The sequence below is a fragment of the Bos javanicus genome, chromosome 3 (genome assembly GCF_032452875.1).
Source record: "Bos javanicus breed banteng chromosome 3, ARS-OSU_banteng_1.0, whole genome shotgun sequence".
Lineage (NCBI taxonomy): Eukaryota > Metazoa > Chordata > Mammalia > Artiodactyla > Bovidae > Bos > Bos javanicus.
This window is the reverse complement of record NC_083870.1, coordinates 13,670,260-13,742,348: the sequence shown is the minus strand read 5'-3', so window position 1 is coordinate 13,742,348 and position 72,089 is coordinate 13,670,260. Positions and strand designations below refer to the sequence as shown.

The 72,089-nt window shown below is 40.3% G+C and overlaps 1 protein-coding gene across 5 annotated transcripts; it reads right to left on the bottom strand.

The window, feature by feature from the left end:
- Nucleotides 1–41,472: 41,472 nt before the first annotated feature.
- Nucleotides 41,473–69,280, bottom strand: LOC133239162 (SLAM family member 5-like). 5 transcript variants are annotated; one of them, XM_061402814.1, is made up of 6 exons: nucleotides 69,089–69,280; nucleotides 66,961–67,063; nucleotides 63,489–63,884; nucleotides 46,395–46,691; nucleotides 44,377–44,787; nucleotides 41,473–44,103 (listed from the first exon to the last, which is right to left on the bottom strand). In XM_061402814.1, the coding sequence occupies exons 2-5, from the start codon at nucleotides 66,989–66,991 to the stop codon at nucleotides 44,522–44,524; spliced, it is 990 nt and encodes a 329-aa protein (XP_061258798.1). In that variant the 5' UTR covers nucleotides 66,992–67,063; nucleotides 69,089–69,280; the 3' UTR covers nucleotides 41,473–44,103; nucleotides 44,377–44,521. The 5 variants fall into 5 exon arrangements, with proteins under 5 accessions (XP_061258798.1, XP_061258778.1, XP_061258760.1 ...); XM_061402794.1 differs by having other exon boundaries at nucleotides 66,961–67,040; XM_061402776.1 differs by lacking the exon at nucleotides 66,961–67,063.
- Between the last annotated feature and the right edge of the window lie 2,809 nt (nucleotides 69,281–72,089).

Below are 72,089 nucleotides of genomic sequence, written 5' to 3'. Positions count from 1 at the left end.
GAGACCCCATGGACTGCAGCCTACCAGGCTCCTCCATCCATGGGGTTTTCCAGGCAAGAGTACTGGAGTGGGGTGCCATTGCCTTCTCAAAGGGCAAGTCTGGAATGCATCAAAAAATGGGCATCTATCAGCCTAAACATGTGATTAAGTCCCACCCATCCAGGGTGAGGGCCAGAGTCTGGAGGGCACGAGCTTTCCAGGACCGGGGTCAGGGTACCCTGAGTTTCTTAGTCCTTACTCCTCAGATCCTTCTCCTCTCTTGCTTGGATCTGATGTCTAATTCAGCTTACTAGGGTCAATGACGTTGGGAAATGGGTGTCTGCCTGCCAGTCCTACATTGATACCCTGGGTGATGCATTAGCCTCCAATTTCTGGACTTGCAGGTTTGAAGGCTATAATCTATAATGAAGCTGTGTACATTCACTGAGGTGGGGACCTTTTGATTACATCACATAAACTATTTAAAAATATTTCTCAGTTTCCCTATTTTCCCTGAGATTTCCCAGCCTTGCCCTCCCCTAGTCTCTGCTGGCTCATTTTCATCACCTTTCTAGCAGATCACACTCACACCTCTGTGGACAGATGTCCTCCAAGTATAAAGTTGCTTTCTTCTCATCTGCAAGGTTATACTGTCCACACAGGTGAGGTGGCTGTTCCTCAGGCTTAGATTCTTGGAGCTGGGGGCTGGCTCCAGTGTTCTTCTCTGCTCCAGCTCCCTGGGGAGACCCTGGCTCAGCCAGATCACTGTCAGGTTTCTTGTGTTTCCTGGAGTCTCACATTCTAGACTGATATTGCACCAGCCTACTGTGTTAGTAGATGAATGAATCTGGATCTGGAGATGGGCTCTTGGGTGAGGGGGGACAAAAGAGAAACTGAGTTTCAGGGTTGGAGGCACATCCAAGTATTAGGCTATATACTGCCACTTTCATCATGTGATGGAGCTATGGGAGGCTTCTAACTACAGATCTGGGGAAGAAATCTACTCCTCCTGGCCTAATGGGTTCTAACCCCCAGCCTTGGGGTAAATGGTTGACTTCTTTCTGTGCTTAGTTAAGCCTAGATAAATAAACAATCGTGATTTATATAAAAATTTTATAATTTCACATATACATGAAAATGATATATGACAATTACCTAATGTATATGATATGATGTATATAATAACCATGACATGGGATGGGTTGAGAATATAGTGGAAAAATATGTTTAAGTCCTTGTTTTGTACAAAGGGAAAGCCTAATACTGATTATCTTTAAATGCTGAAGTAAAAATTGAAGTTTAGTAACCAGTAGGATAAAAATACAAGGTGGTATAATTTATAAACTACTAAAGAAGTCTGTGTCAAAGATAGAATCAAGGCAATCCTTATCAAGCTACCAATGGTATGTTTCACAGAAATAGCACAAATAATTTCACAGTTTGTGTGGAAACACATAAAACCTCAAATAGATAGCCAAAGCAACCTTGAGAAAGAAGAATGGAACTGGAGGAATCAACCTGCCTGACTTCAGTCTCTACGACAAAGCTACAGTCATCAAGACAGTATGGTACTGGCACAAGGACAGAAATGTAGATCAATGGAACAAAATAGAAAGCCCAGAGATAAATCCACGCACCTATGGACACCTTATCTTTGACAAAGGTGACAGAAATATACAGTGGAGAAAAGACAATCTTTTTAACAAGTAGTGCTGGGAAAATGGTTCAACCACATGTAAAAGAATGAAAGTACAACACTTTCTAACACCATACACAAAGTAAACTCAAATGGATTAAAGATGTAAATGTAAGACCAGAAACTATAAAACTCTTAGAGAAAAACATAGGCAGAACACTAGCTGACATAAGTCACAGCAAGATCCTCTATGACCCACCTCCCAGAGTAATGAAAATAAAAACAAAAATAAACAAATGGGACCTAATTAAACTTAACATCTTTTGCACAAAGAAGGAAACTATAAGTAAGGTGAAGAGGCAGCCTTCAGAATGGGAGAAAATAAGAGCAAATGAAACAACTGACAAGGAATTAATCTCCAAAATATATAAGCAGCTCATGCAGCTCAATACCAGAAAAATGAACAATCCAGTAAAAAACTGGGCCAAAGAACTAAACAGACATTTCTCCAAAGAGGACATACAGATGGCTAATAAACAAATGAAAAGATGCTCAGTCACTCATAATTAGAGAAATGCAAATCAAAACCACAATGAGGTATCATGCTGGTCAGAATCAGTTCAGTTCTGTTAACTCACTCAGTCTTTTGTCTGACTCTTTGTGACCCCATGAACCACAGTACACCAGGCTTCCCTGTCCTTCAATATCTCCTAAGTTTGCCCAAATTCATGTACATTGAGTTGGTGATGCTATCCAACCATCTCATTCTCTGCCACCCCCTTCTCCTTTTGCCTTCAATCTTTCCCAGCATCGGGGTCTTTTCCAACAAGTCAGCTCCTTGCAGCAGGTGGCCTTGGAGCTTCAGATTCAGCATCACTCCTTCCATTGAATATTCAGGGTTGATTTCTTTTAGGATTGACTGGTTTGATCTCCTTGCAGCCCAAGGGGCTCTCAAGAGTCTTCTCCAGCACCACAATTTGGAAGCACCAATTCTTCATCACTCAGCCTTCTTTATGGTTCAAGTCACATCTCTATCTGACTCCTGGAAAAATCATAGCTTTGATTCTATGGACTATTGTTGGCAAAGTGATGTCTCTCCTTTTTAATATGTTGTCTAGGTTTATCATAGCTTTCCCTCCAAGGAGCAGTATCTTTTAATGTCATGGCTGCAGTCACCATCCACTGTGATTTTGGAGCCCAAGAAAATAATTTGTCACTCTTTCTACTTTTTCTCCTTCTGTTTGCCATGAAGTGATAGAACTGGATGCCATGATGTTAGTTCTTGAATGTTGAATTTCAATCCAGTTTTTCATTTCCTCTTTAACTCTCATCAATAGACTCTTTAGTTCCTTTTCACTTTCTGTCACTAGAGAGGTACAATCTGTATATCTGAGGTTGTTGATATTTCTCCCAGCAATCTTAATTTCAGCTTGTGATTCATCTAGTAGGTTCTTACATGTAAAAAAAGGAATACATTTGAATGGATTGTATCTCCTTATTAAAGGGCTAAGATTCTAGATTAGGTAAAGTCAGCTGTATGCTATTTACATGATCTAATGACACAGAAAGATTAAAAGAAAGAGAAGGGGAAAAGATAGACTGGAAAATTATCTGTTATAGCCCTTATCCTTGATTTGGATACCCATCTCAGAAAAATAAATTTCTCCTAGTTAGCTTCTTTTTCTCCTTTACCTTTAGCTCCTCCTCTTTTCTCAGATATTTGTGAGGCCTCCTCAGACAACCATTTTGCTGTTTTGCATTTCTTTTTCTTGGGGATGATCTAGATCAGTGCCTTCTGTACAATGTCACAAACCTCCGTCCATAGTTCATCAGGTACTCTGTCTATCAGATCTAATCCCTTATATCTATTTGCCACTTCCACTGTATAATCACAAGGGATTTGATTTAGGTCATACCTGAATGGCCTAGTGGCTTCCCCTACTTTCTTCAATTGAAGTCTGAATTTGGCAATAAGGAGTTCATGATCTGAGCCACAGTCAGCTCCCAGTCTTGTTTTTGTTGACTGTGTAGAGCTTTTCCATCTTTGGCTGCAAAGAATATAATCAATCTGGTTTTGGTGTTGACCATCTGGTGATATCCATGTGTAGAGTCTTCTCTTGTGTTGTTGGAAGAGGGTGTTTGCTCTGACCAGTGAGTTCTCTTGGCAAAACTCTGTTAGTCTTTGGCCAGCTTCATTTTGTACTCCAAGGTCAAATTTGCCTTACTTCAGGTGTTACTCCAGGTGTTTCTTGACTTCTTACTTTTGCATTCCAGTCCCCTATAATGCAAAGGACATCTTTTTTGGGTGTTAATTCTAGAAGGTCTTGTAGGTCTTCATAGAACCATTCAACTTCAGCTTCTTCAGCATTACTGGAAGGGGCATAGACTCAGATTACTGTGATATTGAATGGCTTGCCTTGGAAACGAACAGAGATCATTCTGTTGTTTTTGAGATTGCATTGAAGTACTGCATTTCGGACTTTTGTTGACTGTGATGGCTATCCATTTCTTCTAAGGGATTCTTGCCCACAGTAGTAGATATAATGATCATCTGAGTTAAATTCAACCATTCCAGTCCATTTTAGTTCGCTGATTCCTAAAATGTTGATGTTCACTCTTGCTATCTCCTGTTTGACCACTTCCATTTTGCCTTGATTCATAGACCTAACATTTCAGGTTCCTATACAATATTGTTATTTACAGCATCAGACTTTATCACCAGTCACATCCACAACTGGGTGTTGTTTTTGCTTTGGCTTTGTCTCTTCATTTATTCTGGAGTTATTTCTCCACTGATCTCCCATAGCATATTGGAAAAGATATACCCATTTGAATGCACAGGTCTGAAGAATAGCAATGAGAGACAAGAAAGCCTTCCTCAGAGGAAAATAATATAATGGAAAAGATTAGAGATCTCTTTAAGAAAATTAGAGATACCATCTTTCATGCAAAGGTGGGCACAATAAAGGACAGAACTGGTATAGACCTAGCAGAAGCAGAAGATATTAAGAAGAGGTTGCAAGAATACACAGAAAAACTATACAAAAAAGATCTTCATGACCCAGATAACCATGATGGTGTGATCACTCATCTAGAACCAGACATCCTGGAATGTGAAGTCAAGTGGGCCTTAGGAAGCATCGCTACAAAGCTAGTGGAGGTGATGGAATTCCAGTTGAGCTATTTCAAATCCTAAAAGATGATCCTGTGAACGTGCTGCACTCAAATGCCAGCAAATTTGGAAAACTCGGCAGTGGCCACAGGACTGGAAAAGGTCAGTTTTCACTCCAATCCCAAAGAAAAGCAATGCCAAAGAATGTTCAAACTACCGCACACTTGCACTCATCTCACATGCTAGCAAATAATGCTCAAAATCCTCCAATCCAAGCTTCAACAGTAAGTGAACCGTGAACTTCCAGATGTTCAAGCTTGTTTTAGAAAAGGCAGAGGAACCAGAGATCAAATTGCCAACATCCGTTGGATCATCAAAAAAGCAAGAGAGTTCCAGAAAATCACCTATTTCTGCTTTATTGACTAGACCACAGCCTTTGACTGTGTGGACCATAGTCACAAACTGTGGAAAATTCTTCAAGAGATGGGCATAGCAGACCACCTGACCTGCCTTCTGAGAAATCTGTATGCAGATCAAGAAGCAACAGTTAGAACTGAACAAGGAACAACAGACTATTCCAAATCAGGAAAGGAGTACATCAAGGCTGTGAATTGTCACCCTGCTTATTTAAGTTATATGCAGAGTACATCATGTGTGATGCTGAGCTGGAATCAAGCTGGACTCAAGACTGCTGGGAGAAATATTAATAACCTCAGATATGCAGATGACACCACTCTTATGGCAGAAAGCAAAGAAGAACTAAAGAGCCCCTTGATGAACATGAGAGAGGAGAGTGAAAAAGTTGGCTTAAAACTCAACATTCAGAAAACTAAGATCATGGCATCTGGTCCCATCACTTCATGGCATGTAGATGGGGAAACAATGGAAAGAGTGATTTGGGGGGCTCCAAAATCACTGCAGATGGTGACTGCAGCCATGAAATTAGAAGATGCTTGCTCCTTGGAAGAAAAGCTATGACCAACCTAGAGAGCATATGAAAAAGCAGAGACATTACTTTGCCAGCAAAGGTCCATCTAGTCAAAGCTATGGTTTTTCCAGTAGTCATGTATGGATGTGAGAGTTGGACTATAAAAAAAGCTGAGCACTGAAGAATTGGTGCTTTTGAACTGTGGTGCTGGAGAAGACTCTTGAGAGTCCCTTGGACTGCAAGGAGATCCAAGCAGTCAATCCTAAAGCAAATCAGTCCTAAATATTCTTTGGAAGGATTGATGCTGAAAGCTGAAGCTCCAATACCTGTGGCCACCTGATACAAAGAAGTGACTCACTGGAAAAGACCCTGATTCTGGGAAAGATTGAAAGCAGGAGGAGAAGGGGATGACAGAGGATGAGATGGTGGGATGGCATCACCGACTTGATGGACATGAGTTTGAATAAGCTCTGGGAGTTGGTGATGGACAGGGAAGACTGGCGTGCTGCAGTCCATGGAGTCTCAAAAAGCTGGACACGACTGAATGACTGAACTGAACTGAAGTTAGCCTCTTAGCGATTGGCAAAATTAAAATTTGGATGAACAGCTAAACCTTTTCTGCCTCTGGAGGGTTCTAAGGTAATTTCTCTACACACAGGTTCATGTGACAGAAAGAAGCAATGTAACACTTATTTTACTAATTCATATTGGGGAGGGGTTAGGGTTAGGGTTAGGGCCTTGAGGTGTATTTCGAATTGTTTTTTGAGAGAGGCTTTTGCACCTTGAGTTCTCACCTGAAGGGTGAGCTTTAATTAAAAGCCTCAGTCACTTGTAACAAAGACTCTGCACAAGTCATTTGCAACAGTACTGAAAGCAGAGTTTCTGCTAAATTTTTGAAATGAACATAAACCCCTTGAAGCTAAAGCTATTGGATAAATATAAAAATCAACAGTCAATAGATCTTAATGAGTGCAGTGAATGAACCTGGTCTCACATGACATTTTGTTTATAAAGGAGAAAGTGTAGAAATGATACATGGTGTCTAAAATAATTAAATCACCTTCACAGTATAATACATTTCACCATATCAGAAGTAAAGTACATTTTCCCCATTTACTATCTTGATATAAAACTCTCAATGGTGGGCTCATAAAAATCATAGGTTTAAATTTTGTTTTAGAGGTAATGTTCCACTCTCTCTTCAGATACAACTTTCAGGTTTATAGAACAATTGAATTTATCCAGTAGTTTGGAGCATCTCTCTGTAATAGAAAGATAACACTATTTTTGCTTGAGCCTAGCATCTGTATTTGCATCAAGAAGTGTTGATGATTTAGCTTAAAAAAAAATATATATACTATAAAAATGTCAGCAAAATGATTGCAGTGGTGGCAATAGTGACTACAGGCCAATAAAATGTAGGAATCTTGTACCTCTGTGTTATTTGTTTTCTAAGTCTTATATCTCCCCCCCCCCCCCCCAGTTAGTTCCTTCAGTATGTTTCTTTCATGTTTGGCTAATTTTTGTCTAGTGTACCATTTTGATTTCATTTAACTGCCTTTTCTGTATAGTTTCAATTATTCTCCAAATGTCTGCTACCATGAAAAAGTAAACATTTTAAATATTAACACCCTTAATTTATAAAAATATAGTTTGCTAGATTGATACCATTTTAGCTTCAATAGCCTGCTTTAATTCTGCTCCTGTCCAGTTCCATCAGCTACTTTATTTTGTTACTGTCATGAATTACAGCTTTATACACTGTGTGCTCATTAACATAGGTATAATTATTGTTTAAGCATTTTTCCTTTATATTGCATAGGAAGCAAAAAGAGGAGCTACATATCAAAAATACAATAACTCTATCTTCTATATTTAACAATGTGGTTACTTTTACTGGTGATCTTTATTTCCTTCTATGGCTTCTAGCTGAGTGCTGAAGAATTGATGATTTTGAACTGTGATGTTGGCGAAGACTCTTGAGAGTCCCTTGGACTGCAAGGAGATCCAACCAGTCCATCCTAAAGGAGATCAGTCCTGGGTGTTCATTGGAAGGACTGATGTTGAAGCTGAAACTCCAATACTTTGGCCACCTGATGGGAAGAGTTGACTCATTGGAAAAGACCCTGATGCTGGGAGGGATTGGGGGCAGGAGGAGAAGGTGATGACAGAGGATGAGATGGCTGGATGGCATCACTGACTCAATGGACATGAGTTTGAGTGAACTCCGGGAGTTGGTGATGGACAGGGAGGCCTGGTGTGCTGCGATTCATGGGGTCGCAAAGAGTCGGACACGACTGAGCGACTGAACTGAACTGAACTGATGGCTTCTAGTGTCCTTTTGTTTCAGCCTGATTCTAGTGCCCTTTTATTTGAGCCTGAAGGCCTATCTGAAGGCAGATATATTAGCATTGAATTCTCTTAGTGTTTGTTTTTCTGGGAATTTCTTAATTTCTCCTTCATTTTTGGATAGTTTTGTAAATAACAGAATTCTTATTTGACTATTTTTTTTTACTTTCAGAACTTTAATTATATGATCCCACTATCTTTTGGCCTACATGGTTTCTTATGACAAATACGCTGTTCATCTTATTGAGCAGCCTCGTATATGTATGTGACAAGTCAGTTCTTGCTGCTTTCAAGATTTCAGTTATTTTATAACATCACATAAAGAACTGCCTTAATATTTTGTATGGTTACTATATATCAATAACATATTAATCCTCCTTTGTCTCCAAATAATGAACATTTAAGTACATTTCATATATATTTTTTTGTATTTTTATATGAGTTTCATTATCTGTCCTAATTTCTGATTTTCTAGTTTTACCATGAAAGAAATTTTTTTTTTTATGTTTTTAACTATATCAACCTTTTCTGGTTTCAGAGATTTTTGATTATTTGTGTGTTTGTCATACTTAAGTTTTTACTGCTCTTGGATATTAAAAAAAATCATTCCAATATTTTTTCATTTTTTTACATTAGATTTTTTGTATTTTGGTGTGGTGTATTTCTTATTGTGGAAAAATAAATGTAACATAAAATTTATCATCTTAATCAATTTAGGTGTACAGTTCAGTGTCATTAAGTATACTCATAATGTGCAGTCATTGGCACTATCCATTTCCAGACACATTCAAGTCTTTGTGAAATTTATTTTTGTATGAATCATGTTGTGTGACTTCATTATTTTTTCCTGATGGTTAGCCAATTGTCTCAAAACATTTTTGTGTCTTATTCTAAATTTTTTATGCCTATTTAGGTGCTGATACATGCTGCTTTAATAATGGTAGTTCCATGGTATGTTTTAATTTCTTTGGAGTAATCTCTTTTTTGTGTTTATTTTTTAGGATGTCTTTGAATGTTCTTGCTTCTTGTATTTTCATATAAAAAACCCTGCTTGTCTGGATTTAAACAAAAATCCTGTTGGTGTTTTTATATTAAGATCATATTAAATTTGTAGATTAATTCAAGAGAACTGGTTATTTATATTTTAATTTTCCTGTTGAAGAACATGCTTTGTTTTTCCTTTGTTCAGGAATTATTTTGAAATCTTCATTGGACCATAAAGAAGGCTGAGCGCCAAAAAACTGATGCTTTTGAATTGTGGAGAAGACTCTTGAGAGTCCTTTGGACTGCAAGGAGATCAAGCCAATCAATCCAAAAGGAAATCAACCTTGAATTTTCATTGGAGGGACTGATACTGAAGCTGATATTGATAATGATACTTTGGCCACCTAATGTGAAGAGCTGACTCAGTGGAAAAGACTTTGATGCTGGGAAAGACTGAAGGCAAAAGGAGAAAGGAGAGGCAGGGGATGAGATGGTTAGATAGTATCACAGACTCAATGGACATGAATGTGAGCAAACTCTGGGAGTTTCCCTGAAGGACAGGGAAGCCTGGCATGCTGCAGTCCATGGGGTTGCAAAGTCAGCCAATACTGAGTGACTGAACAACAACATCATTTGAATTTTATATTTTTTGTCATAAATATTTCCCATATTTTCTGTTATATTTTTACACAGGCATTTTATTTATGTGGTGCCCAAACATCTCGTTCTTTTTATTAGTATCATGGATGAGGGCAGTGGAGGATGAGATGGTTAGATAGCATCACTGACTCAATGGACATGAATTTGAATGAACTCTGGGAGACAGTGAAGGACAGGGAAGTTTGGTATGTTGCAGTCCATGGGGTCTCAAAGAATTGAACATGATCTAGCAACTGAACAGTAACAACATTAATAACAAGTCTATTTATTTTGCTATATTAATTTTGCACCCGACTCTTTCCCTGAGTTATTCATATCACATGCAATAATTTTCATATGGGTTCTTTTGGAGTTTTCAAGTAAAAAAGTTAAGAGTCTATAAATAATATAAACTCCGTCTTTAAAAATTTTATATTTCATTTCTTTCCCTGGCCTAAGTGTGTTAACTGTGTTAACTAGTATGTCTAACACTGTAAAATTATAGTGATAGAATGGTAGAATTATCTGTTCTCTAAACTTTGGTTATAATTAACCTATGAAATTGCCTAGGTCAGCTTCTTTCTTAGGAGTACTATTTGATGGTAAAAATTTTAAAAATAAGGTAATTTATCTGTCTATCAGTTCAGTTCAGTTCAGTCACTCAGTTGTGTCCGACTCTTTGCGACCCCATGAATTGCAGCACACCAGGCCTCCCTGTCCATTACCAACTCCTGGAGTTCACTCAAACTCATGTCCATCGAGTCGGTGATGCCATCCAGCCGTCTCATCCTCTGTCATCCCCTTCTCCTCCTGCTCCCAATCCCTCCCAGCATCAGAGTCTTTTCCAATGAGTCAACTCTTCGCATGAGGTGGCCAAAGTACTGGCGTTTCAGCTTTAGCATCAGTCCTTCTGAAGAACACTCAGAACTGATCTCCTTTAGAATGGACTGGTTGGATCTCCTTGCAGTCCAAGGGACTCTCAAGAGTCTTCTCCAACACCACAGTTCAAAAGCATCAATTCTTCGGCACTCAGCCTTCTTCATAGTCCAACTCTCACATCCATACATGAATACTGGAAAAACCATAGCCTCAAGTAGATGGACCTTTGTTGGCAAAGTAACGTCTCTGCTTTTGAATATGCTATCTAGGTTGGTCATAACTTTCCTTCCAAGGAGTAAGTGTCTTTTAATTTCATGGCTGCAGGCACCATCTGCAGTGATTTTGGAGCCCCCCAAAATAAAGTCTGACACTGTTTCCACTGTTTCCCCATCTCTTTCCCATGAAGTGATGGGACCAGATGCCATGATCTTCATTTTCTGAATGTTGAGCTTTAAGCCAACTTTTTCACTCTCCTCTTTCACTTTCATCAAGAGGCTTTTTAGTTTCTCTTCCCTTTGTGCCATAAGGGTGGTGTCATCTGCATATATGAAGTTATTGATATTTCTCCCAGAAATCTTGATTCCAGCTTGTGCTTCTTCCAGCATTTTCTTTCTATTTTGGAGTTTGTTGTTGTTGTTTAGTCATTAAGTTGTGTCCAACTCTTTGCAACCCAATGGACTGTGGCCCACTTGGCTTGTCTGCCCAAGGGATTTCCCAGGCAAGAATACTGGATTGGGTTGCTATTTCCTTCTCCAAGGGATCTTCCTAATGCAGGGGTCTAACCTGCATCTCGTGCATTGGCAGCTGGGTCTTTACTGATGAGAATCAGGGAAGCCCTCTTGTGGAGTTACTATTGGAAAATTATTTCTCCCCAGAAAATTATTCTTTTTATTTAGATTTTCAATATATTTGTTTGATATTGGGCAAAGTATTTTGTTTAACTTCCTTTGTATGTGGTTATTTTCTGATTTTTAATTTCTTTCTTTGGTTATTCAGGCATTAAAATGAAAGTTTTTGAAAGATTGGAGACATTAAATCATACTTGTCAGTGGTAATGATTCAGGGGCTTGATCTCTTTCAGATAGGATATTTCAGAGAAGACCTTTTATTTACCCCAAATCAATGTTTGTTTGTTTGTTTTTTAACAGAGAACCTACATCTGTATGTCTGTGTGGTCTGTGAGCTTCTTGAAGTCTACTCTTCCTCTCTCTCTCTCTCATATAAAGAAACTTATTAAACTATTTCTCATAAGCTACAGAAACAATTCTTTACCATGACAGGGAGATGGAGTTCTAATTTACAGCCAAAATGAGAAAACATTTGATGCTGCAATCTGTATAAGATCCAAGTTGTTTCCAATTTTTTTTTTCTCACTGCACTTATGGAACCCACAAAAGATACAGGAAGAGGACCGAATCTGAGAATGACTGAAAGTCTGGGTAATAGGTAAGGTCATTTCCATCTCTCATGTATACCAGCACATCCTGTGTACCTGCCTTGAGGACACATGCAAATATGTGTCCATAAGATTTTTTCCTTGTAAACTTTTAAGGAACTAAGAGTAAATATAATGATTTAATGCAGTATACTTTAAAGTTTTAAAACTTGTTCTTTTATAAAAGACAGTTGTATCTCCTTCTCTGAAGGACTTCTGGCCATCACTGGTTGTTGGGTAACCAATAGCACACAGAGAGCTGCTGAAATCAGAGGTGGTTTCCTGGGCACCCTTTGCCCTGCCACCTACACAGCTCTCAGAGAATGATGACAAATGATATAATAGTGGTACTGTGGAAGTGCTCTGGTAGCACAGAGGAGAGCCAGCCTAAATGTAAACAGCAACTCAACGGAAAAAAAAAAAAAAAAAGAAAACCCATTCAGGTTTCCTGGAACTACTCACCGATCCTTTAAACTCCATGACACTGGCCAGAAAATGATAGCATTTGTTGAGCAGAAAAAGGAACAGGAATACAGATAGGAAAAAGACTCAGGGGGCGGCTGTTTCCCTACTGAGATAATTTTCATAGAAACTGGGATGGAAAGGGAAGGCCAGAAGTTGTGAGAGGAACTAATTAAAATAATGCACATTCTGACTTGTCTGATATAGGGACACAAATTACTTATGTATGTATTATACTTTTCTGTTTTGATAAAAAACTTGCAAGTAAAAGATGAAAAATGGGGTTTTCTTGTTTCATAACTGATACTTTTTTCATGATTCACAGTTTAAAAACAGAAAAAGCTTTCTTCTGGGAATAGAATGGATATCAGTAACACACAGATTACACACTTTCCTATGTTCTCTAGCCCCTTCCACCTCCTCTATAATAGTGAACATTGTGGAAACTTCTAGAAAAGTCAGTTCTCCCTCACAAATCAGTAATGTTTATCAGGAGAGGAATCTGAAGCTCAGAGGGGTAAAGCCGCTTGTTTTATGGTATATACGAGTTGCCCAAGACTTTCTAGCCAATAATGGGAGAACCATAAATTGAGACCCACTGTCTGACTGCAGAGTTCAGTCCTTCTTTCCAACATAAGGAAATTCTGGGGACAAGGACGGGGCAGGGTCACCATGTTGAAGCCTGTTTCACATGAGGCAGCATCTGGAGTATACCTGCCTCCCTCCATAGAGAGTGTGTAAACAGCTTGAAATTACAGAGGTCACCAGCCACAGGCTGCAGGGATCCCAGTGCGCCTTCTCTCCTGTGTCTGCAGGTGGCGCTATAGCTCAGCTGTCCCTGAATGATGGGACAATGGAGGGCTGTTCTGGCTTCATACTCACTCTGCATGTTCTTCTCAGCCTGGGAGTAGAAGAAGGAAGGAGTTTGAGGGGTAAATACTGGGTGGAGAGAAGGGCCTCAGGTTGTGGACACTGTACTCCCAAGAAACAGGAAACTGGAAGATAAGACACCACTCTTAAGACTGAAAACAAGAATTTAAGATGGCAGCTGCAGTAGCTGATAGAGCAGGACAAACATTTGCCTTTTGAAATTTAATGGTGATTTTCCTATTCTGAGGGCTGGAATAGCCTGACCTGTTACTCACCAAACACGAGGCTGATTTAGAACATGAGGGTCTAGGTGGGGAATCAGCTGCTGCAGAAAGAACTATGAAAAGTCTCTCCTTGCTTGATGGGCTAAAGGACAAATATATATATGTATATTCTCGGAGAAGGCAATGGCACCCCACTCCAGTACTCTTGCCTGGAAAATCCCATGGATGGAGGAGCCTGGTGGGCTGCAGTCCATGGGGTCGCTAAGAGTCGGACACGGCTGAGTGACTTCACTTTCACTTTTCACTTTCATGTTGGAGAAGGACATGGCAACACACTGCAGTGTTCTTGCCTGGAGAATCCCAGGGACCGGGGAGCCTGGTGGGCTGCCATCTATGGGGTTGCACAAAGTCAGACACGACTGAAGCGACTTAGTAGGAGTAGCAGCATATATATCTATATCTATATATATCTACACACACACACACACACACACACTTTGATGATTTGAAAGAGATTTACTTTTCATGGACAGAGGAGCCTGGCAGGCGACCGTCCATGGGGTCACGAAGAGTTGGACATGACTGAGTGACTTTCACTTTCAAGGAGGAGCCCTGTGACACTATTTTTCATAGTTCTGGAGGTTAGAAGTTCAAGAGCATGATGTTGGCAGGTTTGGTTTTTTCTGAGAACTCTCCTCTTGGCTTGCAGATGGCCAACTTCTTGCTAAGTTCTCATATGGTCTTGTGGGCATATATACCTGATGTCTCTTTGAGTATCCAAATTTCCCCTTCTTCTAAGTACACATTCATATTGGATTAGCACAAGCATTAAGGCCTCATTTTCATCTAATTTACTTTAGTACCCTTAAAAGATCAAAAGTTTAGATATAAATCTAACAAAGTAGGTACCAGATCTATATGAGGAAAATTATAGAAGTCTGATGAATTAAAGAAGAACTAAATAAACAGAGAGATATTCCATGTTCATGGATAGGATTCAACACCCCAGGATGTCAGTTCTTCACAACTTGATCTATAGATTCATTGCAATTCCAATTAAAATCCCAGAAAAATACTTTGTGAATACTGATAAACAAATTCTAAAGTTTATTTGGAAAAATAAACACCCAGGATAACCAACACAATATTGAAAGTGAGCAAAGGTGAAGGACTAACACTACTTAACTTGGTGACTTAAACAAAGCTATAGTAATCAAGACAGTACGGCAGTGGCAAAACAATACACAAATGGATCAATGAAAATAGACTAGAGAGCCCAGAAATAGTCAGCTTATCTTTGACAAAGAAGCAAAGGTAACACGGTAGAGCAATGACAATCTTCTCCACAAATAGTGCCAGAACAGGGGGGCGGTCCTAAGACGGTGGAGGAATAGGACGGGGAGACCACTTTCTCCCCCAGAAATTCATCAAAAGGACATTTGAATGCTGAGAAAATTCCAGAAAACAACTTCTGAATGCTGGCAGAGGACATCAGACACCCCAAAAGGCAGCCCGTTGTCTTTGAAAGGAGGTAGGACAAAATATAAAAGATAAAAAGAGAGACAAAAGAATTAGGGATGGAGACCCATCCCAGGAAGGGAGTCTTAAAAGAGAAGAAGTTTCCAAACACCAGGAAACCTTCTCACCATCGGGTCTGTGGGGAGTTCTGGAATCTCAGAAGGCAACATAACTGTTAGGAAAAATAAATAAATAAATAAATAAAACCCACAGATTACATGCCTAATGGCAACTCCCAGCAGAAAAGTAGCCCAGACGCTTGCATCTGCCACCAGCAAGCGGGGGCTGAACAGGGAGGCGCGGGCTGCATTGCTTAGGGTAAGGACTGGGCCTGAATGCCTTGAGGGCAATCTGAGGGAGCTAAGTGAGACAGCAACCCAAACTGTGGGATAGCCAGAGAGGGAGAGAGAGAGAGAGAGAGAGAGAGAGAGAGAGAGAGAGAGAGAGAAACTATCCTGCGAAAAGCCCAGTGTCAGACTTTATTTTTTGGGCTCCAAAATCACTGCAGATGGTGACTGCAGCCATGAAATTAAAAGCTGCTTACTCTTTGGAAGAAAAGTTATGATCAACCTAGATAGCATATTCAAAAGCAGAGATATTACTTTGCCAACTAAGGTCCATCTAGTCAAGGCTATGGTTTTTCCTGTGGTCATGTATGGATGTGAGAGTTGGACTGTGAAGAAGGCTGAGCACTGAAGAATTGCTGCTTTTGCAGTGTGGTGTTGGAGAAGACTCTTGAGAGTCCCTTGGACTGCAAGGAGATCCAACCAGTCCATTCTGAAGGAGATCAGCCCTGGGATTTCTTTGGATGGAATGATGCTAAAGTTGAAACTCAAATACTTTGGCCACGTCATGCGAAGAGTTGACTCATTGGAAAAGACTCTGATGCTGGGAGGGATTGGGGGCAGGAGGAGAAGGGGACGACAGAGGATTAGATGGCTGGATGGCATCACTGACTCGATGGACGTGAGTCTGAGTGAACTCCGGGAGTTTGTGATGGACAGGGAGGCCTGGCGTGCTGCGATTCATGGGATCGCAAAGAGTTGGAAACGACTGAGTGACTGAACTGAAGTGAACTGAAGGCACTGCTGGGCCACTCATGGAACAAAGGACTGAGCAAACACCAGAGGAGAGCTAGCCGGCAGCAGACTGGCCAATCCTCCGCTGGAGGCAGGGAGGTGGGGAGGCAGGTGGGTGGCAGACAGAGCTGGAAAGGGGCAATCTTGGCCCCGGAGATGGCATCCTCTACCAAACTTCGATCAGGCTCCCAGTTGCTAACCAAGACTTCCTGGGATTCTGGATGGATTACATCTGCTGGGAGGGTCGCAGCCAGAGGTCAGTTTCCCAGAAGAGACATGTGGCACACCTGAGATGGGGCGCCCACCGCACACCCAGGAAACTGAGCAGCTGGCCTGGGGGAGGTGATAAGACACTCCCCCACCTCCAACCTGGGGAGAGTGCCCTTGCCAAGCACCTGGTGGCCTGAGCTGCTTGGACCTGGGAAGGGCACAAAACGCAGGTCCAACCATATCTGTGCCTTTGTGGAGTACCTGAGAACCTGAACCTGAGAGGCTTAGACCTGAGAAGTGCACACAACCCAGGGCCCGCTTTAGATAGTTCCCCTGAAGAGCAACCCGGAGCATGAGTAGTGTAGTCTGGGAAAGCACACACGCTGTGAGTGGGGGAAAACCCATTGTGGCCGAGACACTGAGAGCACTCCTTACACACACCAGTGATATTTGTTTGCAGTGTTCCTCCCTCCCCACAGCACGACTGAACAAGTGAGCCTAAATAAGTAACCACCTTTGCCCCATTGTGTCAGGGCAGAAATTAGACACTGAAGAGACCTGCAAACATAAGAACCCCAAATAAACAGAAGGAACCGCTTTGGAAGTGACAGGTGCAAGAGATTAAAACCCTATAGTTAGCACCGACTACATTGGAAGGGACCTATGGATCTTGAGAAGTATAGGCTGGAACAAGGAGCTATCTGAAACTGAACTGACCCCACATTGCCCGCAACAGCTCCAGAGAAATTCCTGGATATATTTTTACCATTATCATTTTATAAAGTTTTAAAATTAAAAAAAATTTTAAGTCCTATATTAGTCCTTTAATTTTCATTTTTATAACCTATTACCTTGCAAAAAAAGACTCTATTTTAAAAGCAAACTTCATATATATATTTAATAATTTTTGTCATTTTTTTTTAATATTGTATTTTTGAGAGTCTAACCTCTACTCTGGGAGAAGGCAATGGCACCCCACTCCAGTACTCTTGCCTGGAAAATCCCATGGATGGCGGAGCCTGGTGGGCTGCAGTCCATGGGGTCGCTAAGAGTCGGATGCGATTGAGCGACTTCCCTTTCACTTTTCACTTTCATGCATTGGAGAAGGAAATGGCAACCCACTCCAGTGTTCTTGCCTGGAGAATCCCAGGGACAGTGGGGCCTGGTGGGCTGCTGTCTATGGGGTCGCACAGAGTCAGACACGACTGAAGTGACTTAGCAGCAGCAGCTGCAACCTCTACTCTAGATTTTTAATCTTTGCTATTTGGTATTTGTTATCAATTTTGTACCTTTAAGAATCCAATCATCAGTACCCATTTTTACTTAGGAGTGTAATTACTGGCTTGATTACTCTGTCTGCCTTTTGACTCTCCTTTTTCTCCCCCGGGTCACCTCTATCTCCTCCCTCCCCCTTCTCTTCTCTACCCAACTCTGTGAATCTCTTTGTGTGTTCTGGGATGTGGAGAACACTTAGGGAATTGATTACTGGCTAGATCTGTCTCTCTCCTTTTGATTCCCCCCTTTTCTCCTCCTGGTCACCTCTGTCTCCTTCCTCCTTCATCTCTTCTCTATGTAACTCTGTGAAACTCTCTGAGGGTTCCAGACTGTGAAGAGCATATAGGGAATTGATTACTGGCTAGATTGCTCGCTCCATTTTTGATCCCCACTCTTCTCCTCCTGGTCACCTCTGTCTCTCTTCTCCCTCTTCTCTTCTCCATGCCACTCTATGAACCACTCTGGGTGTCCCTCATTGTGGAGAATCTTTTCACTATTAACCTAGATGTTTTATCATCAGCGCTGTATGGATGGAGAAGTCTTGAGGCTACTTTAAGAATAAGATGAAAACCAGAGGCAGGAGGCTTAAATCCAAAACCTGAGAACACCAGAGAACTCCTGACTCCAGGGAGCATTAACTGATAAGAGATCATTCAAAAGTCTCCATAGCTACACTGAAACCAAGCACCACCCAAGAGCCAACAAGTTCCAGAGCAAGACATACAATGCAAATTCTCCAGCAACACAGGAACATAGCCCTGAGCTTTAATATACAGGCTGCCCAAAGTCATACCAAACCCACAGACATCTCAAAACTCACTACTGCACACTTTATTGCACTCCAGAGAGAAGAAATCCAGCTCCACCCACCAGGACATCGACACAAGCTTCCCTAACTAGGAAACCTTGACAAGCCACTCATCCAACCCTACCCACAGGGAGGAACCTCCACAATAAAGGGGAACCACAAACTACAGAATACAGAAAGGTCAAACACAGCAATCTAAACAAGATGAAAAGGCAGAGAAATACTCAGCAGGTAAAGGAACATGACAAATGCCCACGAAACAAAAGAGGAGGATGTAGGGAGTCTACTTGAAAAAGAATTCAGAATAATGATAGTAAAAATGATTCAAAATCTTTTTTTAAAAAATTTTTATTTTTAAACTTTATATAATTGTATTAGTTTTGCCAAATATCAAAATGAATCCGCCACAGGTATACATGTGTTCCCCATCCTGGACCCTCCTCCCTCCTCCCTCCCCATACCATCCCTCTGGGTCGTCCCACTGCACTAGCCCCAAGCACCCAGTATCGTGCATCGAACCTGGACTGGCATCTCGTTTCTTACATGATATTTTATGTGTTTCAATGTCATTCTCCCAAATCTTCCCACCCTCTCCCTCTCCCACAGAGTCCATAAGACTGTTCTATACATCAGTGTCTCTTTTGCTGTCTCGTACACCGGGTTATTGTTACCATCTTTCTAAATTCCATATATATGCATTAGTATACTGTATTGATGTTTTTCCTTCTGGCTTACTTCACTCTGTATAATAGGCTCCAGTTTCATCCAACTCATTAGAACTGATTCAAATGTATTCTTTTTAATGGCTGAGTAATACTCCATTGTGTATATGTACCACAGCTTTCTTATCCATTCATCTGCTGATGGAGATCTAGGTTGCTTCCATGTCCTGGCTATTATAAACAGTGCTGCGATGAACATTGGGGTACATGTGTCTCTTTCCCTTCTGGTTTCTTCAGTGTGTATGCCCAGCAGTGGGATTGCTGGATCATAAGGCAGTTCTATTTCCAGTTTTTTAAGGAATCTCCACACTGTTCTCCATTGTGGCTGTACTAGTTTGCATTCCCACCAACAGTGTAAGAGGGTTCCCTTTTCTCCACACCCTCTCCAGCATTTATTATTTGTAGACTTTTGGAACGCAGCCATTCTGACTGGTGTGAAATGGTATCTCATAGTGGTTTTGAGTTGCATTTCTCTGATAATGAGTGATGTTGAGCATCTTTTCATGTGTTTGTTAGCCATCTGTATGTCTTCTTTGGAGAAATGTCTATTTAGAACTTTGGCCCATTTTTTGATTGGGTCATTTATTTTTCTGGAGTTGAGCTGTAGGAGTTGCTTGTATATTTTTGAGATTAGTTGTTTGTCGGTTGCTTCATTTGCTATTATTTTCTCCCATTCTGAAGGCTGTCTTTTCACCTTGCTAATAGTTTTCTTTGATGTGCAGAAGCTTTTAAGTTTAATTAGGTCCCATTTGTTTATTTTTGCTTTTATTTCCAATATTCTGGGAGGTGGGTCATAGAGGATCCTGCTGTGATGTATGTCAGAGAGTGTTTTGCCTATGTTCTCCTCTAGGAGTTTTATAGTTTCTGGTCTTACGTTGAGATCTTTAATCCATTTTGAGTTTATTTTTGTATATGGTGTTAGAAAGTGTTCTAGTTTCATTCTTTTACAAGTGGTTAACCAGATTTCCCAGCACCACTTGTTAAAGAGATTGTCTTTAATCCATTGTATATTCTTGCCTCCTTTGTCAAAGATAAGGTGTCCATATGTGCGTGGATTTATCTCTGGGCTTTCTATTTTGTTCCATTGATCTATATTTCTGTCTTTGTGCCAGTACCATACTGTCTTGATAACTGTGGCTTTGTAGTAGAGCCTGAAGTCAGGTAGGTTGATTCCTCCAGTTCCATTTTTCTTTCTCAAGATCGCTTTGGCTATTCGAGGTTTTTTGTATTTCCATACAAATTGTGAAATTATTTGTTCTAGCTCTGTGAAGAATACTGTTGGTAGCTTGATAGGGATTGCATTGAATCTATAAATTGCTTTGGGTAGTATACTCATTTTCACTATATTGATTCTTCCAATCCATGAACATGGTATATTTCTCCATCTATTAGTGTCCTCTTTGATTTCTTTCACCAGTGTTTTATAGTTTTCTATATATAGGTCTTTAGTTTCTTTAGGTAGATATATTCCTAAGTATTTTATTCTTTCCGTTGCAATGGTGAATGGAATTGTTTCCTTAATTTCTCTTTCTGTTTTCTCATTATTAGTGTATAAGAATGCAAGGGATTTCTGTGTGTTGATTTTATATCCTGCAACTTTACTATAGTCATTGATTAGTTCTAGTAATTTTCTGGTGGAGTCTTTAGGGTTTTCTATGTAGAGGATCATGTCATCTGCAAATAGTGAGAGTTTTACTTCTTCTTTTCCAATTTGGATTCCTTTTATTTCTTTTTCTGCTCTGATTGCTGTGGCCAAAACTTCCAAAACTATGTTGAATAGTAATGGTGAAAGTGGGCACCCTTGTCTTGTTCCTGACTTTAGAGGAAATGCTTTCAATTTTTCACCATTGAGGATAATGTTTGCTGTGGGTTTGTCATATATAGCTTTTATTATGTTGAAGTATGTTCCTTCTATTCCTGCTTTCTGGAGAGTTTTTATCATAAATGGATGTTGAATTTTGTCAAAGGCTTTCTCTGCATCTATTGAGATAATCATATGGTTTTTATTTTTCAATTTGTTAATGTGGTGTATTACATTCATTGATTTGTGGATATTGAAGAATCCTTGCATCTCTGGGATAAAGCCAACTTGGTCATGGTGTATGATCTTTTTAATGTGTTGTTGGATTCTGATTGCTAGAATTTTGTTAAGGATTTTTGCATCTATGTTCATCAGTGATATTGGCCTGTAGTTTTCTTTTTTTGTGGGATCTTTGTCAGGTTTTGGTATTAGGGTGATGGTGGCCTCATAGAATGAGTTTGGAAGTTTACCTTCCTCTGCAATTTTCTGGAAGAGTTTGAGCAGGATAGGTGTTAGTTCTTCTCTAAATTTTTGGTAGAATTCAGCTGTGAAGCTGTCTGGACCTGGGCTTTTGTTTGCTGGAAGATTTTTGATTACAGTTTCAATTTCCGTGCTTGTGATGGGTCTGTTAAGATTTTCTATTTCTTCCTGGTCGAGTTTTGGAAAGTTGTACTTTTCTAAGAATTTGTCCATTACTTCCAAGTTGTCCATTTTATTCGCATATAATTGTTGGTAGTAGTCTCTTATGATCCTTTGTATTTCTGTGTTGTCTGTTGTGATCTCTCCATTTTCGTTTCTAATTTTATTGATTTGATTTTTCTCCCTTTGTTTCTTGATGAGTCTGGCTAATGGTTTGTCAATTTTATTTATCCTTTCAAAGAACCAGCTTTTGGTTTTGTTGATTTTTGCTATGGCCTCTTTTGTTTCTTTTGCATTTATTTCTGCTCTAATTTTTAAGATTTCTTTCCTTCTACTAACCCTGGGGTTCTTCATTTCTTCCTTTTCTAGTTGCTTTAGGTGTAGAGTTAGGTTATTTATTTGACTTTTTTCTTGTTTCTTGAGGTGTGCCTGTATTGCTATGAACTTTCCCCTTAGGACTGCTTTTACCGTGTCCCACAGGTTTTGGGTTGTTGTGTTTTCATTTTCATTCGTTTTTATGCAAATTTTGATTTCTTTTTTGATTTCTTCTGTGATTTGTTGGTTATTCAGCAGCGTGTTGTTCAGCCTCCATATGTTGGAATTTTTAATCATTTTTCTCCTGCAATTGAGATCTGATCTTACTGCATTGTGGTCAGAAAAGATGCTTGGAATGATTTCTATTTTTTTGAATTTACCAAGGCTAGCTTTATGGCCCAGGATGTGATCTATCCTGGAGAAGGTTCCAGGTGCGCTTGAGAAAAAGGTGAAATTCATTGTTTTGGGATGAAATGTCCTATAGATATCAACTAGGTCTAACTGGTCTATTGTATCATTTAAAGTTTGTGTTTCCTTGTTAATTTTCTGTTTAGTTGATCTATCCATAGGTGTGAGTGGGGTATTAAAGTCTCCCACTATTATTGTGTTATTGTTAATTTCTCCTTTCATACTTGTTAGCATTTGTCTTACATACTGCGGTGCTCCCGTGTTGGGTGCATATATATTTATAATTGTTATATCTTCTTCTTGGATTGATCCTTTGATCATTATGTAGTGACCTTCTTTGTCTCTTTTCACAGCCTTTGTTTTAAAGTCTATTTTATCTGATATGAGTATTGCTACTCCTGCTTTCTTTTGGTCCCTATTTGCATGGAAAATCTTTTTCCAGCCATTCACTTTCAGTTTGTATGTGTCCCCTGTTTTGAGGTGGGTCTCTTATAGACAACATATATAGGGGTCTTGTTTTTGTATGCATTCAGCCAGTCTTTGTCTTTTGGTTGGGGCATTCAACCCATTTACGTTTAAGGTAATTACTGATAAGTATGATCCCGTTGCCATTTACTTTATTGTTTTGGGTTCGAGTTTATACACCGTTTTTGTGTTTCCTGTCTAGAGAATATCCTTTAGTATTTGTTGGAGAGCTGGTTTGGTGGTGCAGAATTCTCTCAGCTTTTGCTTGTCTGAAAAGCTTTTGATTTCTCCTTCATACTTGAATGAAATCCTTGCTGGGTACAATAATCTGGGCTGTAGGTTATTTTCTTTCATCATTTTAAGTATGTCTTGCCATTCCCTCCTGGCTTGAAGAGTTTCTATTGAAAGATCAGCTGTTATCCTTATGGGAATTCCCTTGTGTGTTATTTGTTGTTTTTCCCTTGCTGCTTTTAATATTTGTTCTTTGTGTTTGATCTTTGTTAATTTGATTAATATGTGTCTTGAGGTGTTTCGCCTTGGGTTTATCCTGTTTGGGACTCTCTGGGTTTCTTGGACTTGGGTGATTATTTCCTTCCCCATTTTAGGGAAGTTTTCCACTATTATCTCCTCAAGTATTTTCTCATGGTCTTTCTTTTTGTCCTCTTCTTCTGGAACCCCTATGATTTGAATGTTGTAGCGTTTAAAATTGTCCTGGAGGTCTCTGAGATTGTCCTCATTTCTTCTAATTCGTTTTTCTTTTATCCTCCCTGATTCATTTATTTCTACCATTCTATCTTCTAATTCACTAATCCTATATTCTGCCTCTGTTATTCTACTATTTGTTGCCTTCAGAGTGTTTTTAATTTCATTTATTGCATTATTCATTATATATTGACTCTTTTATTTCTTCTAGGTCCTTGTTAAACCTTTCTTGCATCTTCTCAATCCTTGTCTCCAGGCTATTTATGTGTGATTCTATTTTAATTTCAAGATTTTGGATCAATTTCACTATCATTATTCGGAATTCTTTATCAGGTAGATTCCCTATCTCTTCCTCTTTTGTTTGGTTTGGTGGGCATTTATCCTGTTCCTTTATCTGCTGGGTATTCCTCTGTCTCTTCATCTTGTTTAAATTGCTGAGTTTGGGAGTCCTTTCTGTATTCTGGCAGTTTGTGGAGTTCTCTTTATTGTGGTGTTTCCTCGCTGTGTGTAGGTTTGTACAGGTGGCTTGTCAAGGTTTCCTGGTTAGGGAAGCTTGTGTCAGTGTTCTGGTGGGTGGAGCTGTATTTCTTCTCTTTGTTCAGTCGCGCTCCTTTCGAAGAGTTGGGGTGCTTTTCTGGGTGCCTGATGTCCTCTGCCGGCATTCAGAAGTAGTTTTGTGGAATTTACTCGACGTTTAAATGCTCTTTTGATGAATTTGTGGGGGAGAAAGTGTTCTCCCCGTCCTACTCCTCTGCCATCTTGGCTCCTCCGATTCAAAATCTTGAAAACAAAATGGAGTTACAGATAAATAGCCTGGAGACAAGGATTGAGCAGATGCAAGAAATGTTTAACAAGGACCTATAAGAAATAAAAAAGAGTAGATATATAATGAATATTGCAATAAATGAGACAAAAAAACACTCCGGAAGGAGCCAACAGTAGAATAATGGAAGCAGAAGATAGGATAAGTGAGGTAGAAGGTAGAATGGTAGAAATAAATGAAGCAGAGAGGAAAAAAGAAAAAAAGAATTAAATGAGCACAACCTCAGAGACCTCTGGGACAATGTTAAATGCCCCAATATTCGAATCATGGAGAAGGCAATGGCACCCCACTCCAGAACTCTTGCCTGGAAAATCCCATGGATGGAGGAGCCTGGTAGGCTGCAGTCCATGGAGTCGCTAAGAGTCAGACACGACTGAGCGACTTCACTTTCACTTTTCACTTTCATGCATTGGAGAAGGAAATGGCACCCCAATCTAGTGTTCTTCCCTGGAGAATCCCAGTGGCAGGAGAGCCTGGTGGGCTGACGCCTATGGGGTCACACAGAGTCGGACATGATTAAAGTGACTTAGCAGCAGCAGCAGCAGCAGGAGCCCCAGAAGAAGAACAAAAAGGAAGGCCATGAGAAAATACTTGAAGAGATAATAGTTGAAAATTTCCCTAAAATGGGGAAGGAAATAGCCACCCAAGTCCAAGAAACCCAGAGAGTCCCAAAAGGGATAAATCCAAGGTGAAACACCCCAAAGACACATGTTAATCAAATGAACAAAGATCAAACACAAAGAACAAATATTAAAAGCAGCAAGGGAAAAACAACAAATAACACACAAGGGGATCCCCATAAGGATAACAGCTGATCTTTCAATAGAAACTCTTCAGGCCAGAAAGGAATGGCAGGACATACTTAAAATAATGAAAGAGAAAAACCTACAGCCCAGATTACTGTACCCAGCAAAGATCTCATTCAAATATGAAGGAGAAATCAAAAGCTTTACAGACAAGCAAAAGCTGAGAGAATTCAGCATCACCAAACCAGCTCTTCAACAAATACAAAAGGATCTTCTCTAGACAGGAAACACAGAAAAGGTGTAGAAACTCGAACCCAAAAGAACAAAGTAAATGGCAATGGGATCATACTTATCAATAATTACCTTAAATGTAAATGGGTTGAATGCGCCAACCAAAAGGCAAAGACTGGCTGAATGGATACAAAAACAAGACCCCTATATATGTTGTCTACAAGAGACCCACCTCAAAACAAGGGACACATATAGACTGAAAGTGAAGGGTTGGAAAAAGATATTTCTTGCAAATGGATACCAAAAGAAAGCAGGAGTAGCAATAGTCATATTAGATAAAATAGACTTTAAAACAAAGGCTGTGAAAAGAGACAAAGAAGGATACTACACAATGACCAAAGGATCAATCCAAGAAGAAGATATAACAATTATATATGCACCCAACATAGGAGCACCGCAACATGTAAGGCAAATGCTAACAAGTATGAAAGGAGAAATTAACAATAACACAAAAATAGTGGGAGACTTTAATACCCCACTCACACCTATGGATAGGTCAACTAAACAGAAAGTTAACAAGGAAACACAAACTTTAAATGATACAATGGACCAGTTAGACCTGATTGATATCTATAGGACATTTCATCCCAAAACAATGAATTTCACCTTTTTCTCAAGTGCACATGGAATCTCCAGGATAGATCACATCATGCGCCATAAATCTTGTCTTGGTAAATTAAAAAAAATAGAAATCATTCCAAGCATTTTTTCTGACCACAGTGAAGTAAAATTAGATGTTAATTACTGGGAAAAAAAAAACTATAAAAAATGCCAACATATGAAGCCTGAACAACGTGCTTCTGAATAACCAAAAAATCACATAAGAAATCAAAATGTGCATAGAAATGAATGAAAATGAAAACACAACAACCCAAAACCTATGGGGCACTGTAAAAGCAGTGGTTCATAGCAGAGGGTTCATAGCAATACAGGCTTACCTCAAGAAACAATAAAAAAGTAAAATAAATAACCTAACTCTACACCTAAAGCAACTAGAAAAGGAAGAAATGAAGAACCTCAGGGTTAGTAGAAGGAAAGAAATCTTAAAAATTAGGGGAGAAATAAGTGTAAAAGAAATAAAAGAGACCATAGCAAAAATCAACACAGCTAAAAGCTGGTTCTTTGAGGATATAAATAAAATTGACAAACCATTAGCCGGACTCATCAAGAAACAAAGGGAGAAGAATCAAATCAACAAAATTAGAAATAAAAATGGAGAAATCACAACAGACAACACAATACAAAGTATCATAAAAGACTACTCTCAGCAATTATATGCCAATAAAATGGACAACTTGCAAGAAATGGACAAATTCTTAGAAAAGTATAACTTTCCAAAACTGAACTAGGAAGAAATAGAAAATCTTAACAGACCCATCACAAGCACGGAAATTGTAACTGAAATCAGAAATCTTCCAGCAAACAAATGCCCGGGACCAGATGGCTTCAGAGCTGAATTCTACCGAAAATTTAGAGAACAGCTAACACCTATCCTACTCAAACTCTTCCAGAAAATTGCAGAGGAAGGTAAACTTCCAAACTCATTCTATGAGGCCACCATCACCCTAATACCAAAACCAGATATGCCACAAAAAAAGAAAACTACAGGCTAATATCACTGATGAACATAGAAGCAAAAATCCTTAACAAAATTCTAGCAAACAGAACCCAACAACATATTAAAAAGATCATACATAGTGACCAAGTGAGCTTTATCCCAGGGATGCAAGGATTCCTCCATATTCTCAAATCAATCAATGTGATATACCACATTAACAAATTGAAAGATAAAAACCATATGATTATCTCAATAGATGCAGAGAAAGCCTTTGACAAAATTCAACATCCATTTATGATAAAAACCCTCCAGAAAGCAGGCACAGAAGGAACATACCCAAACATAATAAAAGCAATATATGATAAACTCACAGCAAACATTATCCTCAATGGTGAAAAATTGAAAGCATTTTCCCTAAACTCAGGAACAAGACAAGGGTGCCCACTCTCACCACTACTATTCAACATAGTTTTGGAAGTTTTAGCCACAACAATCAGAGCAGAAAAAGAAATAAAAGGAATCCAGGTTGGAAAAGAAGAAGTAAAACTCTCACCGTTTGCATATGACATGATCCTCTACATAGAAAACCTTAAAGATGCCATCAGAAAATTACTAGAGCTAATCAATCCGGTCCCACCACTTCATGGGAAATAGATGGGGAAACAGTGGAAACAGTGTCAGACTTTATTTTTCTGGGCTCCAAAATCACTACAGATGGTGACTGCAGCCATGAAATTAAAAGACGCTTACTCCTTGGAAGGAAAGTTATGACCAACCTAGATAGCATATTCAAAAGCAGAGACATTACTTTGCCAACAAAGGTTCGTCTAGTCAAGGCTATGGTTTTTCCTGTGGTCATGTATGCATGTGAGAGTTGGACTGTGAAGAAGGCTGAGTGCCGAAGAATTGATGCTTTTGCAGTGTGGTGTTGGAGAAGACTCTTGAGAGTCCCTTGGACTGCAAGGAGATCCAACCAGTCCATTCTGAAGGAGATCAGCCCTGGGATTTCTTTGGAAGGACTGATGCTAAAGCTGAAACTCCAGTACTTTGGCCACCTCATGCGAAGAGTTGACTCATTGGAAAAGACTCTGATGCTGGGAGGGATTAGGGGCAGGAGGAGAAGGGGACGACAGAGGATGAGATGGCTGGATGGCATCACTGACTCGATGGACGTGAGTTTGAGTGAACTCCGGGAGTTGGTGATGGACAGGGAGGCCTGGTGTGCTGCGATTCATGGGGTCGCAAAGAGTCAGACACGACTGAGCGGCTGATCTGATCTGATCTGAATCAATGAATATAGTAAAGTGGCAAGATATAAAATTAACACACAGAAATCCCTCGCATTCCTATACACTGAGAAAGCAGAAAGAGAAATTAAGGAAACAATTTCATTCACCATTGCAAGGAAAAGAATAAAACACTTAGGCATATATCTACCTAAAGAAACAAAAGACCTATACACGTGTCTTTCCATTCTGGTTTCCTCCGTGTGTATGCCCAGCAGTGGCATTGCTGGGTCATATGGTAGTTCTATTTCCAGTTTTTTAAGGAATCTCCACACTGTTCTCCATAGTGGCTGTACTAGTTTGCATTCCCACCAACAGTGTATGAGGGTTCCCTTTTCTCCACACCCTCTCCAGCATTTATTGCTTGTAGACTTTTGGATAGCAACCATTCTGACTGGAGTGAAATGGTACCTCATTGTGGTTTTGATTTGCATTTCTCTGATAATGAGTGATGTTGAGCATCTTTTCCTGTGTTTGTTAGCCATCTGTATGTCTTCTCTGGAGAAATGTCTGTTTAGTTCTTTGGCCCATTTTTTTATTGGGTCGTTTATTTTTCTGGAATTGAGCTGCAGGAGTTGCTTGTATATTTTTGAGATTAATTCTTTGTCAGTTGCTTCATTTGCTATTGTTTTTTCCCATCTGAAGGCTGTCTTCACCTTACTTACAGTTTCCTTTGTTGTGCAAAAGCTTTTAAGTTTAATTAGGTCCCATTTGTTTATTTTTGCTTTTATTTCCATTACTTTGGGAGGTGGATCATAGAGGATCCTGCTGTGATTTATGTCGGAGAGTGTTTTGCCTATGTTCTCCTCTAGCTGAGTGCCAAAGAATTGATGCTTTTGAACTGTGGTGTTGGAGAAGACTATTGAGAGTCCCTTGGACTGCAAGGAGATCCAACCAGTCCATTCTCAAGAGATCAGTCCTGGGTGTTCTTCAGAAGGAATGATGCTAAAGCTGAAACTCCAGTACTTTGGCCACCTCATGAGAAGAGTTGACTCATTGGAAAAGACTCTGATGCTGGGAGGGATTGGGGGCAGGAGGAAAAGGGGACGACAGAGGATGAGATGGCTGGATGGCATCACTGACCTGATGGACGTGAGTTTGAGTGAACTCCGGGAGTTGGTGATGGACAGGGAGGCCTGGCATGCTGCTATTCATGGGGTCGCAAATAGTCGGACAGGACTGAGCGACTGAACTGAACTGAACGCGTATATATGGAATTTAGAAAGATGGTAATGATAACCTTATATGTGTGACAGCAAAAGAGACACAGATGTATAGAACAGTCTTTTGGACTCTGTGGGAGAAGGCGAAGGTGGGATGATTTAAGAGAATAGCATTGAAACATGCATATTATCATATGTGAAACAGATCGCCAGTCCAGGTTTGATGCATGAGACAGGATCCTCAGGGCTGGTGCACTGAGATGACCCAGAGGGATGGGATAGGGTCTGAGGTGGAAGGAGGGTCCAGGGTGGGGAACACATGTACACCCATGGCTGATTCACGTCAATGTATGGCAAAAACCACTACAATATTGTAAAGTGATTAGCCTCCAATTAAAATAAATAAATTAAAAAAATACTGCCAGAACAGTTGTACATCTACATACAAAAAAATAATCTGGACACAAAATTTACATCCTTCACAAAGCTTAATTCAAAATGGACCATAAACCTATACATAAAATACAGCACTTTAAAACTTCTGGATGACCCTAAAGGGGTGGGATGGGAGAGTGGGAGGAAGGCTCAAGAGGGAGGGAATATATGTATACTTATAGCTAATTCATTGGAAAAGACCCTGATGCTGGGAAAGATTGAGGGCAGGAGGAGAAGGGTGCGATAGTGGATGAGATGGTTAGATAGCATTGCTGACTCAATAGACACAAATTTGAGCAAAGTCCAGGAGATAGTGGAGGACAGGGAGGCCTGGCATGATGTAGTGCATGGGATTGCAAAGAGTCAGACATGACTGAGCTCTGAACAACAACATAGCTGATTCACATTGTTGTACAGCAGGTACTAACACAGCGTTGTAAAGTAATTCTTTTTCATTAAAAAAAATATGATACTTCCAGAAGATATAATGGGAGAAAACCTTGGGTATGGTGATGACTTTTAAATACACCAAAGACATAATTCATGAAAGAAATCATTCATGTGTTGGACTTTATTAAAATTAAAAAGATTGACTCTGTGAAAGACAATGACAAAAGAATGAGAGGTCGAATTATATGCTGGGAGAAATACAAAAAACACATTGGACAAAGGACTTTTATCCAAAATATACAAGAAACTCTAAAAACTCAAGAATAAGAAAACAAATGACACAATAAAAAAATAGGCCAAAGACTCCAACAGACACCTCACCAAAGACTATAAACAGATGAAAAATAAACACATGAAAAAAAAAATGCTTCACATGATGTGTCCTCAGGGAAATGTAAATCAAAACAATGACATCACTATGCACCAATCAGAATGGCCAAACCCAGAATACTAACAATAAGATGAGATACAACAGGAAGTTGCTGCTGGTGAGTATGCAAAATGGCACAGCAAACTTCGAAGGCCATATGGTAATTTCCTAAAGAACCAAACATACTCTTTCCAAACTACTTGGCAGTTGTATTTCTTAATATTTACTCAAAAGAGTTGAAAACTTCTGTGCAGGTCCACACAAAAACCTGCACACTGATGTTTATAGAAGCTTTATTCCAAAGACTATACATTCATTTCAAGTGTATAATTGTAATGAAATTTGTATAAATATTTATACAATTGAGCTTTAATCAGTTAGATTTTAGGAAACTATAAAATTATTTTAAAAATATAGTTGGCTTGATTTTCAAACCTGCACATCAATAACATTAAGATATTGATATATTTGAAATATTTATAACAAAAAAACTCTGAGATCATTAGCCTTAAATTCTCTTATAAATCTTATACACTTTGTGACTAAAAAATACATAAATCAAATCTCAACAACCAAGAATCATTAATTATTTGCTAATACAACACACTTTTCCTCTTTTGGCATTAGGACAAACAAATTTTTAAAAGTGAGTCTTTTCCTGATAATAATCCATGGTAATCAATAATCCAGTTTGATTATATAAAATTTGAAAAACATTGAAAAATTATACAGAAGAATAAAAATCACTTGTTATCACACATCACAAAGCTAGCTATCAAAATATTCTATTTTTCCAGTCCTATTGAGATATTATTGATTTATAGGACTTGTAAGCTAGGGTTTAAGGTGATTATGAAACATATAATATTGTGAAATAATTAGTACAATGAGGTTATTTAAACTTTCATCCCCACATAATTAGTATTTTTTTTTTTTTGGTAATAAGAATTAAAATATATCCTCTTAACAACTTGCAAATATATATAAAGCCTTTCCTTCTCCAGGTTCTTTACTGTCTGAGCCACCAGGGAAGTCCCAAGAATACTGGAAAGAGTAGCCATTCCCTTTTCCAGGGGATCTTTCCAACCCAGGGATTGAACATGGATCTTCCCACACTATAGGCAATTTCTTTACCATCTTTGCCACCAGGGAGACCCATGTATAATACAGTATTGTTAATTATTGTCGCCATGCTGTACATTAGATCCAAAGAGCTTATTCATTTTGTAAGTGGAAATTTGTACATATTGACCAACATCTCCCAATCTCCTCCATCCTGACTCCTGGTAAGCATCATTCTACCATGTTTCTATGAGTTTGGCTTTTTAAAATTTCACATATAAGCAAGAACATATAGTATCCATTTTTCTCTGCCTGACTCACTAGTATAATGCCCTCAAGGTTCATTTATCTTGTTACAAATAGCAGGATTTTCTTCTTATTTATGGCTGAACAACTTTTCCTTATGTATACTACATTTTTCTTCATCCATTGTTCTGTTGATGGACATTTAGGTTTCCTTCTTGTGGTTACTGCAAATAATGCTGCAATGAACATGGGAGGTGGATATCTCCTCCAGGTAGTGCTACCATTTCCTTTGGATACATACCCAGAAATGCGTTTGATAGATCATGTGATAGTTTTATGTCTTCTCTGGTGGCGCTAGTGGTAAAGAACCCGCTTGCCAGTACAGGAGACATAAAAGACACAGATTCGATCCCTGGGTCGGGAAGATCCCCTGGAGAAGGGCTTGGCATCCCACTCCAGTATGCTTGTCTGGAGAATCCAATGGACAGAGGAACCTGAAGGGCTACAGTCCATAGCGTTGCAAAGAGTCAGACACAACCAAAGCAGCTTAGCACATGGTAGTTTTATTTATTTATTTATTTATTTTTTTGAGGAGCATTCATAGTTTTTCATGGTGGCTGTACCGATGTACTTTTACACACTCTACATAATGGTTCCTTTTTTTTCCCATAGCTATAAACTCAATAGTTGTTGTCTCTTGTCTTTTTGATAATAGCCATTCTAACAGGTGTGCGGGTCACATGCATGTCTTCTTTGTAAAAATGTTTATTCAGATATTCAATTATTTTTAATTGTATTGTTAGCTTTTTTGCCAATGAGTTGTATGAGTTATTCATAAAGGTTGTGTATTAACCCTTTATCAGATACATGTTTAAAATTTTTTTTAAACAATACCATTCAGTAGGTTAGGTTTTCATTTTGCTGGTGATCTCCTTTGCTGTGCACAAGCTTTTAGGTATTATGTGGTCCCACTTTTTTATTTTTTCTTTTATTGCTTTTGCCTTTAGCATCAGATTAAAGAAATCGTCACCAAGACCCATGTCAATGGGATTACTGCTTATGTTCTCTTCTAGAAATTTTATGGTTTCAGGCCTGATGTTTAAGTCTTTAACCCATTTTGAGTCAATTTTTGTGTATGGTATGAAATAAAGGTCATTTCACATGTGGCTGTGCAGTTTTCCCAACATCACTTATGGAAGAGACTGTCATTTTCCCACTATATATTCTTGGGTCCCTTGTTAATAATTAATTAACTGTATGTGTATGCATTTATTTTTTGGCTCTCAGTTCTGATTATTGATCTGTGTCTGTCTTTATGTTAACATCATACTGTTTTAGTTCCTATAGCTTTGTAATACATTATGAAATCAGGCAGTGTGGTGTCTCCTGGTTTGTCCTTCTTTCTCAATACTGCTTTTGATCTTTGAGTGTGTGTGTTTCCATAAATTTTAGTATTATCTGCTCTATTTATTTGAAAAAAATCACAGGAATTTTGGTCGGGATTGCATTGAATTTATAGATTGCTTTGGGTAGTGTAGACAATTTAACAATATTGATTCATCCAATATATGAGCCCTGAAAAAATTTTCATTTATTTGTGTCTTCTTCAATGTCTTTCATTAATATCTTATAGTTTGCAATATACAGGTCTTTCACCTCTTTGGTTAAATTTATCCTTAGGTGTTTTATTCTTCTTGACGCAGTTATGTGTGTGTGTGTGTTGGTCGCTCAGATGTGTCCAGCTCTTTGCGACCCCATAGACTGTAGCTCGTCAGGCTCCTTGGTCCAAGCGATTCACCAGGTGAGAATATTGGAGTGGGTTGCCACTTCCTTCTCCAGATGCAGTTATATGTGGGATTATTTTCTTAATTTCTCTTTTTGGTAAGTGTTATTAATGTATACAAATACAGCATTTTTGTGTATTGATTTTTAATTCTGCAACTTTACTGAATTTATTTATCATTTCTAACAGTTTCTTGATGGAGTCATTAGAGTTTCCTATATATAATATTTTGTCATCTGCAAATAGTCATATATATATATGGCCTTTATTATGTTGATATACATTCCATCTATATTTAATTTGCTGAGAGTTTAAAAAATCATAAATGAATATTAGCTTTTACCAGAAGCTTCGATGTATCTACTGAGATGATCCTATAAATATTATTCTTCAATTTTGGTGAAGTGGTATATTTGATTTGCGAATATTGAACCATCCTTGAAATCTTCGGATAAATTCTACTTGATAAAATCTACTTTTAATGTATTGCTGAATTCAGTTTGCTAATATTTTGTTGAGGATTTTTGCATCTATGTTCATCAGTGATATTGACTCACAATTTTCTTTTTCTGTAATATCTTTGTCTGGTTTTGTTGTCAGGGTGCTGCTTACCCTGTAGAATGAGTTCAGAAGCTTTTCTCCCTCTTTGATTTTTTGGAATAATTTGAGAAGGATAGTTGTTAACTCATCTTTAAATGTTTGGTAGAAGTCACTTGTGAAGCTGTTTGGTCTTGGACTTTTGCTTTTTGGGAGTTTTGTTTTATTACTGGTGTTTGCTCTGTTCATACTTAACATTTCTTCCTGATACAGTCTTGGGAGATTGTACATTTGTAAGAATTTGTTCATTTCTTCTAGACTGTCCATTCTATTAGTGTAAAGTTGTTTGCATTACACTCTTTTGAGCCTTGCTATTTCTGTGGTGTCAGTTGTAACTTCTTTTTCATTTCTTATTGTATCATTTGTGCCTACATTCTTTTCTTGATGAGTCTGGCTAAAATTTACCCATTCTGTTTGTCTTTTTAAAGAACAGCTCTTATTTCATTGATCTTTTATATTGTCTTTTTAGTCTCTATTTTCTGCTCTGCTCTTTATTATTCTTTCATTCTAACTTTGGGTTTTGTATGCTCTTTTTTTTTTTTTTAGTTTCTTCAGGTATAAAGTTAGGTTGTTTATTTGAACTTTTCCTTGTTTCCTGTAGTAGGCTTGTATTGTTATAAACTTCCTTCTTAGAACTGGTTTTGCTGCACCCCATAAATTATGAGTCATTGTATTTTCACTTGTCTCCAAGTAGTTTTTGATTTCTTTTTAAATTTCTTCAGTGACTCTTGTTGATTAGTAGCATGTTGTATAGTCTCCACATATTTGTGTGTGTGTGTTTTATTTTATTTTTTAACTTTACAATATTGTATTGATTTTGCCGTATATCAACATGAATCCGCCACAGGTATACACGTGTTCCCCATCCTGAACCCTCCTCCCTCCTCCCTCCCCGTACCACCCCTCTGGATCGTCCCAGTGCACCAGCCCCAAGCATCCAGTATCGTGCATCTTTGCATGAAATGCATGAAATGTTCCCTTGGTATCTCTGATTTTCTTGAAGAGATCTCTAGTCTTCCCCATTCTATTGTTCTCCTCTATTTCTTTGCACTGATCATGGAGGAAGGCTTTCTTGTCTTTCCTTGCTATTCTTTGGAACTCGGCATTCAAATGGGTATATCTTTCCTTTTCTCCTTTGCTTTTGGCTTCTCTTATTTTCACGGCATTTTATAAGGCCTCCCCAGACAGCCATTTTGCTTTCTTGCGTTTCTTTTTCTTGGAGATGGTCTTGATCCCTGTCCTCTGTACAATGTCATGAAGCTCTGTCCATAGTTCATCAGGTACTCTGTCTATCAGATCTAGTCCCTTAAATCTATTTCTCACTTCCAGTGTATAATCATAAAGAATTTGATTTAGGTCATACCTGAATGGCCTAGTGGCTTCTCCTACTTTCTTCAATTTAAGTCTGAATTTGGCAATAAGGAGTTCATGATCTGAGCCACAGTCAGCTCCTGGTCTTGTTTTTGCTGACTGTATAGAGCTTCTCCATCTTTGGCTGCAAAGAATATAATCAATCTGATTTTGGTGTTGACCGTCTGGTGATGTCCATGTGTAGAGTCATCTCTTGTGTTATTGGAAGAGGGTGTATGCTATGACCAGTGCATTCTCTTGACAGAACTCTATTAGCCTTTGCCCTCCTTCATTCTGTACTCCAAGGCCAAATTTTCCTGTTACTCCAGGTGTTTCTTGAATTCCCACTTTTGCATTCTAGTCCCCTATAATGAAAAGGACATCTTTTTTGGGTGTTAATTATAGAAGGTCTTGTAGGTCTTCATAGAACCGTTCAGCTTCAGCTTCTTCAGCATTACTGGTAGGGGCATAGACTCGGATTACTGTGATCTTGAATGGCTTGCCTTGGAAACAAACAGAAACCATTCTGTCATTTTGGAGGTTGCCTTGAAGTACTGCATTTTGGACTCTTTTGTTGACTGTGATGGCTACTCCGCTTTTCTAAGGGATTCTTGCCCACAGTAGTAGATATAATGGTCATCTGAGTTAAATTCACCCATTCCAGTCCATTTTAGTTCACTGGTTCCTAAAATGCCGATGTTTACTCTTGCCATCTACTGTTTGATCACTTCCAATTTGCCTTGATTCATGGACCTAACATCCCAGGTTCCCATGCAATATTGTTATTTACAGCATCAGACTTTACTTCCATCACCAGTCACATCCATAACTGGGTGTCATTTTTGCTTTGGCTCTGTCTCTTCATACTTTCTGGAGTTACTTCTCCACTGATCTCCAGTAGCATACTGGGCACCTACCTACCTAGGCAGTTCACCTTTCAGTGTCCTATCTTTTTGCCTTTTCATACTGTTCATGGGGTTCTCAAGGCAGTAATACTGAAGTGGTTTGCCATTACCTTCTCCAGTGGACCACATTTTGTCAGAACTCTCCACCATGACCCGTCCATTTTGGGTGGCCCTACACCACATGGCTCATAGTTTCATTGAGTTAGACAAGGCTGTGGTCCATGGCTTAGATCAGATGGGTTAGTTTTCTGTGATTGTGATTTTCAGCCTATCTGCCCTCTGATGGAGAAGGGTAAGAGGCTTATGAAGGCTTCCTGATGGGACAGACTGACTGAGGGGGATACTGGGTCTTGTTCTGATGGGTGCAGCCATGCTCAGTAAATCTTTAATCCAATTTTCTGTTGATGAGTGGAGCTGTCTTCCCTCCCTGCTGTCTACCTGGGGCCAAACTATGGTGGGGTATATCCTCTTGGCCACTGCCCCTGACCTCGGACATGGAGTAGCTCCTCTTGGCTGCCGCCCCTGAAATTGGGTGAGGGGTAGCTCCTCTTGGCCACAATTCTTCTCGGTCCATTGCAGCTGGCGCACTTCTGTGTGGTCTGTTGCAGCCAAGATAATCACGATGGTGTGATCACTCACCTAGAGACAGACATCCTGGAATGTGAAGTCAAGTGGACCTTAGAAAGCATTACTATGAACAAAGCTAGTGGAGGTGATAGGATTCCAGTTGAGCTATTTCAAATCCTAAAAGATGATCCTGTGAACGTGCTGCACTCAATATGCCAGCAAATTTGGAAAACTCAACAGTGGCCACAGGACTGGAAAAGTTCAGTTTTCATTCCAATCCCAAAGAAAGGCAATGCCAAAGAATGCTCAAACTACCACTCAATTGCACTCATCTCTCATGCTAGTACAGTAATGCTCAAAATTCTCCAAGCCAGGCTTCAGCAATATGTGAACCGTGAACTTCCTGATGTTCAAGCTGGTTTTAGAAAAGGCAGAAGAACCAGAGATCAAATTGCCAACATCCGCTGGATCATCGAAAAAGCAAGAGAGTTCCAGAAAAACATCTATTTCTGCTTTATTGACTATGCCAAAGCCTTTGATTGTGTGGATCACAAGAAACTGGAAAATTCTGAAAGAGATGGGAATACCAGACCACCTGACTTGCCTCTTGAGAAATTTGTATGCAGGTCAGGAAGCAACAGTTAGAACTGGACATGGAGCAACAGACTGGTTCCAAATAGGAAAAGGAGTACATCAAGGCTGTATATTGTCATCCTGCTTATTTAACTTCTATGCAGAATACATCATGAGAAAAGCTGGGCTGGAAGAAGCACAAGCTGGAACCAAGATTGCTGGGAGAAATATCAATAACCTCAGATATGCAGATGACACCACCCTTATGGCAGAAAGTGAAGAGGAACTCAAAAGCCTCTTGATGAAAGTGAAAGTGGAGAGTGAAAAAGTTGGCTTAAAGCTCAACATTCAGAAAATGAAGATCATGACATCTGGTCCCATCACTTCATGGGAAATATATGGGGAAACAGTGGAAATAGTGGCAGACTTGATTTTTTTTTTTTTTGGCTCCCAAATCACTGCAGATGGTGACTGCAGCCATGAAATTAAAAGACGCTTACTCCTTGGAAGGAAAGTGATGACCAGCTTAGATAGCATATTGAAAAGCAGAGACATTACTTTGCCAACAAAGGTCCATCTAATCAAGGCTATGGTTTTTCCAGTGGTCATGTATGGATGTGAGAGTTGGACTGTGAAGAAAGCTGAGCACCGAAGAATTGATGCTTTTGAACTGTGGTGTTGGAGAAGACTCTTGAGAGTCCCTTGGACTGCAAGGAGATCCAACCAGTCCATTCTAAAGAAGATCAGTCCTGGGTGTTCTTCAAAAGGACTGATACTAAAGCTGAAATTCCAATACTTTGGCCACCTGATGGGAAGAATTGACTCATTGGAAAAGACTCTGATGCTGGGAGGGATTGGGGGCAGGAGGAGAAGGGGATGACAGAGGATGAGATGGCTGGATGGCATCACCGACTCGATGGACATGAGTTTGAGTGAACTCCTGGAGTAGGTGATGGACAGGGAGGCCTGGCGTGCTGTGATTCATGGGGTGGCAAAGAGTCGGACGCGACTGAGTGACTGAACTGAACTGAACTCCTTGGAAGCAAAGTTATGACCAACCCAGACAGCATAGTAAAAAGCAGAGACATTACTTTGCCAACAAATGTTCATCTAGTCAAAGCCACGGTTTTTGCAGTTGTCATGTATGGTTGTGAGAGTTGGACTCTAAAGAAAGCTGAGCACTGAAGAATTGATGCTTTTGAACTGTGGTGTTGGAGAAGACTCTTGAGAGTCCATCGGACTGCAAGGAGATCCAACCAGTTCATCCTAAAGGAAGTCAGTCCTGAATGTTCATTGGAAGGACTGATGTTGAAGCTGAAACTCCAATACTTTGGCCTTCTGATGCTAAGAGATGACTAATTGAAAAGACACTGATACCGGAAAAGATTGAAGGCAAGAGGAGAAGGGGACAACAGAGGATGAGAAGGTTGGATGGCATCACTGACTCAATGGACATGAGTTTGAGTAAACTCCAGGAGTTGGTTATGGACAGGGAGGTTGGAGTGCTGCAGTCCATGGGGTCACAGAGAGTCGGACATGACTGAGTGACTTAACTGAACTGAACTAACTTCTTATTGTGAATATAGATAATTTTTTTTTACTACTTTTCTCTTTCAACCTTCTTCATAGCTTTGTGTCTGGACGATTTCCTATCTTTTCTATATATCTACCTTTGCTCATTAGCTTTTTCCTTTTGTAGTTTTTATATTTGTAGTTGTGGTCTTTTGTTATTTTGCTTAAAGAGGGTCCTTTAACATTTGTTGTAAAGCTGGTTTGTTGGTGCTGAACTCTTTTAGAACTTGCTTGCTTGTAAAACTTTTGATTTCTCCATCAAATCTGAGCGAGAGCCTTGCCAGGTAATGTGTTCTTGGTTTTAGGCTTTCCCCTTTCATCACTTTATCATGCCACACCCTCTGACTGACAATTTCTCCTGAAAAATCAGCTGATGGTCTTATGTGATTTCCTCTGCATGTAACTTGTTGCCTTTTCCTTTTTGCTTTTAATAGTCCCTCTTTATCTTTAATTTTCCCTGTTTTAATTACAGTATGTCTCAGTGTAATTCTCTTTGGTTTATCATCCTTGGTACTCTGTTCTTTCTAGAACTGAATGCATGACCTTTTTCAGATTATGGAACTTTTCAGCTACTATGTCTTCAAATATATTCTATAACCCTTTCTCTTTGTTTTACTCTTTTGGGACCCCCTGTAATGTGAATCCTAGTATGCTTGATGTTGTCTCAGAAGTCTCTTAAATGGTCTCTAATTTAAATATTTTTCTTTTGTCTATTAAGCTTGAGTGATTTCCATTCTTCTCTTTTCCAGTTTGCTGATTTTTTTTTGTAGCATCTAATCTATTATTGACTCCTTATAGTGTAATTCTTAGTTCAGTTATTATGTTTTTCAGTTCTGTTTGGTTCTTTTTTTAAAAAAAATTATTTGGTCAACATCTCACTGTGTTCATGCATTTTTTCTTCTGAACTAAAAATTACACTATAAAGAATCAACAATAGATTAGAACATTTAATGTTCATAGACTCTGTTCAGTTTAAATATATAAAGATGTACTTTACTATTTTTATTCCTAAGTAGTATCCCTTCATGTAGATAGATTATAATTTATTTAGTCAATATAATATAGTGGTCAAGATCAGGGACCTTAGAATCTGACTCCAACATTTAAATCATAGTTTTGCCCACTTAATAGCTATGTGACCTGGGGCAAGTTTATTAACTTATCAGTGTTGTAATTTCCTGGGAATAATAATGATATTTGTATACTAGCATTTGCAGGTTACTTTTTGAAACTTGATTTGCACATTTGTTTTAGAGGAAAGCCTAGATTAAGTACATATTGCCTCAATCTTATGATGAATGCTATAGATAAAACAGAGCAGGGAGGAGTGAGGAGGTGCCAGAAGGGTGTGGTATTAAAAAGGGGGTGAGGAAGACAAAATTTGTGCAAAGACCTGAAGAAGGTAAGGGAATGAGACATATAGATGCTGGAATAAGAGAATTATAGGCAGAAATAAAGACTCTGAGGCAGGAGCATGACTGTTGTGTTAAAGGTATAGCAAAAAGCCCAATGTCCTAGAGGGGATTAAGGAAAGAAGGGCGTGTGGGAGATGGGGTCAGGTGGTGTAGGGCTTGCGGGAAAAGTGGGAGTGAAAGAAGAATACTCAGCTCAGGAGTAAAGAAATGAAACATGTTTGAAGGGATCACTCTTGATGGTATCTTGTGAATAATCTTTAAGGGACTGGGAACAGAAACAGAGAGACTCTGAGACTATTGCAGTAGTGCAGATGAGAGATGATTGTCATATTGGATCAAGTAGGTAGTGACAGGTAGTTATGTGTATGTGTTTATATATATAAAATGAAAAGATTATCAGTATTTGCTGAGAGTTTGGGGTATAAAAAAAGAATGAAGTCAAGGGTGACACCAAGGTTGGGTACCCAGAACAAAAGGGAGAAAGATAACATTTACTGAATGGATGCATATGGAAAGTATGTTTAGCGAGTTCAAATGTAAACATTTTACACATCCAAATGAAGATGTCATGTAAGTAGTAGATATTTTAGGTAGACAATGTGGTTAAAAGAATAAGAGAATGGAATACAAGAAACTTAATGAGGATTATCTCAAAGGGACATGGTGATTGGTTGGGTGTCTGGGATGAGTGAGAAGGAGTCAAAATGAATGAAATTATGATTCCCTGTGACCCAAATCATTTACACTCAGGACACTTTGTGGAAGTACTTAATATCTTTGGATTATATGTCTTCATTTGTATGATAGAGATCTTTGCTCACAGAATTGTTAAAGGCATAAATGAGAGACTTACAGAAAGTTTATCGAATGTTGAATGATTTTATGAATAACATTGCAAAGGGGAAGCTGGTTTGAAGATGAGGTGATGACATCCACACATACCTTACAAGGAAAGACAGAGACCCAAGGGGAAGAAACATCTTCCCTTAAAATGTCTCATCTGCATCAGAAATCAAGGTCTCTCATTCTATGTTTCCCATCCACCAAGGCCACATTGGCCACTTCAGGAGTAATTCCTTTTTAACCACCAGCTGCTCCATATCAATGAGGATACTAAAGCACCTCAGTCAGAGTCTGGGATCCTTGGGAGAGAAAAAGCTGGAGGATATTCCCACCTGAATACTTGAGAATTCCAAGGTCTTCAGTGACTAATGTGAAGGGGTAAGCTATGAACTTTGTTAGATTCAGGTTTTGCTGTACCACCAACTAGTTTGAGATACTGGTTTTCTGTTCTGCAAAACGGGAATAATAATATCAACCTTAGAGTGTCATTGTTAGAATTAGAAGGATAATATTTCTAAAATGCATGGAACAAACCCTGGTTCATTACAGGTTCAGAAAAAACCAGGCCCCTTCATTTTATTTTTTTCTAAGTTTGGTGGGGGTGGGAATGGCTACCAGATGGTCCCATCTTACAATGCTCTTGGGCTTATGGGCACTGATGCCCAACCATGATCAGTTACCTGAGAAGTTCATGAGGAGATGGAGCCTATCTTTCCTTCAGTTTTCTGCTCCACCTGAAGGACAGGAGATCAGAAGTGGTGTCCTATTACAGATCCCCTGCCTCCTCCCTCACCTGTTCACCATCCAGCAGGCTCTTAGTATTGCTTCACAATGCTCAAGCCCTGAGCAGGGACCATGTTTAGACAGTCTGAAGGCAGATATGAGGCACCTCAGTTCAGAGGTGAGCACGGAGGAGAACCAAGTGACCCAGGAATCTGGGTCAGTTTAGAAATCACAGCAACTCACACTACTAGATTGAGCCCACTTCTGACCCAAGAGCTGGGACCCAAGGCAGGAAGCAGGGGCTTCCAAGAGATGAGGACCTCCAGAGAAAGGAGAAGCTCCACCACACCACAGTGCAGCTGAAACAGGTCTTCGGGTAGTATGAGGCTGTCGGTGGAGTGGGGATGTCCCCACCTCAAACTTCTGGGACAGGTGGGGTTGCTGGAGGTCATCATGTCCATCTTTAATTCCCTTTTAGACTCACTACCAGAAAAATCTTCAGCAACCTCTTCTTTGTGTCTCAGTCTGCGGAGTCCCCCTGGGAGTTCGGAAGAATGGTTGCTCAAATCTTTCACAGACAGAGGGGCTTGTCCTTGTCTCCTTGGCACTGGTTTCCTGTGGCCCCAACACCCTTCTGAGGAAGCCCTAGGTGAGTCTAGCAGGGAAGACTCATGACCAATCTCATGGCAGACTGTGACAGAGCCTCAGTTATGTGTTTGAAAAGATCAGTACAGGAGAGACCATGTCTAAACCTCTGTGAACCAGACAAGCTTCATGGAACATGTGGTTAGGAAGAGGGCTTTGGGCAGGATGGTAGGGTTCCAGTAGTCAGGGGTGGGAGCAAGGAGCAGGGAAAGGGAACTATTATTCCCGACAGAGGGATGTGAGTGAGCCAAAAAGAGGCTGACCTAGAGACTGAGGCCAGCAGGACTCTTCAATAGAAGCAACTGGAGAGGTCTAGTTCAGATCTTCCCACAAAATTCACTCTTTCTATCCCCTGGAAGCCTCATCAAGGATGGTCGGCGGATACTGACATCCATCTTCATGACCAAGTACTCTTATTCCAGAAAGGGATAGGCTAGAGCTGTTTTTCTAAGAATGCAACTCCTGACTTTGAGGTTCTAGGATTATTTTCTGAGAAAAATAAGTCTTGGAAGGGGGTGAAGTGGCACAGATTCCTCTTTCAACTTTAAAGGAAGCTGGGTTTGGGGCCCTTGGGCAGAGTTGAGGCCGAAGTCCAGGTTAACACAAGTAGCCAAGAATAAGATATATAATGTACAGTAGACACTCTTCCCAAGACTTCGCCCTGTGTGAGGCACAAAGAAAGCCTCAGGCCAGTCCTCTGTGGGCTCCCGCCTATACGTGTTGCCTCCATGGACCCCCAGCTCAGCATCCAACACCAAAGTCTTAACTCCTTCCTCTGTGGCATGGACCATCTCCACACAGTCTCCATGCCTGGAGTCATGTTCTCAGAAAGACATACACCAACCACACATCAGAGGCTATGGGGATTAACACAGTCAGGAAGGTCCTTTTTGGGAAGCTTCAGGAGGAGAGGGGTCAGAAGTTGAGTCAATGGCAGAGGAGGAGTGCTTGCTCTGCAGCTGTGAGGATCCTTAGTGGGAGGACAGCTTGGAGAGGCATCAGAGGAAGTGGTAGGACCACATAGGCCCAGGGAATGGTGGCCAGGAGGATCAGAGTACAGCAAACCAAAGGCAGCTGGAACTGGACCAGCGGTGAGAGGCAGGTGTCTGCAGGGATCAAGCTCCTGGTGGAGTTGTCCTGGGAATGTCAGTTCTTCTGTTTCCTCCAATTAAATTATCTGCACGGCATGACCTGGCTTACAGACTTCACTGTAGATAGTAATGAGAGGTACCCTTTCTTTCAGATGCTGTTCTCTGATAACCTGGGAATGCAAGACAAAAGGTTCCTGAAACAGCTGAGGGATAGAGGAGCCCTAGAAGGATCAGAAAAGAACCAGTGGATGACATGCAATACTTATGAATTCCCCTAAGTGCCCAGCATTATATTGGTCCCAAGCGCAAATTTTCTTAGTTAACATTGTTGACTGTCTGAAAAGTGTTAAAGAGGCAGTAGGAACAGAAACATCAGGGACAAGATTTGACAAACTCAGGCCAGGCAGTGAGAGACCTGGGAGAGCACACAGCCCAGCTCTCACCTTGTTTGAGCTCTCTTGAGATTTCTGCTGGCTCAGCTCTACATACTGGATGCTATCATCATCAGCATCTTGTGATCTTGCACCTGAGAGACAGGCAGAGTGGAGGTTGAATCTGAGCCTTGGAAATCTGCACTCTCACCCACTGCTATGGACACAGACCATGGCCAGACCTACTAAGCCCTCTGCAGGGACATTTCAAGGGGACAAACTGTAGGAGAAAGGATATCAAGAATGCAATGAGAAAGAGAGGTTTGTGGGCATGGAAGGAGAAGGGAAACCTGCCTCTTCCAGTCTCCATCTTCTTCCTACGTATCTTCCAAAGGTACAGTCCGCCTCCGAGGATCAATAACACAGCCGCAACTGCCCCAAGGATGCCTGGCAAGAGTTCAGCAATGACCAGATTGGCTGAATCTGTTTTCCTCAAACCTAGAGGGCAAATAAGTTAAAGTCAAGAGAGAGCCTGAGATATTCATTGCCAAAGGAAGATAGACAGCAGGTGGAGAAGTCTAAACAGTCCTGGTTCAGAAGCTGAAGAGGGAGGAGTATAGCAGTTTCTTTCCTTCAACCAGGTCCTAAGCTCCTGCTTGGTGACAAGGGTACTAAGATGAGTAAGGTGGGGTGGAGATGACTGAGAAAGTATCTAAGTCTGCTAGCCAGAGGGATTGCAGTAAAACAGAGCTTTACCCCTTGCAAAGAGGTCCTCAGGGAGGGCCTCCCAGAGGAGGTGATGCATAAACCGACCTTGAGGGATGAGCAGCAGTTTCCCAGATATTCACGGTGGGCACAGTATTCCAGGAAGGAGGGGTACCACATTTGGGAAATGGCAGTATCTAAAGCCAGCCCCTGGGAGTTGCCAGCACTTTATTGCAGCAGGCAGGACTGGGCAGGGAATGAGATGTAGGTGAGAGGGATTAGTGAGGGCTTGTGGGTAATGCTGAGTATTGAAAATCACCTGACACTCTAGTCTTAGGGTAGAGAGGTCCAATTAACAGATGTTTTAAGTGATCCTGGCATTTCAGACCCCTGCACCAGCTCATGGAGGATGGTTTACAGAGGGTGAGACTGCACACAGGATAAGGTTATTCATTCATTCAGTGCAACTTTGATTACATAAACTTTGGCCAGAAGCTTGTGCTTGCACAGGGATTCAAAGAATAAAACACGGCTCCTGCCTTCATAGTGTTCCTGCCCATGGAGGAGACAAATCCATAAACAGATAATCAGCACTCAGTGTAGGAGTTGCCACAGACACCCTGAGGGAGTCGATGCCTGAAGGCAGGATGGCTATATCATGGCAGGACTCTGTGCAAAATTAAAAGGCAGACTCCTTGTTAAAAAATTATGAAAATTTCAAGACATCAGTAGATTTTTAGACAAATTATCAGATTTTTAGACCAATCATGGGGCCTATCTTAGGGCAGGGCCATGTGTGAATGCATTTTCACAGCCCACATATCTGCAGTGGCTGAGGAGAATCCTCCATGAAGAATGAGACAGGGAGTCAAGGACACAGGATGAAGAAGGGCTGATGGTCAAGAAAACAACATGTCCAGAGGTGCAAAAACTTGCAGAAGCAGGGCACATTCTGGAATGACAAACAAGGAATTCAGTGGTAAGTGTATAAATAAGGTCAGAAATGTGGACAGAGGAGCGTCTGAGCCCGTCCATGACATCCCACAGGAAGTCATGGAGGTTAGACTTGAAGAAAAGCCACAAATGACCCAGTGTGATTACTTTCCTGAAGACCATGCTGAATGCACAATGGATGTTGGATAGTGGTGGAGAGAGGCACTGAAAAACGACTACCTGGACTAGCAGGGGCAAGCAGTTAGAGCAGGTCATGGATGTGAGACACACTCTGAAAAGCAAAAGTAAGTTGGATGTTTTTCCTACACTCCTGTATGAAGTGGTCAGAAAACAGTGCTAAGAAAATGGTGGGAAGAAAAGCCCTGAACCCCCAGACCTCAGTGCTATCTGAGCTCTGAAAGTGCTCCTCCCCTCTGGCAGATTGCACTCACCAGGGACGCAGACTCCACCAAGGTCGAAGGAGGCAGTTTTATATTCCACCGGGTTGCTGACCACACAGACGAGGCTGGCATTGGGCTGGCCTCTCGGCACGCTCACAGCCAGAATGTATGGGCTGCAAGCTGGTTCTAATGTCCTTCTCTGCTCCCATTCTCCGGGGATGCCCTTGTTCTCCCAGGTCACGTTCAGATCATCTGTGGCCCCAGAGGCTCTGCACTCCAGGGTGACGTTGCACCAGTCTGGTGTGATGGATGTTGATCCCACCAGAATCTGGGGAGAGGGCACGGGCTCTGGGGTAGGAGGCAACAAAAGAATTAAACTTCACATATGTGGAAAACTTTACATGCCACAGTTTAATATCTATTACCTCATTGAAGCCAAGGTGTATAAGGAAGCCTTATAAAGAAAGTGAAGGAGTGAGTGATAGTTGCTCAGTCGTGTCTGACTCTCTGCGATCCCATGGACTGTAGCCTGCCAATCACCTCTGTCCATGGAATTTTCCAGGCAAAAACATTGGATTGGGTTGCCATTTCCTTCTCCTATAAAGCAAGTGGGTGCATTTTATACTTAAAACATAATTTTCCTAAAGCTGAATATTCACCAAGAGCTTGGAATGGGGCTATTGGGTTAGGCCCTATGTAATTTCAGTAAGTTTCACAAGCCTTAAGAGTCATCCACAAGAAAATAAAATTTGCATTCCATTTTCTTAGGGCTTATTATTTTTTTAAAATTGGATTTTTCCCAGAAGAGCAAGAAGCTTGGGAGCTTGGGACAGAAGGGCTTGTCCTGGTTCATGGCCTGTGTCTCCAGCTGAGATGAAGCATGGGACAGCACAGCTCTTATGGAAAAGGACATCTGGTTAGTTCTGGAAGGCCGGAGAAAGGCACTAGGCTCCCAAAAGTAGAGAGGCATTTGTGGGAGATGCTGTGGTAGTAACTAGGAATGACAATTCCAAGTGTGGTTAGAACATTCCACTGAACTTGTGGTATAGACAGGAAAAAAAGTGACAGATTTACAAGCTGCCTTAGAAATCCTGTGGGGACTTAAGAGTTGTCTTCTCCATAGAAGGATATTTCCCTATGCAGGGAGGATCTTTAGGAAAAGACAGAAGACAGTGTTCACTGAATGGGTTCCTTAATAAGCATTACAGTGTAAATTTTCTCTATACTTATGTAGCATTTAAGAGCTAAACTGTGGTGTCTTTTCTTAGCGAGGCCATTAATGGATTGGCTCTGAGCGAGAAGACAGTGTACAGGGGATTCTAACTACACTTGGATTTCCAAATCATGGTAGAATAATGGACCCTCAAAGATGGTCCATGTCTTAATCCATGGAACCTGTGGTTATGTTACATTACATGAAAAAGGGGAATTAAGGTAACAGATAGAATGAAGGCTGCTAATCAGTTGACCTTAAAATTGTGAGATTATTCTGGATTATCTGGATGGGCAAAATGCAACCATAAGTTTCCTTGAACGAGAAAGAAGGCACGGATGCCAGCAAGACACTAGGATATATGACTTAACAACTATCCATGGTCAGAAATACCTCTATGAGATCTTCAGAGTTCAGGTGGGGGGCTCCAACACTTTGATGGACCAAAAATCCTAGGTCAGCCACGGGGAAAGGGTAAGAACAGTTTTGCTTTACCTCATCACCTTGATCCCAGGCCAGCATGACTCAGTGCTGAGAGAGATACCTCTAGACTGTGACTTTTCCCACAGGAGAAAGAGGGAATGAAGTGATAGTCTAGCTTCCCCATAATTTGTGAGGCATTGCCTGGGAAGCTGGCTTCTGTCTGATGGTACCCAGAACAGTGAGGACATTATCTGAGGTTTCATGCACACGTGCTAAGTCACCTCAGTTGTGTCCAACTCTTTGCAAACCTATGGACTGTAGCCCACTAGGCTGCTCTGTCCATGGGATTCTCCAGGCAAGAATACTGGAATGGATTGCCACGCCCTTCTCGAGGGGATCTTCTCAACCCAGGGATCGAACCCACATCTTTTATGTCTCCTGCATTGGCAGGTGGGTTCTTTACCAAACAAATGTAAGTGGAAGGGCATCTCAGCAACTGGGACACATGGCCCGGAAAACCATTTCTCACATATACCTACAGATGGTGGTCAATGCAACCCTATACCCAGAACCTCACATACTCCTGCAGCCAGCATCCCACATGCCTCTACAGCTGAAGCCTCACATTTGTTGAACTTTACAGTAAATGTCTTTTTTTTTTCCTTAAAGCCAGCCCTAAAATACTAGAAGAAGAGACTGCTTACTCAAATACACAGACACCAATGCAAGGCTACAAAATGGAGAATAAGGGAAACATGACAATACCAAAGGAACAAAACTAACTCCAATAACCAACCTCAAAGAAATAGAGATCTATAAAATGCCTAACAAATAATTCAATATAGTAATGTTAAATAAGCTCAGCAAGATACCAAAGAACACAGACAGACCATTAAGAAAAATTTGGAAAACAATTTGTGACCAAAATGAGAAGAACCATTCAGAAGAACCAAACAGAAATTCTGGAACTAAAAATATGACTGCATTAAAAATTCAATAAAGAGTCTCATCAGCAGACTTGATCAAGCAGAAGAAACAATCAGCAAAATCAAAGACAGAGCATTTGAAATTATACAGTCAGAGTAGGAAAAGAAAAAAGAGTGAAAAAAATCTATGGGATACCACAGGAAAATCAATACACACATTATGGGAGTTCCAAAGAGAAGACAAAGAAAAAAAGTAGAAAGCTTATTTAAAGAAATTATGGCTAAAAAATTCCTAAGTCTGGGCAAGTAAATGTACATTCAGATTCACAAAGCCCAAAGGTTCCACGATGGTATAATCAAAGAAGTATAAATCAAGACCTGTAATAACTGAATATTCAAAAGTCAAAGAGAAAGACAGACTTTTGAAAATAGTAAGAGAAGGGCATCATATACGAGGGAATCTCTTCAAGAATATCATCAAAGGGAGAGGAGGAAAGGAAGGAGGAGGGGAGACAGGAGGAGGAGGGAGAAGGGCGAAGAGAAGAAACAGCAGCACCAGCTAACATCCATGGGCATCAATCCTCCAGGGTTGCTTTAAGTGCTTTACATTAGCTTATTACAAAACCTCTAGAGAAAGATACTGTTTTTATTTACATAATACAAGAGGACACTTAGGCACACCAAAATTGAGTTAACAGAGATCCCATGGCCAATACCAATAAGACACTGTTCATGTCCTTCGATGATTTGTTAATGTCTCTTGGTACTATTATTGAGTTCTCGAGCATGGTCACCTCTAGAAGTGGTGCCTTACTCAACACAATGCAATGGCTATAACCATTAAGGCTGGAGTGGAGAGATGCAGAAGGACCTTCATTCAGAACGGGCAAAGAAAGTGAGACCACCATAAAAATTTGTTGACAATAGCTTTAAGCAACATGACATGGCTTGGAGAATTTGGTAATTAGCATTGACAAAAGTATCCCTTTATTATGAGAGATACTTTTGACTGAGTAAGGGATGTGGTCAGTGTTCTTTTCTACACTCATAGTTACAGCCGCCAGCCACCAGAAGTCTTTGCAGGTGACAAAAAAGCATGGGGAAGATGTCATTTGTTCAGCCTCTCTATATACTTGACTGACAGCTTCAACATCAGAACTTTTGTAGCTATAGTGTAAGCTCTTGGAAGGGCGGGGCCATTTAATCTTCGCCTGCACAGTGTCTAGAACTCAGCAGTCATTTAGATATATGACCTAATATTCATTTAGGAAGAATGATTATTAAAAGCCCATAAACCACAATGGATACAAGAAATAACATAAACCTCTGGCCTTTAGGCTTTGGGAAAGCTTGTGCTGTGGGTCCAGGCTCTGCCACCTCCTGGCTGGGTGATTAAAGAAATCACTTAAGCATTCTAAACCTCAATTTCCTTACTTATAGAAAGAGAGAATTACAACATATATTTCTTGGAGATATTTTGAAGATGCGATTATGAGGTAAGAATTGAGAGTATGAACTGTGGAACAGACTTGCAAGGATTTTGAACTTTTGCCCTGTTTCTTAATTAGATACATGATCCTATAGAAATTGTCTAAACTCAGTGCATCTCAGTTTCCTCATCTGAAAAATGTGATAATAATAGTACTTATCTCATGGGGTTTTTGTGAGGACTAAGTTAATACGTATAAAGTGCTGAGAACAATGTCTGGCACACAGGAAGTTCTGTTTAAATGTTCAGTCATAGAATGCGTTTAAAGTTCATGGCACACTGAAAATGCTCAATTAATGGTTGCTATAGTGTATTTGGAGAAGGCAATGGCACCCCACTCCAGTACTCTTGCCTGGAAAACCCCATGGATGGAGGAGCCTGGTAGGCTGCAGTCCATGGGATTGCTGAGGGTGGGAAACGACTGAGCGACTTCACTTTCACTTTTCACTTTCATGCATTGGAGAAGGAAATGGCAACCCACTCCAGTGTTCTTGCCTGGAGAATCCCAGGGACAGGGGAGCCTGGTGGGCTGCCATCTGTGGGGTCGCACAGAGTCGGACGTGACTGAAGTGACTTAGCAGCAGCAGTATAGTGTATTTTACTGGTAATAGTCAACATAAGCTGAAAGGAGGGGGCATCTACTGTGAAATGTGAATGAATTGCAAATTGCTACAAGTTATGATTTTAATTTAGTGCTATTGTCTGTTTCCTGTTAATGACACTCTAAACTTCGCACATCAAAAAAAAAAAAAAGAATATCATCAAATTTCTCAGCAAAAACCTTATAGACCAAGAGAGAATGGAATGATGTATTCTAAAGTACTGAAAAAACCCCACTGGTAACCAAAATTTTTATACCTGGTAAGAATGTCTTTTAAAAAAGGAGAAGAGATAAAGACTCTCCAAGACAAGCAAAAATTGAGAGAGTTTTTCATCATTAAACCTGCCTTATAAGATATGCCAAAGGGAGCTCTTAATGTTGAAATTAAAAAATGCTAAAAATATACAAAATCATATGAAAGTATAAGTCTCATTGACAATATAGATAAATATAATATGCAATGTTGCAATAATATGTAATTGTGGTGCATAAGTCACTTTTTAACTTTGATATAACAGTTAAAGACAAAAGTATTCAGAATAACTATAATAGAAACATATATTAATGAGTACAAAATATAAAAAAATTTAAATTGTGACATAATAACATAAAATATGTTTGTGTGGGTAAAAGTAAAAGTGCAGAGTTTTTATATGTGATTGAAATTAAATTAGTTGTTCAAAATAGGGTGTTATAAATATGTTTTATCTAAGCTTCACGGTAACCACAAAAAAGTATACCTATAAAAGATACGTGCAAGAAAAAGAAAGAAATCAAAACATATTAATATAGAAAAACCATCAAATTGCAAGGGAAGACAGTAAGGGAGAAAGAATGGAACAAAAGAACTACAAAACAGATTAAACAAAATGACAATTACAAATAAAAAAATGGGGCCTAATTAAACTTAAAAGCTTTTGCACAGCAAAGGAAACCATAAACAAGATGAAAAAAGGCCTCAGAATGGGAGAAAATATTTGCAAATGAAGCAATAAAAGACTAATCTTCAAAATATACAAGCAGCGCATGCAGCTGAAAAAAAAATCAGTCAAAAAATGACAGAACCTAAATAGATATTTCTCCAAAGAAAACATACACATGACCAACAAACACATGAAAAGATGCTGAACATTGCTCATTACTAGAGAAATACAAATTAAAACTATAATGAGGTATCACCTCACACAGGTCAGAAGGGCCATCACCAAAAATTCTACAGAAAATAAATTCTGGAGAGGGTGTGGAGAACTTGCACAGTTGGTGGGAATGTAAATTGACACAACTACTATGGAGAACAGTATGGGGATTCCCTAAAAACTAAAAATATAACTATCATATGACCCAGCAATTCCACTACTGGGCATACACCTGAGAAAACCATAATTCAAAAAGACACAAGTCTTTTAGATGTGGCTTTCTTCACTTGTAAAAATACATTTATGAAAAAATATATTTATGATTCATCCACCTGTTGCATGCATCAAGTAGGTTACTTTTATTGCCAACTAGAATTCCATTGTATAGATATAACATAGCTTTAAAAATTTTTGTTTGTTTTTGACAGTTGTCTTTTACATCTTGGTTGTTGCTAGTTTGGAGTGATTATGAATAAAGCTACCCTAAACATTAAAAAATAATTAAACTTTAAAAAAAGACACATGCACCCCAATGTTCATAGTAGCACTATGTCCAATAGCCAGGGCATGGAAGAAATCTAGCTGTCCATCAACAGATGAATGGATAAAGAAGTTGTGGTACATATATACAATAGAATACTACTCAGCCATAAAAGGAAATGAACCTAAGTTAGTTATAGTGAGGTGGATGAACCTAGAGCCTGCTATACAAAGTGAAGTAAGCCAGAAAGAGAAAAAGAAATATTATATAGTAACACACATATATGGAATCTAGAAATATGGTACTGATGAATTTATTTGCAGGGTGGGGATAGAGATAAAGAACGTAAGGAATAAACTTATAGACACAGTTGGGGAAGAAGAGGGTGGGATGAATTGAGAGAGTAGCATTGATATATATACCCTGCAATGTGTAAAATAGATAGGTAGTGAGAAGCAGCTGTAGAACACAGGGAACTCAGCTGTAGGTCAGTGATGACCTACTGTGCTGGGATAGGGGGTAGGGTGGGAGGGAGGATCAAGATGGAGGGGATATATGTATACGTATAGCTGATTCATATTTTTTATGGCACATACCAACACAACATTGTAAAGCTCCAGTAAAAAAATATCCCCCAAAACAAAAAATGAAATTGTAAATTCTTATACTTTAAATATAGATTAAGCTCCCCAATAAAAGACATAGAGTAACTGAATGAATAAAACAAGACTTAACTTTATATATATATGATATACAATATCAATATATGATATCTACAAGAGACTCACTTTAGTTTTAAGGGCACACATAGGCTAAATGTGAGGGATGGGAAAAGATATTCCATGCAAATGGGAACCAAAAGAGAGTATGGGTGGCTACACTGATGGCAAACAAAATAGACATTAAATCAAAAGCTGTCATGAAGACGAAGGAAGTCCTTACATAATGATAGAGGGTCAACTCAATAGAAAGATATAACAATGATAAATATTTATGCATCCAACATCAGAACACCTATAATATATAGAGCATACAGTGACATAAGAAATAGATAGCAATAGAATGATTGTGGACTTGAATACCCTGCTTTCAAGAATGGATAGAAAATTTAGACAGGAAGTCAAGAAGGAAACAGCAGACTTGAATGATACTATAGACCAAATGGAGCTAACAAACATATACTGTATGTATGTATGTATTTTGTATCAAAGTCACTCAGTTGCATCTGATGCTTTGCAACCCCATGGACTATACATTCCATGGAATTTTCCAGGCCAGAATTCTTAAGTGGGTAGCCTTTCCCTTCTCCATGGGATCTTCCCAACCCAGGGACTGAACCCAGGTGTCCCCCATTGCAGGGAGGTTCTTTACCAGCTGAGTCACAAGGGAAGCCCAAGAATACTGGAGTGGGTAGTCTATTCCTTCTCCAGGGGATCTTCCTGACTCAGGAATCAAACTGGGGTTTCCTGCACTGCAGGCAATTTTTTTAAATTTAATTTTTATTATTATTGTTATATTTTATACTTTACAATATTGTATTGGTTTTGCCATACATAAACATGCATCCATCACGGATGTACACGTGTTCCCATCCTGAACCCCCCTCCCACCTCCCTCCCCATACCATCCCTCTGGGTCATCCCAGTGCACCAGCCCCAAGCTTCCTATATCTGCAGGCAATACTTTACCAACTATAATGAACCAAATGGATCTACCAAACAGAATATTATACCCAAAGCAGTAGAATTCATATTCTTCTCAAGTGCATACAGTACATTCTCCAGGATACATCATATGTTAGGCCATGAAACAATACTTAAAATTTAAGAAATTATATCAAATATCTTTTCCATCACAATGGAATGAAATTAGGAAACAATAAATGAAGAAAAATGGGAAAATTTACAAACACATGGAAATTACTAGCACATTTTTGAAAAACCATTGAGTCAAAGGAGAAATCTTAAGGGAAATAAGAAAATATCTTGAGTAAAAGAAAAGGAAAAAAATACCCAACCCAGGGATCGAACTCAGGTCTCCCACATTGCAGGCGGATTCTTTACCATCCAAGCCACAAGGGAAGCCCATAAAACCTATAGAAGGAAGCACAAGCAGTACTAAACCAACAAACACATGAAAAGACGTTCAGCATTGCTCATTATTAGAGAAATGCAAATCAAAGCTACAATGAGGTATCGCCTCACACAGGTCAGAATCAGCTCAGTTCAGTTCAGTCTCTCAGTCATGTCCAACTCTTTGCAACCCCATGGACTGCAGCACACCAGTCCTCCCCGTTCCTCATCTTTTCCCAAAGTTTGCCTAAATTCAAGTCTATTGTGTCAGTGATGCCATCCAGTCTTCTCATCCTCTGATGCCCTCTTCTCCTTCTGCCCTCAATCTTTCCCAGGATCAGGGACTTTTCCAATTAATTGGCTGTTCACATCAGATGACCAAAATACTGGAGCTTCAGCTTCAGCATCAGTCATTCCAATGAGTATTCAGGGTTGATATCCTCTAGGATGGACTGGTTTGATCTCCTTGCTGTCCAAACGACTTTCAGGAGTCTTCTCCAGCACCACAGTTTGAAGGCATCAATTATTTTGTGTTCTGCTTTCTTTACTGTCCAGCTTTCACAACCATACGTGACCACTGGGAAGACCATAGCCTTTACTATATGGACCTTTGTTGGCAAAGTAATGTCTCTGCTTTTCAACACACTCCAGGTTTGTCATAGCTTTCGTGCCAAGAAGCACTTGTCTTCTGATTTCACGGCTGCAATAACTATCCACAGTGATTTTGGAGCCCAGGAAGAGGAAATCTACCACTACTTCCACATTTTCCCTTTCTATTTGTCATGAAGTAATGGGGCCAGATGCCATGATCTTAATTTTTTTAATGTTTAGTTTAAAGTCGGCTCTTTCACTCTCCTCCTTCACCCTCATCAAGAGGCTCTTTAGTTCCTCTTCACTTTCTAGAGTGGTATCATCCACATAACTGAGGTTGTTGATATTTCTCTAACCTATTTTGATTCCAGTTGTATCTCATCCAGCCTAGCATTTCTCATGATGTGCTCAGTGTATAGGTTAAACAAACAGGGTGACAGCAGGCAGCCTTGTCATACTCCTTTCACAAAAGCTACCATCAGTTCAGTTCAGTTCAGTTGCTGAGTAGTGTCTAACTCTTTGTGACCCCATGAATCACAGCATGGAGCTACTATATGACCCAGCAATTCCACTACTGGGCATATACTCGGAGAAAAAAATAGTTCAAAAAGGCATATGCCCCACTGTGCACTACAGCACAATTTACAATAGCCAGGACATGGAAGCAATCTAGATGTCTATAAGCAGATAAAATTGTTACCTATACAATGGAATATTACTCAGCCATGAAAAGGAACTAATTTAAGTCAGTTGTAGTGAAGTGGATGAACCTAGAACCTGTTATGCAGAGTGAAGTAAGTCATAAGGAGAAAAACAAATATCACGTATTAGCACATATATATGGAATCTAGAAAAATGGCACTGATGAACCTAATTTCAGGGCAGGATAGAGATTTGGAAGTACAGAACAAACTTGTGGACACAGTCAGGAAAGAGGAGGGTGGGATGAATTAAGAGAGTAACTTTGCAACATATGCATTATTATGTGTGAAATAGCTAGTGGGAAGTTAACACAGCCAGCTCAGCCCAGTATTCTGTGATGACCTAGAGGGGTGGGCTAGCTGGAGTGGGAGGGAGAATTAAGAAGGAGGGAATATATTTTTACTTATGGCTGATTCACGTTGTTGTAAGGTAGAAACCAACACAATATTGTAAAGCAATTATCCTCCAATTAAAAAATAAATTAAAAAAGCAGTATTAAGAAAGAATTTTATAGTGATAAACATATTAAAGAATAAAGTTCTCAAGCTACTTAAGTTTACATCTCAAGGAACTAAGAAAACAAAGAAAAACCTAAGCCAGAAGTTGGCAGAAGTAAGGAAGTCATAAGCATTACAGCAGAAATGAATGAAATAGATACTAGAAAGACAATAAAAAACTCAGTGAACCTAAGAGTGTGTTGGAAAGATAAGCAAAATTGACTTAGCAAGACAAGAAAAAAACAAGGAAGAATCAATTAATATCAGAAAATGAGATTACTGGTACACAGAAATAAAGAGATCATAAGAAACCATTATGAACAATTATATACCATAAAACTACAAAAGCCTGAAAAAAAAAAAAGGATAAATTCTTGGAAACATACAGCCTATACAGTTTGAATCAATAGAAAATACACAACTCGAACAGATCAATAATAATAAATAAGGAGTTTTAATTAGCAACCAAAAACTTCCCAACAAAGAAAATTTCATGACTGAATGGAGTCACAGGTGAATTTTATAAAATCACATACCAAAGAATTAATCTAATCCCTCTTAAACACTTCCAAAAAAAGTAGTAGTATAGGGAACAAATACATTTAAAGATGTTGGCATATCCTAAGCCAAACTAACACACCACACAAAAAATTATAGGCCAATAACCCTGATGAACATAAATGCAAAATCTCCACCAAAGTACTAGTAAATGGAATTCAACAAAATATTAAAAGGATCAAACACCATGGCCAACTGGGATTTAATCTAAAGATGCAACGATGTTTCAGAATATGCAAACCAAAGGATGGGGAACATGTGTACACCCGTGGCGGATGCATGTTGATGTATGTCAAAACCAATACAATATTGTAAAGTAAAAAAAAAATAATAAAAAAAAGAAAAAAAATAATGTGATATACCACATTAAAACAATGAAGGATAAAAATCACACAATAATTCAATAGATGTGGAAAAAGCATATGACAAAAAACAATATTCTTTCATGATTTAAAACTCTCAAATTTTTAACTCTCAGCCATTAAAAAGAATACATTTGAATCAGTTCTAATGAGATGGATGAAACTGGAACCTATTATACAGAGTGAAGTAAGCCAGAAAGAAAAACACCAATACAGTACACTAACGCATATATATGGAATTTAGAAAGATGGTAACAATAACCCTGTGTACGAGACTGTAAAAGAGACACCGATGTATAGATCAGTCTTATGGACTCTGTGGGAGAGGGAGAGGGTGGGGAGATTTGGGAGAATAGCATTGAAAAAAGAAAAAAAAAATAAAACTCTCAAATTAAGAATAGAAGGAAGCTATTTTAACACAATAAAGGCCATATATGAAAGCCTACAACTAACATTAAACTCAATGGTGAATGATTTAAAGCTTTTCCTCTAACATTAGGAACAAGGCGAGTGTGTCTGCTGTTTCTATTCAACTTAGGACTGGAAGTTCTAGCAACAGCAAGCAGGCAAGCAAAAGAAATAAAAGGCACCCAAATTGGAAAGGAAGAAGTAAAATTATTTTTATTGCAAATGACATGATCTTGTATGTAGAGAAATCTAAAGATTCCACAGAAAAATTATTTTAGAACTAATTAGTGATTTCAACAAAATTGCAGGACACAAAATCAACATATGAAAATCTTTTGCACATCTATACACTAACAATGAACTATCTGAAAATGAAATCAAGAAAACAATCCCACTTACATTACAATCAAAATGAATAAAATATTTAGGAATAATCTTAACTAAGGATTGAAAGATCTGTGCACCAAAAACTATAAATATTGATGATAGACATATACACACAAATATACAGAAAGACATTACATGTTCATGAATTTGAGGAATTAATATTGTTGAAATGTTCACAGTACCAAAGCAATCTATAGATTCTGTCCAAACTGTGTAAATATAATTAGGGAGTTTTTACAAAAAGAGAAAAAAATCTTGAAATTCATCAGTTCAGTTCAGTTCAGTCACTCAGTTGTGTCTGATTCTTTGTGACCCCATGAACCACAGCAAGCCAGGCCTCCCTGTCCATCACCAACTCCTGGAGCCCAGCCAAACTCATGTCCATCGAGTCGGTGATGCCATCCAGTCATCTCATCCTCTGTCATCCTTTTCTCCTCCTGGCCCCTATCCCTCCCAGCATCAGAGTCTTTTCCAATGAGTCAATTCTTTGCATGAGGTGGCCAAAGTATTGGAGTTTCAGCTTTAGCATCAGTCCTTCCAAAGAACACCCAGGACTGATCTCCTTTAGAATGGACTGGTTGTATGGAACCACAAAAGATCCTAAATAGTAGAAGCAGCTTAGAGCAAGAAGTACTAAACTGGAGGCATCACTTTTCCTTATTTCAAAGTATACAGTGCTACTTAAAACAGACATAAAAACAGACATATAAACTAATGGAACAGAATAAAAATCCCAGAAATAAGCCTATGCATATATGATCAACTGATCTTTGACAAGGAAACCAGGAATACACAATGGGGAAAGGGAAGTCTTCTCAAAAAATGGTGCTTTGGAAACCAGATAGCCACATGCAAAAGAATGAAATTGGACCCTTACACCATATAAAAAATAAACTAAAAATGGATTAACAACTTAAAAGTAATACCAGAGATTGTAAAACTCTAAGAAGAAAGCAAAGGGAAAAATCTTCCTGACACTGGCCTCGACAACAATTGTTTGAATATGACAACAAAAGCATAGACAGTAAAGCAAAAATAGACAAATGGGATTATGATAAACTGAAAAGTTTTTCCACAGCACAGGAAACATTCAACAGAGTGAAAAGGAAACCTACAGAAATGGGAGAAAATAGCTGCAAACTATATATCTGATAAATGGTTAGTATCCAAATTTTATAAGGGACGCATACAACTCAATAGGAAAAAACCTAAATAATGCAGTTAAAAATGGGGAAATGAACTGAATAGACATTTGTCAATGGAAGATATAAAAATGGCCAACAGGTATATGAAAAATCACTCAACATTATTAATCACCAGGAAAGTGAAAATCAAAACCACAGTGTGTGCAAGAATACTGGAGCAGGGTGTCATTTCCTCCTCCAGGGGATATTCCTGACCCAGGGATCAAATCTGCATCTCCTGTGTTTCCTGCACTGCAGGCAGATTATTTACTGCTGAGCCACACGGGAAGTCCAAAACCACAGTGAGTATACTCTTATGCCAGTTGTAATGGCTACTACCAAAAAGAAAAAAAAAAAGATGTGTTACTGATGGGCTGGAGAAAAAGAGATATTCATACACTGTTGGTGGGACTGTAAATTGGTGCAGCCATTTTGGAAAATAGTATAGAGTTTCTCAAAAATTAAAAATATAACTACTTGCTGTTGTTCTGTTGCTCAGTTGTGTGTCCAGCTCTTTGCAACCCAATGGACTGCAGAATGCCAGGCTTCCCTGTCTTTCACCAACTCCCGGACCTTGCTCAAACTCATGCCCATTGAGTTGGTGATGCCATCCAACCATCTCGTCCTCAGTTCAGTTCAATCACTCTGAACTGTCGTGTTTAGAGTGTCCAACTGTTTGTGATCCCATGGAGCAAAGAATGCCAGGCTTCCCTGTCCATCAACTCCCAGAGCTTGCTTAAACTCACATCCATCGAGTCGTTGATGCCATCCAACCGTCTCATCCTCTGTCGTCCCCTTCTCCTCCCTCCTTCAATCTTTCCCAGCATCAGGGTCTTTTCCACTGAGTCAGTTCTTCTCATCAGGTGGCCAAAGTATTGGAATTTCAGCTTCAGCATCAGTCCTTCCAATGAATATTTAGGACTGATTTCCTTTAGGATTGACTGTTGGATCTCCTTGCAGTCCAAGGGACTTTCAAGAGTCTTCTCCAATACCACAGTTCCAAAGCATCAATTCTTCGATGCTCAGCCTTCTTTATGGTCCTATTCTCACATCCATACCTGATGACTACTGGAAAAACCATAACTTTGTCTATGACTTATAACTACTCTATGATTCAGCAATTATGCTTTGGGTATATATCTAAAGGGACAGAAATCAGGATTTCAAAAATATATCTGCACTTCCATGTTCACTGCAAAATTTTTACAATATACAAGACATGGAAGCAACCTAAATGTCCATTGCCAGGTGCGTTGATAAACATGTGGTATATACATACAAAGGAATATTGTTGTTGGTCAATCACTAAAGTCATGTCCAACTCTTTGCAACCCCCTGGATTGCAGCATGCCAGGCTTCCCTGTCCTTCACTGTCTTCTGGAGTTTGCTCAAACTCATGTCCATTGACTTGGTGATGTCATCCAACAATCTCATCCTCTGTCTCCTCCTTCTCCTCTTGCCCTCAATCTTTCTCAGCATCAGGATCATTTCTAAAGAGCTGGCTCTTTGTATCAGGTGGCCAAAGTATTGGAGCTTCAGCTTCAGCATTGGTCCTTCTAATGACTATTCAGGGTTGATTTCCTTTAGAATTGATTGGTTTTATCTCCTTACTGTCCAAAAGATTCTCAAGACTTTTCTCTACCACTATTTGAAAGCATCAATTCTTCGATGTTCAGCCTTCTTTATGGTCCAACTACTCTCACATCTGTACATGACTACTATAAAAACCATAGCTTTGACTAGATGATGTTTGTTGGCAAAGTGATGTCTCTGCTTTTTAATATGCTGTCTAGGTTTGCCATAACTTCTCTTCCAAGGAGCAAGCATCTTTTAATTTCATGGCTGTAGTCACTGTGTGTGGTGATTTTAGAAACCAAACAAATAAACCTGTCACTGTTTCTACTTTTTCCCTGTCCATTTGAGATAAAGTGATGGAACCAGATGCTGTGATCTTTTTTTGAATATCGAGTTTTAAGCCAGCTTTTTCACTCCTCTTTTCACTTTCATCTAGAGAAATATTATTCAAACTTAAAGAAGAAGGAAATTTTGTCTTTTGTGACAAACACAGATGAAGCAGTAGGACATTACACTAAGTAAAGTAAGCCAGAGAGAGAAGAACAAATAAATACTGCATGAAACCACTTATATGATGAGTCTTATATTTTCAATCTTATAGAAGCAGAGAGTGGAAGGGTTCTTGCACAGATCTGGGAAAAGGGTGAAATGAGTAGGTATTAGTCAAAAGGTACAAAGGTTCAGTTACACTAGATGAATAAATCTTAGAGATCTACTGTATGGCATAGTGCCTAAAGTTAGCAATACTATATAATATATGTAAAGTAATTATAATGCCTATAATTAATAACACTGTAGACTACACTTAAATTTTGTGTTGTTACATAAGCAACAACAACAACAATCAAATGAAGAAGGCAGAAGGAAACTTTTGGAGGGGATGGATCTAATTTTTTGGCATAAGTTATGGTGACAGTTTCACTAGTATATGTGCTTGCTCAGTCACTTCAGTCATGTCTGACTCTTCATAACCCTATGGACCATAGTCTGCCAGGTTCCTCTGTCCATGAAATTCTCCAGGTAAGAATATTGAAGTGGGTTACCATGCCCTCCTCCAGGGGATCTTCCCAACCCAGGGATCGAATCTATGTCTTCTGTGGCTCCTGCACTGCAGGCGGATTTTTTACTACTGAGCCTCTGGGGAAGTCCATACACACACACACACACACACACACACACACACATTAAAATTACCTATAGTTCTTTTGAAAAATAATACTATATAGTTAATATAAACTTTATTATAATTTACGAGCCCATCTGATATATCTGATAATGTCTTAAAATTTTTGAGGAAATATCTTCTTGAGACATTCCCCTAAGATAATTCACCAATTCAATCTCTCTTAGAACTGGAAGGAGTTTTAAGCAATCACCTGGTTCAGCGAATGCCTTAAGAAAAATAAAGAATTACTATCACTTTTTAGATCAAGTTACATGATGTTAAATGACTCACCCAAAGCCATCTAACTATTATTTCTTTTCTCAACTATTTCTTTTCTCAACTATTTCTTTTTTCTAGTCAAACAGATCTCAATACCTATTTCATCTGCAACTATAAGATATTCAAGTGCAAAATAATTCACTTAGAAATCCTATTACAAGGTTGGATACATTAAATATGCACAACTCTTTGTATGTCAATCAAACCTCAATAAAGTGTTTTCTTAAAAAAAAATTAACTTCATACCTAGTTCGAATTGACCCTGTTACCATTGTTTATTGGCCTAAACATTTGGTATCTTAATTTTCCTTTCTCAAGTGACCTCTTGCTTAGTACCTGTGTATTTTGGCAACTGCAAATATTCAAGGACTTCTTAATTTTTTTAATAAAAAATTTGCTTGTTGCTACAAGCTGTTGTTGTTGCTGTCATTGTTAACTACAATGCTGAATCTAGCTGATTTGTCACAGATCACAGTAAAAGGCATACCGTAAAAAAATTAAATACTTCTTATCAAAAATGAAGTGAAAAAGACAGGCAGAAGAACAGATCAGATGGATGCAATGTGAGATGAATTTGATGATTTGAAGATGAATGAAGGGGGGACACCAGCCAAGGAAATCAGATATCCACTTGAAGGTCAGAAAGGCAAGAAATGGATTCTCCCCTGAGTCACCAGGTAGGAATACAGGCCTGCCAACACCTTGATTTTGCCCCATGAGACCCAAGGCTGACTTATGACCTACAAAATGGTAAGATAATCAATTTGAGAGGTTTTAATGCCATACGTTTTTTCTGGTAGTTTGTTACAGTAGTAATAGAAAACAAATAGAGAAATTAAGCAACTCAGTTTTGGAAAGAACAATTAATGTTACCGTATAAATTCCCATTTTCCTCCCTCAAAGTACTGAAGGGATTTTCTCCCTTTGGTGAATCTCAAGTCTGTTCTCCTTTTGTGGCTAACATGCATACCTTATTGTTGGGTGAGAAGACAGAGTCTGAAGGTTGGGGTCTAAATAAAATCTTACAAAATGGGGTCTATGTGACCCTCCTAGAACAAAAGCAGGAGGGAAGCCATGGTGAGGAGGGGTCACTTACCATAGACAGTGAGGAGGAAAACCTGGGTAAGTTCTAATCCTCCAGGGAAGCTGACTCGAGCCCGGTACTGTCCACTGTCCTCACAGGTCAGGTTCTCAATCTTCAGGGACAGGATGTTGGGCACATGGACCCTCTGCTGGTACTTGTCCTGGAGGCTGACCCAGGTTGGAGTGTCTGCCCCACGATGGACTCGCAGCAGGACACTGTAGTTTGACTCAGGGCCAAAGGCCCACGAGACCTCCTCTGGTTCAGCTTCTTGCTTCTTGGTCACATGAAACAACACAGGACTTCCTCGGATCCCCTGCAGGGGAACACGGGCTCCAGGATCCTGAACTTCAGAACCATGTGCACCAGGACTCTTGGCCCCAGTGCTGCAGATGCCTAAAGGACTGGAAACTGGACATATGTTTTTTTCATCAATAATAAAGGAAAGAACCCACACAAACCTCTTTTTAAAGAAATCCACCCAGGATAATTCCTTGATTCTAGTAAGACAGCCAAGTACAATTAATTGAAACAACTTTTGGAATCAAGTCCTCTTTCTAATGAAGTTTAACATTGAATAGGTTACATATATTTGCTAACCTGACATTTCCTTACCGACCTCATAAGGTCAGTAGAAGTTAAATGACAACACAAGTGAAAAGCATGAGCACATTTTCAGGCACAAATTAGGTGCATAACTGTAGAAGGCGCTTAAACTGCCTCCTTACATCCCTGCCTCCTTGTGTTCACACATTTGTTTAACCCCTCTCCCTGCAGTGTGGACTGCACCTAGTGACTTGCTCTCAGGAATGGACCGCAGCAGACACGATGGATGCCACTCGGTGATTTCAGAGTACACAAGACTGCGACTTCCCTCTTGGCTTACACTCACACACACTCTTTCTCTCTCACTCTCTCCCTTGCTTGCTCTGAGGAATCCAGCTGCCATATTGCCAGTTGCCCTATTGGGGTGACCCATGAAATTAGGAACCGAGGGAGCCTCCGGTCAACATCCAGGGAGGAGCTGAGGCCCTCAGTCCAACAGCCACAGGAGCTGCCTGCTAGCAGAGCTTTCCCAGGTGACCCGGAGCATCAGGGTCTAGCCTAGCCTCAATCAAGACCTTGATTTCAGTCTGAGAGACCCTGAGCCAGAGGACTCAGCTGACCCACCCCTGGGCCCTGACCTAGAGAAAATGTGACACTCTACCTGATGGTGTTTAAGGCATTAACTTTTGGGGTGACAGGTTACACAACAGTAAATACCTAATACTAATATGAATGCTGTTCTCCTTCTTGCTTCTAGGCAGTGTGGTAGTCAGGAGAGGCTAGGCTGCACTGTGTAACAAGCAGTTAATACCTCAAGGTCTTAGAACAAGAGGAGTTTATGTCCCCCACCACAGGTGCCCATTAGAGAGTGAGAGAGGGTTCCCGTCACACAGAGTGGAGGCTCCACCACCTCCATGGAGCCCACAGCGTCCTCACAGGGTCCCAGCCCCACAGCAGGGAGGGGAAATGGGAGAATCGCACTTCTGTCCAGAAGTAGCGTGCTGTCTGCTCTTGCTTTCTGGCCAGCATGGGTCACAAGGGTCTGGCTAACTGCCAGGGACTAGAATATGAGAGTGAGCAAGTGATCATTTAGTGAGCTCTGCTGGCTCTGCCACTGAGTCAGCACTTCCCTAGCCAGTCCCCGAGAGGTTGCAGTGGGCCTTCCCGGATCACTTTCCTGCGGAGCTGAGACCAGAGGGCACATTCCTCTTAGGGCCACCCCATCCTGAGCCCACCTTCCTTCTTCAGATACAGGCCCCAGGGACTGGATACCTTCTGCCCTTTTTGGGGACAGGGTAGGACAGAACAGGACCAGAGAAAGTAATGCAGAACAGCCTTATCCTGAAGGGAACATTAATTTGCTTTTTCCAGGAGGTCAGGATCCACCTGGGTTGGCCTCTGCCTGTCAGGAAAAAATGTTCTCTCTCCAAATGAGTAAGTTTTTCTCATATCAAGCCTGCCTCCTCTATTGTACTTACACCCATTCCTGGTTCTCATTAGAAGCAGAGAATGACTCAGGCCAGTATTCATATATATGTGTATTTTGGATATTTCTTTGTATTTATTTAATCACTTATTCACTGAATCTCCCTGGGGTCAGGCCTCCATCCCAGTCCCTTCAGCTTCCCTCACAGGCCTGGAGTCTTACATTAGGCTTAATACTGCTTTACTATACTTTCAGAGCATGGTGTGCAAAGAAAGTTTCCATAGACTCTGAAGGGTGATGTCTTTCAGGAGGTGGTCTAAACACCCTTCTCAGGAGCAGAGGCAGAGAAAACAGAGGGCCAGACTGGATTCCAAAGGGGATGCTTGAAGAAGAGCATCCCTCATTCCACGCAGGGCTGAGAAGTGACCACAGTGATGGTCCGGAGGCTCCTGTTTGAAGGAACCCTAAACAGGTGCACTGCTGTCAGTCCCTGTTGTGACACAGGGCTAGGACAACATGGGATGAAGAGACAGAGCAGAGGCCTTGATGTACACACAGGAGAGTCCTCTCAGGGGACAGAAGCTGGGAAGGGCTTCAGGGGGGAGTCTGCCCAGGCCCCTCCTGTCACAGAGGAGGAGGCCCCCCAGCAGGTGAACCTGTCCTGGGTCACACAGGGCAGAGCCACACCTGGCACCAGGGCTCCCCTCTCCAGCCCAGTGCTTCTCCCCTGCAGGAGCTCCCACCAGCCCCCCCCACCCTGTTTCTGACCTCCGTAGGGGCTCCCCTCCCAGCACTGCTATCTCATCACCAGGATCTGAGCAGCTCTTGCAGGCTAATCCTCCAACTTTCTCTCCTGGGAAAAGGGAAGCAAGTAATATCAGGGGTTTAGCAGAGCAGGGCCCACTCCAGTACTCTTGCCTGGAAACTCCCATGGACGGAGCCTGGTAGGCTGCAGTCCATGGAGTCGCTAAAGGTCGGACACGTCTGAGCGACTTCACTTTCACTTTCATGCATTGGAGAAGGAAATGGCAACCTTCTCCAGTGTTCTTGCCCGGAGAATCTCATGGACAAGGGAGCCTGGTGGGCTACAGTCCATGGGGTTGCAGAGTCAGACATAGAGCAGAGCAGGGATTTCTGGCCAGCAGGGAATTAAACAGCAGATCCACCAGACCCTACACTTGCTGGAAATGAGAGAACCAGGGAGAGAGGAGGCTCATCTCTCAGGCTGCAGGGAGGATGGACTCAAGCTGGTGGTGAGCACCAGCTGTGAAGAAGATGAAAGAAGACATAGAAAAAGAAGGCAGACGGTAAAAGCATTGTGAACTACAAAAGGGCTAATCCTGAAGAAGAAAATTAAGCCAGAAAGGCTGTGGTTATAAAGAAGAGAGTAAAGTTTATTTAAATGATATAAAATTTAAAAATCAACATAAAATTTTGTTCCCGTTTCTGACCCTTCTTTCGTCATCACACCAGGAAATCAATCGCCGTTTTCTCTCAACTCATAATCAAACCCACCTGTGCCTTTGCACATCTCCTCCGTCTCCATGACTCTCTCTAGATGCCAGTGACGGTAGGGACCCTTTCTTCTTTGTGTTCTGCCAGTAGACACAGGGACACACTGAGGGCATGAAGGAGACTATTGCTATGGTGAGTGCATCTCCCCAACCTCTCCAGTAGCTTCTGTGTCTCTGGGAAATTACAGCGCGAACTGAACTCACCTTCAAGCTTCTTTTCCCACTACTTCCAAACTCATGTCCAGAAAAGGGTTAAAGATGTTAAGAATGATAAAGAAAAAGATACTTCACCCACAGCATCACTCCTCACCACCCACCCCTCCAAATGTGTAGAGCAGTTTAACATTCCTTCCAATGATGCCTCTTCCAGTTCACCCAGGGTGCCCAACCTCCACTGGGAAGTGTCCATCTCATTCAGTATCGTGGAGGTTGGGGCTAAGGGGGCAACAAGTTCCACTCCTTCCCAGATCCCGGGGGACCCCGAGGAAGTCATGTTCCTTCTCTGTGTGCAGATTGTCTCATCTCTAACATGAGAAATTCAAACCATTTCTCTCTCTTTTTTTCTCCCTTTATCTCACCTTGTGTCCATCTCTTTATTTTTTATTTGTGAATTCCTAGTCTCAGACTTTGGATAAGACTATAATTTTGAACATATTTTTGCAGTTAACACTGGAAAAGCGAAGGCAGTGTATATTTTACTGTAGACAGAAGCAATCTAGTTAAATGGGATATAGTCCTTATTTCAATGCCCTTTAGTAATATAAGTTGGCCTGGTTTTACAAATGCTCTCTAATTTGTTTAATTTTATCCAGAACTGAACTGAACGGATTCAGAAATCACAATCCACAATATTTTCTTCTTTTCTTCATTCATTTGTATTTAATTTTTATATATACAATTATCTAATCTTTCATAAATTTATAGATGTATCTACATTATTCCTGTGAATTTTCTAAATTAATTTATTTTTAATTGAAGGATAATTGCTTGGTACACATCCTTCTTTAGGACATTCTCTTTTTCTTTCAGTTCCTCATTTTTGCTCAACTCCTTATTCTCTCCACTTTTTCTTCTTCCACCTCCAAACTTTTCCTCCATTTTAATCCCCTGTTAGTCATCTATTAAATTTTCTTTTGCATTTTCTCCAACTCTTATAAGTACGTGGGTGTATAGATGATTTTAAATATCAAAGATTACTGTTTCATTTACAAGCTTAAGATTTTATTATATATAGTTTTCTGCATCTTACTGATGGAAATCCATGCATCTGACACTATCAAAAATTAGAAATACCTCCCAGCCAATTGGTAGACTGTTTTTTTTTTTAAGGCTTCATAATACTCCACTGTACAGAAACTTCCCATCTTGTTCAATCATTTCCAAATTGATGTAAAGATTCATTGTTTCTAGAATTTTATAGAGGGCATCCTCCCAGAGAACTTGTTTTACTGGGAGGTAATTTTTCAACTTTTCAAAATGAAAACTAACACAGGTGGAATGCAAAATTTGTAAACTCTTGTGAGATAAACTGGAGATTGCAAGGACCCTCTCCTTTGTGAAGATCTTCTAGGATCTGCACCCCAAACCCTGGCGGAGACTGTGTGTTCACTATCCCTTTCTAGTAGAGAAGCCCAAGGAGCCTGACCAGAGTTGCTTTCTCTGGCTCAGACCTGGGGCTCTAGTCGGCCTCTTCCTCTGCGAGGTCTTGTATAAGCTTCCAGGGCCTCTCTGAGTCTAGACCAGGAGAACCTCAATCCCCTGCCCTCTGCCACAAGGAGCCATGTTCTTTGATTCACTCCCTCTCCCCAGGACCCTGGGCAGGCTCTCTTGGCTTCCCTGTTACCGTAGCAGAAGCAACCTTACCTCCTTAGAAATGGTTCTCTTAATGCAGACAAGGCTGCCTGAGCTCAGGGGTCCCAGACTTGCAACAACCAAAAAGGCCATATTATTCTTTCCTTGCACTCTGAGGCTCTAAACCAAGTACACTGCATTTGAAAACTTATAACAGAGTTGTTGTCCCTTTTTGTTCAACAGAGACGTCAAAACCTAAAGAGCACTCCAAGTGGTAGGGTCCTGCTTTGCTGGCTTTATCCGACATCCCTCCCTCCCCAGGAGCCCAGGCCACTCACTGAGAAGGAGACTGATGAATCCCAGGAGCCAGGAGGTCCAGCAGAGGTGGGGGTCTTCTGAGCAGGGCCTCATTGCAGGTTGCCTTCCAGCCCGTTCAGCTGCAGAGGAAATATTGATGAAAGTAGCTGCAAGAGAAGAGAAAAGCTTGGGCCCCAGCTTCCCACCCTCAGGGTGGAGCTAACAAATTTGTTTCTAGTGGACCCTGGCCAGCAGGTTAGTTCTGTCAGTCTGTGTCACCTGCATTGGCAGGCGGGTTTTTTACCACTAGCGCCACCTGGGAAGCCCGAGCTCTGTCAGTCTAGAGAAAGCCCTTTTATCTTATCCCCAGCATATACAGTACACACTCAATAAGTAATTCTAAAATGAAGGTATAAATAATCTCACTCTGTGATGTGCCTGGCATACTGTTGGACAGACCCCACTCAGTGAAGCTAACTTGGAGTTCTCACACACTCTTCCATGATTCCCTGGGGTAGCAGCTCTGTCCCAGGCAGCCCAGCTCACCAGTGCCAGGCTGTGGTCAGGCACAGAAGTCATGCTCTGCAAAAAGCCTAGGCTAAGCCCCATCTTGGGCTTCCCAGGTGCTCAGGGGTAAAGAATCTGCTTACCAATGCAGAAGATGTAGGAGATATGGGTTCGATTCTTGGGTTGGGAGAATCCCCTGGAGGTGTAAATGGCAGGCCACTCCAGTATTCTTGCCTGGAAAATTCCATGGACAGAGGAAGCTGGCAGTTTACTGTCCATGGTGTTGCAAAAGAGTTAGACATGATTTAGAGACTAAACAACAACAAGGCCCCATCTGGGCTGGTGGCTGCTCTGTCTCTCTTCCATTTAATGAGTAAAATTTTCTTTGCAATTTTTCAGAAACTTCAACTCTCAGTTTCCTATGTAAGAAGCTGTGGGCAAGGAACAAAGTTCTTTGTGGAAGTGTCAACTTCCCACGTCCCAACACAAATATTTGCATTCACCTGTTGCTTGCATCTGTAAGGCCTTCCCAGCTGTCACCAGGGCTCCCTGTATACACAGGCAAATCCAGACCCCCCATAGAAATTGTGCCACAACTAAGCGTTTCCCTTTAGTCTCTGCCAGCTCCATTCCTGCTCTCACAGAGGGGAAGAGATAGACATCTACACACTCCTCCTGGCCACAGCCTCAGCTATGTCAGCCTCCACACAACTGGCTGAGGGTCAGGCCCTGGCTTCTTCTCTCCATGCTGGATACCCCACATTATCTGAGACTTTCACCTCCCATGTTCTGGAGGAGCAGCACCATCCTCTTAACGTACCTCCTTCTCCTTCCCATTGCAGCTTCTCCCTCAGCTGCTCAGGCAGAAATCCCCTAAGCTGGGTCCACAGGACTGGCCCCATGACCATACACTTAAGGTAGTCAGGTACTGCATATTAAATCTTTTATGGATGTAAAACCCTCCTCCAAGAGGGATTTTATTACCTGTAAAAGGTCATAGAGCTAATCAAAGGGTAAGACCTGGACTCTTGACAGCAAGCTGAAGACACATCCCCCCAATCACAGCCCCTTTCCTATTCTAAGCAAGTCTTCTGAAGTCTAGTCTTTGCTCCTTCCAAAACTTGCTGTGCAGTATCCCAGACAAGAGAATATTCAAAATTAGTATTATTTTCCCCTACTCCACCTAATAGCACACAAATCAGCTTAAAATGTGGTTCATGCATCCTGTGGTCAAAAACTATTTATATTGATTGAAAATATGGGCTGCTCATTCACTGGTTGCCTTTAGGGCAATGGAGAGCAAGCCACAATCCCCTCCTCCACTGGTCCTCACAATTCTCATGAGAGAAATCCTAGTGTGGGAACATTTTAGTTATGAAAACTATGTGGGTCATGGGCTGTGGGAAGGAGGACCCTGGAGCGGGGAAACCAGCAATGTCACTGGAGACCAGGGACACTGGGAGGAGAGTCAGCCAACAGATAATCCATCTTGGTAAAACATCAGTGATTTTAAAAGTATCCAGAGGTCTGATCTCATTTTCAGCATCCCAGCCATCCTGTTCTAAGGCATAGCACATACACATGCACACATTCCCCGACAGAAACTTTGGTAAGAGTTTATTACATGAACCTACTTGGTACTGGTAATGTTTTGGGGAATTAAAGGAAGGCACACTTGGCTCTGCTGCAGCCAAGTATATACATGTGTATATATGGGGTACAGGATAATAAAGAAGTGTAGAGCTGAGTGAGATGGGGAGCCCTGGAAAACCAGTCAGAGAAGTGACCATGAGAGTGAAAATCCCTAGGAAATGCCAGAAATTATAGGAAGGCTCTGGACCTCTAGAAAACATCACAAGTGGTCATGTCTTTCTTCTTTGAATTGCACAGGACAGTACACCCGACCTAAGGACTGCATTACATGAAGAACTTGTTGCTCAGTCGCTAAGTCATGTCCAACTCTTTGTGACTTTATGGACAGCAGCATGCCAGGCTTCCCTGACCTTCACTATCTCCCAGAGTTTGCTCAAGCTCTTATCCATTGAGTCTGTGATGCCATCCAACCATCTTGTCCTCTGTTGTCCCCTTCTCCTGCCCTCAGTTTTTCCCAGCATCAGGGTCTTTTCCAATGGGTCAGCTCTTCACACAGGTGACCAAAGTATTGATTCAATATCTACTCTTTACCAGAAGATTTATACATGTCATTTCGGCTAATCAAAATTATTTGCTGAATTAAATCCTCAAAACAACCCTATTACCTAATCATTACATGCATCTTATAGAAGAGTATCCAGAATGTCCAAAGCTATTACATAACTTGTCCAAGGTTATATTTCAAGTAAGCAGCAAGGTGTTTACATACTGTCAACATCAGCCGGGCAATGGACATGACCAGGAGGGAGAGAAGAGTGTAGATTTTGAGAAACTCAAGTTTTAACTGAGAGAGAAAGGACCTCAGTATGGAAAGGATGATTGCTGCCTGATGTAGAAGGAAACTTCAGTCCCAGGAGTAAGAAGGGCTAGGTGCTTAGATAA

What these genes read in the sequence shown, in the direction of transcription:
- LOC133239162 (XM_061402776.1), bottom strand. Translation starts at nt 69,161, where the DNA reads ATGAGGCCCTGCTCAGAAGACCCCCACCTCTGCTGGACCTCCTGGCTC. An exon ending in TTTCCTCCTCACTGTCTATG is followed by an intron (nt 46,692 to 63,488) that starts GTAAGTGACCCC and finishes CTCCTACCCCAG; the next exon opens with AGCCCGTGCCCTCTCCCCAG. An exon ending in TGGTGGAGTCTGCGTCCCTG is followed by an intron (nt 44,788 to 46,394) that starts GTGAGTGCAATC and finishes TGAGGAAAACAG; the next exon opens with ATTCAGCCAATCTGGTCATT.